Consider the following 63269-nt stretch of genomic DNA (forward strand, 5'->3'; position numbering starts at 1 on the left):
AACAATTACTGAATGTGGAAATTATGGTACTGGGGGGGAAAAGAGACGACTCCGAGTAGCATACAGCATATTCATAGAGACCAGACTACATAATTATCTGCTTTAAAATTAATCTGTGTGTTAACTCATTGACTAATATAATCATCCACACATCAAGCCATGGCAATGCTGTTCTTGCCTGAGTTCCCATAACATTTACCAAATCTTAATGCTAATGAGTCGTTTAGACTTCCAGATCAAATTAGTTCCTAATTCTTGCTGAGTCTGCTGCAATAGATAAAGCAATTTGCTAATTACAAAGTTTGCTTTTTTTCCTGAATAAATAATGTTGATTAATTAGCAAGTCAAAATAAGCGAAGATGATCTATGTTGCATGTGTCACTGTCATGGAGACTTGCTTGAGCATTTCATTTACGTTGCCTGACTTCTCCAATGACTGCATCCCAACTTTCCACAGCTGATGGTGAACTGATAACTCATTAAAGGGAAGTTTCCATGGAAAACCCGTCAGCTCTACATAGTCCAGATGCCCGGGGGCCTGGCTAACCTGGCTGACCCAAGGGTCCGCAGTTCTGGGTTTCATCCCCTTCTTCTTTATACACTCTACAGGGTAAACAATCGTTCTGAGAGGACATAAGACAGCTCTATAGTCTGTAAATGTACATGTCAATGTTGAGCAAACGTCTGACCATTAGAGTGTATGAACATGAAAAACCAAGAACATGGTGTCATACTCAGTCTTGCGTTCATAAATAATATGTTGTGTTGTCTTCTGTCGTGTCATGTTGTTTCGTGGCATGTTGTGTCATGTTGCATCGTGTTGTGTCATGTTATGTTGTGTCATGTCGTGTCGTGTCATATCATGTTGTGTGGTGTCGTGTCAAGTTGCATCGTGTTGTGTCAAGTTGCATCGTGTCGTGTCAAGTTGCATCGTGTCGTGTCGTGTCGTGTTGTGTTGAATCATGTGTTGTGTCATGTCGCGTTGCATTATGTCATGTCATGTCGTGTTATCACATCATGTCATGTCATGTTGTGTCATGTCATATTGTGTCACGTCGTGTCGTGTCATGTTGCGTTGTGTCATGTCGTGTGGTGTGATGTGGTGTCATATTGTGTTGTGTTGAATCATGCCATGTTGTGTCGTGTTGTGTTTCGTTGTGTCATGTCATATGGTGTCGTGTCGTGTCATGTCATGTTGTGTTGTGTCGCATTGTGCTGTGTTGTGTCGCGTCGTGTTGTGTTGCATCATGTTGTGTTGTGTCGTGTCACGTCGTGTTGTGTCATGTTGCGTCGTGTCATGTTGTGTGGTATGGTGTCGTGTTGTGCTGAATCATGTCGTGTCATGTTGCATCATGTCATGTCGTGTCATGTTGTGTTGTGTTGAATCATGTCGTGTTGTGTCATGTCATGTTGTGTCACATCGTGTTGTGTCATGATGCGTTGTGTCGTGTCGTATTGTGTCGTGTTGAATCATGTCGTGTTGCGTCATGTCATGTCATGTGGTGTGGTGTGGTGTTGTGTTGTGCTGAATCATGTTATGTTGTGTAGTGTCGTGTCATGTCATGTCGTGTGATGTCGCATCATGTCGTGTCGCATCGTGTTGCGTTGCGCCGCATTACGTCGTGTGGTGTTGTGTTGTGTTGTGCACACATGTTGTCAACAGATTTGTATAATTCGCTTTCAATAGGCAGTTGTTTGATGTCTGCATTGTCACACAAGTATTAGCATGTTGCTAGGCTAGTACAGACAGAACACACACATGCAACTGGATGGTAACGAATGGAAATGCGGCATATTTACAATCAAGTCAACTTCTAAGAGATTACCCAGGACAGCTGTGGCAAGAAGCCTTACCAAGATGATTAGGAAGTGATACTGCAGGTAATCACTACTACGCCCATGTCAGACATCCATCTCCCCACACAGAGCCCCCCAATTAAATCCAAACATATTACCATACATTCATGGAAATGAATGCAACATAATGGCATGTCTTTCATTTTCTTCATTATGAGCATTACCATGATATTAGAATACTCTAAAAAGGCAATTTGGTCAGCCAACCTTTGAATGTTTTGGGTCTGTTAGCTCTTTAAATGGGGAAGAGGTGGAGCTCACGGGCAGCAAATGCGTTTCACGACCGGCTCAGACATATCTGTCGTAGAATTGCCTGTAATTTACATTAACTCCATTACGGGAAGAGAGTATCACAATATATATGCATTGAATGGCATAAATGAGCCAAGATCGCCTTATTGATGATGTTCTGCAATTATTCCGTCTTATCCGTGGCCTCACGGAAAGACACAAATGCACACAGGGTCATCACTGAGTCTTCCGCTCAGCCAGATTTGTTTTCCAAAATCAGTATTTCCAAACGACGAACCCACATAGGTGCTCCGGGAAACTCCAGTTATGACAGGTGTACAGACTAATGCAAAGCGGTGGAAATAGCTAGCTAATTACGAATATAGAAATGTCAACAACCCCCAGGATCAAATCACGGTCACCCCATGGCACCCTCTCCCAAGAAACCTTCCCATTCAACTTTATTACGCTGCAATTGATATTTAGGTAATTGATAATACCTTTGTGAGTAATGTTGTCAATTTGGCATCTAAATCCTATTTTGGTGGCCATCTGGGCTCCCTAAATTACTCTCTTGGGAGTGGAGCTTATAGATAGTAATTATGCCAAAGTCATTTACTTTTAGAGGTGTTTAGTGCTTATCCACTTTGCAGTTAAAATGGTGTCAAAGCTTCGCACGTTCTTCCAAAATAGTGGCTTGGTTTGACATGCATGTGCCAAACCGGCCCCACACCATGCTCTGAATTTGGGGGACGAGTCTGAATAGTGTTTAGCATGTTGACCTGTGTACAGTAAATCACATTAAGCAATAGTAGATGGGAAAAACCCTCGGAGAGTTGAGGTGTAGTTATGCTAGCGGGACATCTCTCCAACACGGAAGAGAAATACTACATCTGTGCAAAGGAACCTGGTCTGAAACACTTGCGTTAAACACTTAAAAAGCACAGAAGTGAGGGCAGATATCAATGCTGGGAGTAATATATACTATTGCTACTGCCATTTAGATGTGCAAACACATGCACACATGCACACTTCCAGTGTTGCCTGGAAAAAAATGAGCTGAAGGATTCGCACGTGCTCTTACATATTTCACAAATGCATCGTGTGAGCTATCTTTTTAACCAAATATGGAAAACATGTATTTGAATCTGTGTGGGCTGACTTCGTTTTGCTGTTGCGTGGCTTATCCAACATAATATTCTATTTGTGTCTATTTCATGGCCGTATTTTGCTGCAGCACTCCGTCAGAAATGGACTTCTCACTCGGCTAATTCCCAGTCAGTCTAGCTAACGCATGATAGAGACATTGGCTCTCGCGGGTGCAATTCTCATTTGTGTGTCTGTCTTTGTGACTGAGTATTTATGGGAGAAAGGGGGAACTAATCAACAAACTGGGCCAGAAATTGAGTTTTGAGCAGACTGGGCCAGTCGTGGGTCTGTATGCCGTTTCAGGGCTCATCAAGAGCCAACGTGACTAAAGCCGGACTTGATGGACAGGGGCTGTGAAGGACTACCGTTGTGGTGAGGCAGGAGGGCTGTTCGGTCGCTAATGAGAGAATCATGCAGAAAAGCTTTAAATAGCAAACATTTGCACATTGTTAAGAGACGAGCACGACAGTACAAATGGTGCTCACGAGGTCAAAATGACCAAATTTAACGCCTGTTGGGACTTATATTTCTAGTGTTTTATAACTAACACCGGTCCGATGCAGCTGCTTTGTATCTCAATATTTTTCAAACTTTCTCAGTCTATTTTTTATCTTTGATTTTTAAGATATATTATACCTTCCTTTTCTTTTTTTTGCCAGTTGCACTCTGGGAATTCTCTCTTCCACTTTTCATTGGACGAGTAGGCCTACCTTGGTTCACTGTGTAACGACAACGATCTAATCTAATCTAATCAATTCAAATCAAATTGAATTGAATTGAATTGAATTGAATTGGCGGCACAGTGGTTAGCGCGGTCGCCTCACAGCAAAGAGGTCCTGGGTTCGAGCCTCGGGGTACTCCAACATTGGGGGTCGTCCCAGGTCGTCCTCTGTGTGGAGTTTGCATGTTCTCCCCGTGTCTGTGTGGGTTTCCTCCGGGTGCTCCAGTTTCCTCCCACAAGCCAGACATGTAGGTCAGGTGAATCGGCCATATACTAAATTGCCCCCTGGTATGAATATGTGTGTGTGTGTGTGTGTGTGTGTGTGTGTGTGTGTGTGTGTGTGTGTGTGTGTGTGTGTGTGTGTGTGTGTGTGTGTGTGTGTGTGTGTGTGTGTGTGTGTGTGTGTGTGTGTGTATGTCGGCCCTGTGTGATGGCCTGGTGGCCTGTCCGGGGTGTCGCCCCACCTGCCGCCCCAATGACTGCTGGGATAGGCTCCAGCATCCCCGCGACCCTGAGAGCAGGATAAGCGGTTCGGATAATGGATGAGCTGAACTGAACTGAACTATTTGCACAATCAACTAACTAGCTAAAATAAAGAAGTTAAATGGATAAATGAACGAACGAACGAACAAACAAACAAATGAATATTTTCTATCTCGCTTTGTTTACATGTTATCACATCTCTATTTGTCTGGCCGCGTGGGGAAATAAGCCTCGCTCCATTCCTTTCCAGATATGCAGCAGATTACTGTCTGGCCCCTGGTTTTTAAAGGTATCAAAACTTCTCATTATTTCATTTTGTAAACTTTCCCACCAAATGTCGTACCCTGTCATCTGAGCCCCGAGCTGCAGCCTCGGGCTGACGCTTGGCAGGCTGTCACGGGTCCGTAGGAAAGCACAGTTCAACGCCACGCGGTCACAGAAGGACACAGGGCCTGCTTTATTTCCTGTAGGGAGTAAAGAAATATCTTTATTACATTATCCCGTGTCTCTGGCCGGGCTGGGTCCACGGAGAGGCGCGCGGGGGTGAGAGGGGTCGTGTAGAACCAGACAGGGACACCGGCATGACACTGTGACATGTTCAGATCCCCTCCACTGAGCTGCGCCTCGCACAACAACGTGAAACAAGGAAATGGGCCACAAACTACGTATTCCTGAGCCCCTGGCTACCCAAACGTGTACACACACCCAGATACACTCTCTCTCACACACACACACACACACACACGTGAGAGTATGCACAAGACAACAAATGCGAAACAATAACGGCATAATAAATGGATGGTCTTCTGGTCATCACACATTCAAATCATGACATCGTCACGATAGACGCGGGGGAGATCGATCCACTTGGATCGCATCACTCCTCACAAGCTGATTTGGACACAACGACGAGATCTAAGGTAGCAATTTGATTTCTTCTTTTCCCCACGCCTGGCATTGCCCAGCCAGGCAGCGGCACTATACGGCTACGTGTTCATCTTGTTTAGTGCACCGAGCTGACAAGGCTCTACTGAAAGGGAATTATATGTCCTCCACTGGGTCTTCCCTCTAAATGAGAGCCATTGCCCCCTATTAGATAAAGGTTAATAGTCATTTGGTGAAGGGGGGGGGGGGGGAACACATATTTCATGTCTGATCTGGAGCAAAAATACATTCAACCAAAGGTTGGATTTGTTGTCCACAGTGTAATGCCCTCCTTGTCTTTGAAAAAACCCTGAAACATTTTAATTTTGACCATGTGAAAAAGGTTTTTATGTTCATTTGTCTGTAGCCTGCAGGCAGGGAACAATGACATTTGAAATAATTGTTGTTACAAGGGTAATCTCTGGAGGGAGAGCGGGGCAAAACTGTAGAGAAGATTTGAGTAAATTACCGTGTCAGCTTCTATTTATTTGCGACAGGATTGCCAGAGGCGGCACTTCAAGATAGCCATTAGGAGTCGGGGCAATAAAGACAGGGCGTGTAGCCATTGTTGAAAAGTTAGCATGTAATGCGGCAAGTTATCACCAAAGTGCTCCCTGCGGAGAGAGGAGGGCCCATGCCGAGGAGTGCACATGTGGGGAGAACCAATTACACCTCCTCAAATCCCTCCTTCGCTCAGCGAGAGGTCATAAATGGGCTGCTATAGGGGTGTGTGTGTGTGTATATATATATATATATATATATATATATATATATATATGTGGGGATGCTGTCTGTCTGTGTCAACACTGAGGCCAAAGTCTACCACAGGACAGGGCGCAGATGATGCTGTCGTCAGCTTGCACAGCTCAGTAGAAATCGAGTGCAGACAGCATCCAGGGTTTCCGCCATAGCTGGAAACCACAGGGACGAGTTTCTACTCCATCTTTTACACTCTCTCCATATTCCAAAATGGATAGATAGTGAGGGGTGCGGATGTCTTCATGATTCCTTATGTAATAAACACCGGTCCGTTTTAGGCGTGCAGACACAGAACACGGGGGGGGTGGGGGGGCCTCTTGGGACAACCTGATTAAAATGCTAATTTTCACCAACGATGTGGTGGTACACAATTAGCTTTAAATTAAATCACACGAAACTGCATCAAATATTATGCGAGCATAATCTGGATAATCCTTTTATACTGTTTAAGAGAATCCTGACCTCTTTAGCTGAACTTGTGGGGATTTCGACGGCGGTAATGGTAAAACAATGAATATGTAAGGAAGTCATAATCCAGAGAAATCCCTTTTTTTCCCCCTATCTTAACACCCCACCCACCCACCCACCCACACACACACACACACACACACACAGACTCATTCAAATAAAGTACGATAACCAGCAGAGGCAGTGACTTTAAAATCCTGGACTTAGAGAGGGGTGAAAGGCTCCAACAATGAACAGGAAGTGGAGATGAAAAGAGAGGCTGCATTAATGAGACGACCGCGATCGGCTACAGCGGCAATGACAAGGCGGAGAGAAAAGGGGATTGAAACTGTTTGTAGGGTCTGCCAAACAAATGGTGCAGGTCCCTGCGGGAAAGAGATTATTATCGGCTCGGTGTCTGTCAAACATGTGAACACAATGCAAAAAAAAAAAAGGGGGGGGGGGGAGAAAGAAAAGGAGAGGAGGTGGTCGGGGGTAGGGGAGAAGAGGGGGATGGGGGTGTGTGTTGGGGAGGGGGGGGTGGTCCGGATTGATGGTGGTGATGCTGCTACTGCTTCTGCTGCCGCCGCCGCCGCCCCTGAGGGCGACGGAGACCCCCGGGCTCTCCGCAGCAACGCGGGCCCTGCCAAAGAATGTCTGTAATCTGCCTGCCCACTGTGAGGCGATCCCGAGGCGCTCCCCGGCAATGCAGCGGGCTTCCCTATTGTCAGTAATACTCAAAGAGGAGAGAGGGAGGAAGCCGGGGAGGGGTCGGGGGGGGTCAGGGTGTGTGTGTGTGTGTGGGGGGGGGGGGGGGGGGGGTTGGCGGGGAGGTGGGGGGGGGGTCCCTTTCTCAGCTCGGGCCTTGCAAGATCTCCCCCCTCCTACCCATTGTCCTAAAATTACAATTGAACTTTTCTGATCTTTTGTACCGCCCTGTTGACAGTGGTTATTGACTAAGCGGTTGGACATGGAAAGGATATGACCCCCCCCCAATCCCAGCAACCCCCCCTCCCCACAACACACACACACACACACACACACACACACACACACACACACACACACACACACACACACACACACACTGCCAAACTCAACTTTCCCTTTCTTGTTTTGTTTTGTTTTGGGGGGTTTTTTGGAGGGGGTCTCCTCGGTGAAAAAGAGAGGAAGCAGGCCCGGGGTTTACATGTAGCATTAGCCTTAAAAGGGGGTTTGAGGAGGCTTATGTGAAAAGAGGAGGACACAGAGAGGGGCGGAGGCCAATGCCTCGGACAAAGATGGCAGACAACACAATGAGCCGATGGGGAAAGTTGGAAGAAGAAGGAAGAGAAGACAAAGAAGAAGAAGAAAAGGAAGAAGCAGAAGAGGGAGGAAGAGAAGAAAGCACAGACTTTCTCCTCAAAGTGAAGATTTTTTCTCCCCCTCTTCTCCCCACAAACAGATGCTAAGGCAGATGGTGGCGAATTAGCAGAAAATGGGCGAAGAAGAGATGAGACAGTATATTAGGGGTCCGGGGAGGAATGGACGTAACGAAATAAAGATTAAGGTGGCAGCGGAGAGGGGAGCAAAATCTGACCCAGGGGTTGTGGCGAGGCTCGAGGTGTCATCTTAGATGCATTACGCCGATGAGCGATATGCTCTGGGCCTCGTGTAGCGAGGGTCGCCGAGGCACACGATGCATCAGCAACGCACGACGCGTCGTTTGGGGAAGGACTGAATGGGTACAGCAGAAAATAATGCGATGAAAGGTATCGGGGAAAGGAGGTTGCACTCCAACAATGGGAGTCTCAGTGGAGCGCTTAGCCCAAAATCCAATGAACATATCGCAAAAGAAGAAGAGAAATAGTGGAAAGTTAGCGCATTGGAAATTTTCAAGCCAAGGAGGACGAAATATTTCACTTGTTTATTTGGCTCAGCGCAGACGGGATAAGAAAAGCGATTGGTTCCTAAATAATTGGGTCCAACTCCCAGCAGTGTGTTAGCTCTGCCCTCGTGCACACCACCGAACTGAACCTGTGTACTGCAGATGCTCCGATGAAGGCTCTGTGGTGCAAATTTGAGATGTTCCACCTTTCCACCTCCTTTTGGAGTACGCATATGCGATAAAAGGGTCGAAAAGGGTCATGAAGGCTGGGCCTACACACACACACAGCACCTTACACTGATTATTATTATTACTGTTTTTTTTGTTCTGTTTTGTTGTTATTTAATTACTATTGCTGCTGCAGTGTTGAGGAGCCAAAACTCAAGAATTTTACTCTCTTATACTTTTATAATGAGACGTCAATAATACATAAAGAATCTTAAATCTTGAAAAAGTTGCTTGGGTGCACAACGGAGATTCAGGCACACCGAAACACAACTGACTTGGTGGTAAAAAAAAACAACAAAACACCTCATTGGGATGTAATGATACTTCTGTGTCTATGTATAACGGGTGTGGGTAGGACATGAAAAGTGGCTACGCTAAGGGTTGTTTTCCAGCATTTATTTGCTCCTGCGGAAGACAAATGCAACACACATGAGTTGCCTTCTGCTCCCCTCTGCACATCCACTCCTTCAGCAATGCAAAACGGCAATGTGAGGGGGGGGGGGGCTACGGAAACGCAGGAGGTACAGAAAGGCGATGTGCAGCAAGGTAATATCCACAGGAATCACCATTAAAAATAGCAGTAAATAAAAATTCCTCAATACGATAAAATTCACAAATACTATTTGGAAATAAGAATTATTAAAGTGCATTTTTAGCTCTGTTACATGTGCATACTGAAGCTCATCCACAAGTTAAGCATCTGTATGTATGAGTTAAGGAGAGGACAGTGTCCTGGTTGTGGAAAACGAGAGAAATCCATAAACTGGGGACTAGATTCACCAAGCTGTTTTCAATCTGTAGTTTTTCTGTGGTATTCATTGGCGTTTGAGTGAGCAGTATCAACAAACGGGTCGATAGTCTTCGAGTTCAAAGTGCCATATGTTCTCTTTCACTTTCTTAAGTCGTTTCAAATAGGGCTAAATTACAACGGAAAATGTATAATGCATCCGTATGAAGCCGTAACAGAAGGATACGCTGCGTTCCCTGTCACTCATTGGCACCACTGGCCTTGCGTTTAAATTCTATAAATCATTAAATGGCAAACATACCACAGCTATTTATGTTGAGTAGCCATTAGTTTGATTGATTGACAGAAATAAAAACAGTGAAGGAGCAGACTAGGTTAAGACTACACAACATTACAACCAGTAATTCAAGCTGCCTATTAGATTGATCTGGTGCAGGACCGGCGGGAAGCATGCACTTTGTCTTCACACATGAGAACAGCATCTCAAGTGTTACACTACCAGAGGGGCTGAAGTGCAATCGCTGTTTTTACATTTCCGTATCATTTTTGCCCATGAGGAATATGGGTAACAAATGAAATATTCAGCCCCATTGTCTGATTTATTTCTTTTATTATCTGCAAATATCACCCCAGCAATTTAAAGGATAGCTCGCTCCATTCGGGGGTCTTTTCGCTGGGGGCCTGACAGCCTATCAACGTTATGCCGCATAAACAGGTCAGGATTGTCTGAGCCTTCCAATATGTTATACTTTAAGGTTTTGAGCACGCAGAATTTCTAAATAGAAATTGAAAAAAAAAGGGAGGGGGGGGAGGGGGAAAAACACATCCTTAAGGGGATGCTACAAAGCCCCTCGCACAGGAAATGATAAATTTGCACTGAGTCCGTTTTTGAAACGGGGGAACAAAATGTTATTAATTTGAAACCAACTGGAGACCTCCATATCACTATTTCTCAGACTGTAAGTAATATTGCCCTCCCAGAAAGGATGATTGACTGACAGGCATTCTTGCTTGGCTTTTTGTCTGGGCTGAGTGTTTCAGAGCTTCCCTGAGCTCCAGTTTGTCTTGGAGCAGTCATTCGATATAATGGGTGCCGATTCGAGTCCTCTGCTCTTGCTTCACAGTCACTCCTATTTGCATTTCATAAATGACCACAACCATACCAGTTTCCACACTGAAATATTTACAATAATTAATATACAGAAGTGCAAAAAAAATTGCAAATTTCTGCAGAAGAGCGAGGCGAACCTACACCTATACTTGTTCGTTGCAAATTGAACCAAGTTTTTGCAAAATATATGATCAACTCTTTGCCATCTCTATGCTCTCCACTCATAAGACATCACTTTAGGACTTCTGCAAAAGTGTAAGACTGTTCTTGATATTCAAGTTAGCTGTTAGACTTTCTGCTAATTTCTGGACCACATCCATCTCGGTTCAGTCGGTTGCAAAAGACAGAAGGTGGAAACTGCAAACTTGCAAATCCACAGTGGTTTTGTCTTTATGCATGCTCAATTATCCAGGTAAGAAAATCAATGAAAGTTGAACCAGTTCATCCAGATACAACATTTATTGACAGAAACCTTGGCACGGTGGTTTTGTTTTTTCATCAAAGAGCCATCATGAACTATGGAGAAGATATGATGACACTAACTGAATGCAACTTAACACGACCGCCATCTACCCCCCCGGTGCCAAACAGTGCCCATTGTTGGCTGACAATAATATACGCAGTAATGTGTAATTATAGCAATGTTCTTTTGGCAAGCAATTATTTTTCCTTTATTCCTCATAGCAGACTTGTCTGTGATGAATGGATTGCTCTGTGACCTTGAGAAAACTGGCACCCTACTGTAGGTCGCTCTGCCTTCCTGTTCCTTCCTGAGCCTGTGTCCCTTTTTTTTTCCTGTTTCACATTCCGCATTTCCAAACACACAGGCTAAAGATAGTTATTCCACCTTGAACCGATCTACAGCACCTCCCCGGAGAGGCCGGGTCCCCCTCGTGAAACCTCATACAGCACAGCATCCCTCACTTACTAAAAGGGGAGTCGTATGGCAGGGGGTGAATATTCAGCAAGCCTCACTTTAAATCAAGATAAAAGACTGAAATGGAAAATAATAGGGGGAACAAACCCCTGGACGGCCCAGGCCCCTAATGGAAACACATGGCTGAAGGCTGAGGTGTTGTCAGCAGCCAATGCTGTGACATTCCTTTTTGATAATCTGGCCCGCCATAAAATTAGCATAGCAAATACCTACTGACAAAGATGCATGTTCCTCCTCCATTGTGCCGTCATAAAAAAAAAAAAACTCGACCGGTGACTCTGAACGCCACAAACTTCAATTTAAATTTACTGCGCCACGAAAGGGATAGGGATATGCATTCAGAAAAAAAATTAATAACCTATTAAATTACAACTTCAATTTCATTTTATGAATATTTTCCTTGGGGAGCACAGCCATCACCAGAGAAAGATAGAAATTTAAAAAAGATAAATAGTGCCATTAATCTACAACATTTCTCTTCCATTATCCCTGAAAATGAGGAGTTATTTTTGCTCAGATCCTCACATAATTAGCTCCTTACACTTGATTCACTAGCCAGAAAATGACCATGTTCAGAAAATTAAAAATTTGTCATTAAGTGGGGTTTAACATAATATCGTTTATCTTTATATATTCCTCAGCTGACAAGCGGCAGCCTTGGATGTTGATCAGGCTTTTGTGTCAGAGCCAGCATGCCATGAGTTAGCATTAGCAAAGGAGCAGGAGTCATAATGTGTGCTAGCTTACCAGGTGACTGCTGCGGGTTTTAGGGGCCCTCGCACAGAGGATTTATCCCACTAAACAGCGCTGTCATCTGAAATAAGGACTTGCCATTTGTGCTGAGGCGAGAGTGGGACCAAAACGCCATGTTGTTCTGTTGACTTCTCGAACTCTATCATGAAGATGGATGCAAACGTGCCCTTTACTTTATGTGTTCACTTTGGTTTGTGAAGGAGGCAAACTCCACTGTGCTGCAGGTGTGGACACGTCGCCCGTTCAGCCACTAGTTTGCCGTAGTTTGATATTGAAAACAGCAGAAAAAGCCAAAGTAAGATATCTGCTATAACTCAAGATAGGGCAAAATATCTCGTGTAGATACTAATAAGTCTATCTATGTACACATTCCTAATTATCCTTGAGTAAAGCTGGGAATTAGCCAATGCTAATCAATTGTGTCACTATAATATTAGTAGCAAGTAATTTACAATATTAAGACTGAGAAAGCTTTACCGGATCTCTCGATTCAATAAAAACTCTAATTAAAGCTCTGAAAGTTTAATTTGAACTTAAAAACACCAGTGGGGCTGAGATGTATAATTCCAACACAGCAAAATCCATTCAGCAGCAACACGTTTTTAATTTGGCAATCGCTGACTGAAATATATGAGGTAGTCATTTAGAAAGATTTGAATAGGATGTTCGGCCCTGTGCTGCTGCTCGCTGCTGTGTATGGTTTTGTCATTAAGTTGCAGTAAGACAAAAAAAAAAAAACGTTGGGTATGGTCATCATCAGAGTGCACAGCGGGCTATCCATTAACATCTAATTGATCGTCAGAAGGAATGGGAGAAAGAAATGGAGTTGATAATGGTGAGGGAAACCATTTCGTCTGCCTCCCATTACAGGGCTAACAACATTCTTGTTTAGTTGTTATTCTCCTGTGACCAGGAAAACAGGAAGTGGAAGGCCACATGCTGCATTTCTAATAGTGTCTGCAAAATGCACTCTGCTATACGACTGCATGGCGGAACTTTTTTCCATTCATAAGAAGCTGATGAAAATGTTCAAACTTGCTGTGTGCTTGGGGTGCCTATCAACACAGATTGTGCAAAAAAAAAAGTGTTCTCCCACGTACATGTGTCTCACAACAGAGGGCGTACATGAAAACACTTGACATTATGACAGTAAGCTGAACCAAAACTATAATCCACATCCCATCCTCTACTCCCACCCCATGCGATCATGTGCAGGAACGGAATTGTTTTGCACTGTGCATGATGTCACGGCATCGAACCAAATTAAGGATACGTGTAGTACTATAAAGCCTTCACGTCAAGTGGATAATGCGGGCTCTCGTCACCCATGCCTGCTTCCCTAAAGCAAAAGCACATTACTGCTAGATTTAAAACTAATAAATTCATTTCATAATAATATGTGTGGCTGGGATGGTAATAAATCATTATGGGAGTTCTTGTTCTCCCGATATCGTATTGAGGCACTGACCCCAATCAGGCGCTTGTGACAAATATTTGGAACTACAGTCTGCAGTTGATTAATTTCACCAGATCCTGAGATTTTTTTTTTTTGAGGAGATGATGCATACACTTCAAATGTCTTCACTCATAGCAGGAAAAGTGGGCAAAAAGCCAGTTTACCGAAAACACTCAAAGCACATTACTGCACAACAGCAAAGAGCACCGTGGTCTTTTTGTGTTCATGATGACAAACTATTGGCCTTTACGCATCACGTTATCTTCTGTTGGGCTGACATAATTTGGTTTGGGTGAACATGGGGGGGGGCTATGAGTATCCTTTAAAAAGCAGGATATTAAAGATGACATCATAAGCAAGGGTGCGGGGAGAGCGTGACACACATTCATTGAGATCAACTTGGAGAAGCGTGAACACGTGAGTCAATTGCCTGTAATAGCAAAGGCACAAAAGTGCATCCTGAGGACCCGCCAAACTCCGCCACACACACATTTTTCACCGCCCCCTCCCTCTAAACAAAACCAAGCAACCTTACATGCAACTCACATCGATTCAGTTCCCAGGGGCTCAAACCAATCTCTCCTGTCTCCAGCCAGTCTCTCTGCCTCAACCTGCAACAGCTATCAAACCCATTAATCCATCCGCCGAAGATGACTATGACTGATTTGGCCGCCAAACAATCAATTTGTATCTCTCTCACTCCCTTTTTCTTGTGCGGATGTACAAAATATCATGAAAGCGTGTCAGTGGTAATAGTTTCACCAGAGTGAAATAATAGAGTAATAAGGCAATCAGCGATTGACCTTGGAGGACAGCTAATTCATCTGCCCATCTATCTTAATTATTTCTTCTGAAATGGCTGCAAAAGACAAACTGAACAATTCATTCATTCTCCGATGACAATTCCATTTTTTATCTCCTGGCAATGCCTCTGGTTTTTGTACATGATGCAGCAACTCCTCACCTCAGGTTTTGGAGCACTGACAATAAACACTATGGAGAAGCTGGTGGACATTTTGAGATGGGGCCCACTGGGGGAATACACTGAAAATTAGCTGCTGCTTAAGCTTGTCTGCTTATAAGCACCGATCAGCAGACACAGAAAGATCAAAATAATAGGAGACGCCTTGGCACTGTGTATAAATTGCGCAGTTTAACGTTGTGATCTGATGGTAATCATCTCTCCATGGGGAGTGCGAGGTTTGTCGGTGTATTATTCATTTGCTTGTGGCTCTCTCTAGTACCATCTGAGCACAAGAAACATGTAATTTTACATGTTCTCTGCAATGTTATACCCTCTAAAACGTTGAACTCTAACTTTAGCTAATTTATAATATAGCTACATTGCTCTAACTTCAAAATGTCTATGTGCTTAAGAAGATGCATGGATGCATTTAACTCTCTGAGATTTTGCTCTCCCATTGAGCTATTGCACTTTTTGTGTGAAAATCTCCCCGTTGAAATATATGGTGCGATGTTCGGATCTCCCAGAGCGGAGAAGGCTGATGACTTCACAACTCGGTTCATAAAACCAATTTCAACCGCTGAATAAACCACGGGGCCAACACGCTCAGCTAGCCCACACACTTTCTCAATGTGCTTTCTAGTTATGATAAGTATCGTATCATTCTGACATCTGTCATGACTAACTAGCAGTTTAGTTGGCAGTTGTCTCATCTTAGATGTAAAGATGATGTAAGTAAGTGAAGTTTAAATCTTACAGTTAGAAAAGAGTTGTTGCTTTAGTCCTGTCCGAAAACCTAAAATCGGCCATAGTTGAATGGTACCGACAGTGTGAGGTAGTTCATCTCAGTTGGTCTACATCAGCAGGAGTATTGCCCTTCAAAATCTGTGATCTAACTTATTTAACTGAGGCTCTACACGTTTCCTTTTTAAAAAAAATTTTTTTTATTGAGAATGCTAAAAGGGCATTTTCCTGGGAAATGAGATTTGATTCACTCAGGGGAAGTGCTAGCCGGTAAGCAGTTAGCTTTATACCAAGCTTTTTAGTTGTTTTTAACTGTTGTTACTACTTTTGCAGATACAGTATTCATAATTAATATTGCAAACGGCGATTCTGTAGGAGACTGTAAGTCCTCTACAGTATCAGTAGGCTTGTTGTTGTTGTTGTTGTTGTTGTTAGCATGCTATAGCTAAGAAGTCAAGTCAAGTCAATTTTATTTGTATAGCCCAATATCACAAATTACAAATTTGCCTCAAGTCCTCAGACATTAGTATATTTTAGCTTAACGGAGAGGATTTTGCACATAACATTTTCAAAGTTGCACTTACTTTAAGATTGACTGAAAACAATTAGACCTCTAATTTGATAATTAATTAAATGACACATTTTTCCAGAGAAATTTTAGTTGATTTTAGTCTTTGGGGCATTTGTCACACATCATAACAGAAGTACAACCTAAAACAAAATGAAACTAGGTATTAAAACTGGTCCTTTACACAAGAAAATTTTACAAAAAAAAAAAGTAATAATAATAATAATAATAATAAAGAGAAAATGTTGCTTTTACAACCTTTGATTGTCATGAAGTTATTTCATTACATACAAGAAAGGATTAGTTGTTTGAACTGATAAGATCTGGTGATGGTTTTGGAGCAAAACATTTCGTCCAAATAAAAACCCGATGGGGAACATCTATTTTTAATCATGTATTTTTCTATACTGTGAGGCTGCACATAGACATTAGATCACATTCACAGAAACAACCGTATTAATCTACCCATGTTATCTTTTTTTTACTAAAATTGCATTCAGATGCAGTTTAAAAATAAAACTGTTTTCCGATCCCATTGTGGAATTGTAGTGACTTATGACAGTTATTGCAAATAATATTTTATTATTGGTATTGCACAAAGCATCCATATAGATGTTTCAAAGCCACCGGTTAGCAATGCATTTGATATTCTAGAAACAGTGCATAAACGTGAGTGTGATGTGACTTACTAAATGCTGGGCTTAAAGCAGACGGGGGAGCTTGGAGATACATAGCTCCCATCCTGCTGCCTCCCATCTCCTCCAGCCTGCCAAACATGCTAGCATGCAAAGCAGGCCATCTGATAGCAGCGAGCAGAAGGTAGGAAGGAGGCATGTGTCTGGGCGAGGCAGCGGAGGAGCATTTGTCTGGAGACAGTGACAAAAGGGGGTTGAAGGGGGCCTTGCTCAGTGCTATTCAGAGACAATTTGTAAGCCCGGCTGTTGAAGCCAGGCCAAAGACTTGTGAACAGCTGGAGCCCTGCCGTGATTGATAAATGCGGGCCTCCAAGAACTTCATTTTGATATGAATGAAGACAAAAGCGTGACAACATTCTGCGAGTGTTTAATATTACCGTCATTAAGTGGCAACAGTGGACGAACCCCCGTCCTCATCTGGGGATACACACCACCAAAAAGGAGGTCAGCACCCTCTGATAATTAACATTTTTATGACAAAATGCCCTTTTGTACCAGCTTCGTAATTAATTCAAGTTTCAAGCCCTTGTTAAAAGAACATTTAATCTGGATTTGAATGTTTAAAATACATTTGGGAATGTAATGATACAACAGCCATTTTGCTTTATTGGTTTAAATATTGTGACATGTTCCCTTTAACACCGTTATGTCATTGAGTAAGACATTAAACAAGTCACTGTTACCTCATTTGCCTTGTTTTATACTAATTGAGAAAAATGCTAGATAATCCCATTCAATCCCAGAGTTAGATAATATTAAACTATCCGACCAGGGAAAACATTTTTTTTTAATCTACTGTGAAAGCGATATTTATTTTACTCGTTCTCTGTGCAACATGGGCTGCATCCTCAGTTAGAATTATGTATCTTGAATGGTCGCGAACCGATAATTTTACTGGAAAGACCCTCTCTTATCACAGTAATATGTGTTGCCCATAACCAGATTATGTCATCCTAACCTCGCAATAACCAAATTTCAACAGATATTGACAGGAGGCTATGAAAGAGTTTCACTGCTGCTCTTTCATGGGCTTCTGCAGATTTTGTGACCCATGTGAGCATGGGTCATTGAGAATGAGGTTGACCAGTTTGGCTAGGATTGATATCTGCTCACTTACTGGGTTCACTGACTTTTAAACCTACCAAAAACATCTTTATCGACAGATAATTTTGTTTCATTGAATCGCTTGTGCCGCATTTCAAATTTGCTCAGTTTTGACTCACAAGGTTTTAAATAAAGGGAACAGAACAAGAATATAATGTGATAATCTCTTTGTTTTTTTTTGTTTTGTTTTTTTATTCAGCATGATTTGGGAAATCAAAACAAGCCGTTTTATCAAGATAACACATAATTTAGCTTCTACTTCGTGGAGTTCAGTAAACTGGGTACATTCATCCCTGACCTATTTAATGGCTGGATGGTGCCGAAGACTTACACAGAAAATTGAAAAGTTTTCCATCATTAAGTGATATATATGGCTGTGACCGGAGTCCATAAAAATTGGGAATTGTTCTCTTCTAATTTAAAATTCCATTTCGGATATTCCTCACAGTGACAAAGGAGAACATCCATCCAGTAATACAGTGGAGAATTTGCTGCCAGGATTCACGATGAATGAGTGAATATTGATGAAGTTGAAAACTCCTCTGGGTCCTTTTTCTATATCACTTCAGCGGCGAATGGGGGGAAGAGGGCAGGGGGGGCTTTCAGGTTCTCCATGGAGAGAGGCACCTTTCTCAGTATTCACAATCCCAGTGTTCTGTATGAAGTCTCAAAAGGAGATCAATCTCACTTTGAAGGGCTGGGGGCTTCATTTGTTTGTGAAGGATGTGAGGTGCTGCCTAAATGACTATGCCAATTCTTCAAAACACACTTGCAGCTGACACGCCGATGCCTCTGCATCTTTTGGGCTCAAGTTCACAGACCCGTGATTGAATTTGGCCCACTTTTCAAAGTCTCGCTCATAATGAAGATGTAGGCACTTGGGCATGGAAGTTCAGTTGCAAAAAGGCACAGACAGACATAAGGAACAACAAGCAAAGAGCTAAGGTGTATATCATAAAATTTTATAAATATAAAGAGGGGATGCTAGAGCTAGCTAGCAGGCTAGCTAGCTAGACTAGACAGACAGCTAGATACATACATACATACATACATACATACATACATACATACATACATACATACATACATACATACATACATACATACATACATACATACATACATACATACATAGATCGCTCCTCATACCACAGTGTAAGTACATTTTCTTGAGCCACATATTTGGGGGATATATACAATGATGAGTGAGTCCATCCTTGGACCCTGACACAAATAAGTTGTCTCTCTCATGCCACACTATTCCTCTCCTAGTTTTAGTTGTGCAATGGGCCATGCGGTTCCCTCACAGTGTGTTTAGAAGAGGGCCCTCCATGTCTACTCAGTTGTGCCTGGTTTACCAACACTATTGATTGCAGGTGATGTTCTGGACAGAGTCCATCTGACCTCTGGAGGGGCTTAAATACATCATTGTCTGAGCGAGACCTCCTGAGACTCTAGTTACACTGTGTGTGCAGCCCTGCACCTCACTCACAGACACGCTGATAAAGTGGCAAGCAAAAAAGTCTGCAGGACACATGGATAAGCACTTCTGAGTCACTTTCAGCACACTGCAGAGCCTAAAAAACGCCATATGGCTGCATTTCAGGGCAATCGATTATGTTGGTAGATTGTCTATCCCTCACGGGACAGTTTCATAAACTTCATGGTTTGATTTCTATATTTAATGCTTTGAAACTGACTACGTGCAGTGTTTACGGTTTTGATTCTTGACCAACCAGGTTTCCTGATTATTCAAACAATACAATTTAGACATCTTCCTTGCGCTTGTCATCGCTTGTCTGAATTCTAATTGGCCTTATTAATGGCCAATCGTGTAAACATTCTCTCTAATCTGAGTGGCAAACCTTTGTGGCATACACACCTCAGAGCCATTGATGGAAATCCAATGAGACATAGGCTTACCTGCCATGAAAGCACCTCAGCAGCAGTCATCAACACATTGTGGGGAGTAAGGGGGAAGTACTCCTTGAATTAATTAACATCAGACCTCTTGTAGCAGTTCATTTCTGTAAACAAACATTTTAATGTGCAGTGATCAATTTAATATGCCAAGCTTATGTTCTGCTGTTCCCGTTCGAGCTTTCTCTATTCAGTGCTCCACCAGTAAGGGGAGGCAGATGCAGGTTATGCCCCATTCTGACCTAGTCTTTAACAAAAGTTATTAGAAACCTGTATTCAATCTCCATTTTCATTTTAAATTGTGCAAAAAAAACACAAAAAAACATAATAGCACGATGCCAGACAAAATGCCAAGAGCACTGCCACAGATATGATGAGTCACTATTGACATGATCACACAAAATACAACATATTTATCATCATCTTTTAAATATTATGAGGCAAATATGACAGGGCATTAATATTCTATAGTAGTGTAGCGGTCTATTCCGTTACCTACCAACACAGGGATCGCCAGTTCGAATCCCCGTGTTACCTCCGGCTTGGTCGGGAGTCCCTACAGACACAATTGGCAGTGTCTTCGGCTGGGAAGTCGGATGTGGGTATGTGTCCTGGTCGCTGCAGTAGCGCCTCCTCTGGTCGGTCGGGCCGCCTTTTCAGGGGGGAGGGGGGACTGGGGTGGAATAGCGTGATCCTCCCACGCGCTACATCCCCCTGGTGAAACTCCTCACTGCCAGGTGAAAAGAAGCGGCTGGCGACTCCACATGTATCGGAGGAGGCACGTGGTAGTCTGCAGCCCTCCCCGGATCGGCAGAGGGGGTGGAGCAGCGACCGAGACGGCCCGGAAGAGTGGGGCAATTGGCCAAGTACAACTGGGGAAAAACCTATATACTCAAATTCTGAATTTAAGAAAATGAAATAATTGCAGAATTGTAGTATTTGAAATGAAATTTTGGGGGGTATTACTCAGTAGTTATAATGTTATATTGATTTGTGACCATATCCTCAAAGACTGGTTCATAAAAGGGAGCCCATATGCCGTTTTCCTGAATTTCGTTTGATATCTGCAACGCTCGTGCATCCGGCTCCGCATGAGAGCTGGCCATGGGTGATGATTTTCGAATCGATTTGCCATTCTCACAAACAAAGGGCACAAAAGGCTGAGCAATCAGTCCAAGGCTGGCTGCATTTGGCCCAGAGAGAGGAGAGACGCTCGGCAAGTGGAGGGCAAGCATGGCTGGTCTGAATCATGAAGAATAATGTTTAGCCTGGCAGATGATTAGGGATGTTAATTTTTGGGGGTGGGCGCAACGAGGGTGGGGGGGGGCTGGCGCTTTGTGATGTCACTTTGGCTATCTGAACAATCTGGCAGGGCCGGTCCTGGCGAAATGCTGCTCAATTTGCTGGGGCTCCTGCTCCATTTGCCTGTTAATGAGCACTGTTGTTGGAGGTACCCATGTGTACCATGTCACCAGGCTAGCAGGCAGCACCTTCACCTGACGCTCTGACCACAGAGGAAAATGGCAGCCACCGTGACAGATGTTTTCGCAGGCCTGGGGAGAAAACCATGGGAGACCTCCACAGTAAGAGGGCCTGGCGACATCACAGGCAACAACTGCTACAACACGTGTCTGCATCAGTGTACATCCGGCAAGCGTGGAAAACAAGGACTCGGCTCTTTTCTTCGGAAAGAGCGTCAAAGTGGCGGGGACGCGACTTCCTGCTGTGCCTAAATAAAGGCCATTCAACGTCGAACTACAGTGGCGGGTCTTTCAAAGGGTTAGCAAAACGCCGTGCCGTGGGTCGCAACAGGGGCGATTAGCGCGGGAAATCTTGACAATTATACTCACAGGAGATCCGCGGATGAGTTCCGGAAAGTATCTGAATGGGTAAGCGTCGCACGGCTGTTGGCCATTGACAGCTCAGCGCGGGTCAGTGATTTACTGGGCGGAGCGCTCTCCTGAGTGATGCCGCCATCGCAGGATGGATGGCCGGGGTGAGCGCGTTGCGTCACAGCGTGACAACAGCACTTAATTACCAATGAAAGGGTGAGCTCCCCCGCGGTCCGCTCTTTTCGGCGGAGGCGTCTGGGGCCTAAGCACGCAGGACCTCGCCCGGCCACCAGCGTGTCGAAAGGTTGTCCACATATTGGAGGCGAACGCGTCCTCCGCGGATGCCATCGTACGGCGGCGCTGATGGGAGTCGGGGGAGAAGGAGGGAGTCCGGGATCACATCAGCGGCGGAGGTTGCGGTGACTATTTAGTGTCACCGCTGAGTGAAATGTGCCGATATGGCTCGGCTGGCTATACATTGTAATACCATTACACGGCGCGTCATTAAACAGATTCATAAAAAACAAGACAGGCAAACCAGAGAGAGAGTTTTAATGACAAAAGCATTGATCTGAGATAAGTATAAATACGGTGTAATTCAGCAAGGTTTCATGCCTGGTTAAGCATGTACATCTTTTGGCGGCCCACTAACTGATACTGCCTGAGTGTAATATTTCAGAGCGTATCAGCGCCCGAGTGAAATGAGCTCTGATGTGTGCGAGCAGACCCGGGTCCGGCGCTCCAAACTGTCGCGTGATTACATCGAGATGGATAGAACACCAAAAAAAAAAGAAAAAGAAAAAACTCCCTACAATCCACAAGCTGTCCTGGCAATTTAAAATAAGCCTTGGAGGACAAATGGGGGGGGGGGGCTCGTACTCTAATGTTTGCACCGGTTGGCACATAGGTAAATAGATGCAATGCTCTGAGTGTTGTTTTATTTTTATTTTATTTTTTTGGAGGCAGTCGGTTTTCCTCTGCCACTGATTACCAAATTTAGGGCTGATATACTGATGCAAATACGCTGATAAGAAGTCACACACCCCCACACCCCCCACTCCACACACCCCCACCGACTCCCCCCTCCCCATTCTCTCCCATCTGGCAGACAATAGTTTCAAATTCTTAATCCATGAGCAGCCATTGAACATTAGTGAATTGCACATTACAGATGTTTTACTGTCTCTCTCCTGCTCTCTTTTTTTTCTTTTTCTATTTTGATCTGCGCGTCCCACTGTCACTCGGTGTCGCGTATGCATCCCTCGCTCCTCTGCGTTCATTAGACGCCCTGTGCCATCATGGCACCATATGACACTGTCATCATTTGGTAATTAAACCTTTGCTCGTTTAAATATGAAAAGCTGGCAAGGGTGTGATCATAAACAATGTTGTGCGAAGCAGATTTTGCAGACTCGATGAGATTTCAAGTAGTAGCGTGGTAGCAGTGTGCGCGCGCTCGCGCGTGTATGTGTGTGTTTGTATATGTGCGTACGTGTGTGCATGTATGCGTCTATGTGTGTGTGTGCGTTTGTGTGCATAGGTGTGCGTTGTGTGTGCACGTGTGTGGGGGTTTGCACGTGTGTGTATGTGTGTGGGTGTTTGCATGCGTGTGTGTGTTATTTTTTTGGAGCAGAACAACGGTCTCAAAAATAAGCACATAACATATGAATGTAAAACACCTAAACAGCCACTGTTGTGTGTGGTGTAACTACAAACAGAAGAGCATCTGACACGTGACATGGTCGTATATATATAGATAGATAGATAGATAGATAGATAGATAGATAGATAGATAGATAGATAGATAGATAGATAGATAGATAGATAGATAGATAGATAGATAGATAGATATACATAAAGCTTTCCCTCTTTGCCATGCTATTTCCAACGACAGCAGTATACCTGGAAACAGAAACACACCAACACCAAACCTATAGATGACGACCTTTGACATCAATATGGACACAATAATTCCGGGGAGATGGAGGGATTTTTTAAGGTCTGGTCCTAAACGATAAGTGCAGGCCATAATACCAATGTTGCTCTCTTCTATTCCCTAAACACAGTTATGCGTCCGATCGTGTTGGGAGACCGGACGATAAAAAAAACCCACCATTTCCTGAGGGCAATTGTCAACAGCTCTCCGATTCTGATCTACATCCACACAGGCCCGTATCCCTTAAGATTTAGCCAAATGGGTTGGAGAGGAGGAATGCCCGAGCCATTACAGACCAAACCACTGGCTTTTTATTACCCCTAAACAATCTTCCTCCGAGCCGTCCTTTAGCGTGCCTCCATGCTCACAGCCGTTGAAGAGTATGTGGGAGGAGGCCATTCAGTCACATTATGGCTTCCCATAGATCAAGGTCACAATTTTCATGATCATTACACCACTGAAGGTGACAGGAAGCATTTACAGAAGTGATCAGGAGCTTATGTGAAAACTGCTCATCCGTACATTTCTGTGGAGAACAATATAGGTGTATACACAGCCCTTACACGCATGCAAAACGTCACACGCTCTCTCCCTCTCCCTTTCTCTCAGCGTCCATCTTTATCTCACCCCCCCCCCTTTTCTCCCCAATTGTACCTGGCCAATCACCCCGCCCTCCGAGCTGTCCCAGTCGCTGCTCCACCCCCTCTGCCGATCCGGGGAGGGCTGCAGACCACCACGTGTCTTCTCCGACACATGTGGAGTCGCCAGCGGCTTCTTTTCACCTGACAATGAGGAGTTTCTCCAGGGGGGGGGGGACGTATAGCGCGAGGATCACGCTATTCCCCCCAGTTCCCCCTCACCCCTGAACAGGCGCCCCGACCGACCAGAAGAGGAGCGAGTGCAGCGACTAGGACACATGCCCACATCCGGCTTTCTACCCGCGACGCGGCCAATAGCTCGTTTGCAGTCACGTGATTCTGATGACGCGCGAGATTCGGATGGAGGGCAGGAAGTGAAAAGCAGAATGGACGAGATGGAGCTAGTTTAGCCCGAAGTGTGCTAGTTTAGACGATATTATGAGAGAAAGGTATAAACAGAAAGTAAGATATGTTAGACATGATCCTTATGTTTATGAGGAGTGATTTTTTTTTTTGACGAAGTGGTCACTGCACACGCGCGCGTTATCCGACTCCGCTCCTCCCGACCGCAGGCGACGGTTCGCGAGCCATTTTTTCCGGCATTTTCGGTCAATTTCTTGCATTTTTTTTCCTCTCATGAACAACAACTTTTGGTACTCAATAAAAACTCCTTGCTCTCAGTTAATGACGCCAAACATAGGCATTTCGAAAGTTTGTGATAGTGCTTCCTATGTAGAAAATCACTTACTGCCCTCCATCTGTAGATCGTGACGTCATATGCAAACATTGTGTCTGTAGGGACGCGCGCGACCAAGCCGGAGGTAAAACACGGGGATTCGAACAGGCGATCCTCGCGTTGGCAGGAAACGGAATAGACCACTATGCTACCCGGACGCCCATATCTCGTTTTCTTTTTTTTCTGCCTCGTCTACGTCACACTACCATGTGACCAGCACACCGCAATACCTACGTAAATTATATGCACGATAGTTAAACATGACTAGTAGTAAAAAAAAAAACTTCTTGATTAAGAGGATGCAGAAGTTAAAATGCATCTGTGACATCGACTTCTGCCACCAAGAAGGGGGTGTTGGGGCTGGGGGGGTGGGGGGGTCTTCATTATGCATTCACATGCCATGGGCTAACACATGTCACAGGCCCACTGGACAGAAGCTCCGTCTCCCAGATTGCCGACGTGTGATTGGAAGCTGTTGCCTGTCTGGTCGGGACGGAGGCAGCTGGTAGGCCACCTCCGAACAGCCCGGGGCTGATCTGGTGCGAGACTCACACTGATCCACTCAAGTACAAAGACACGGGATCGGGGCTTCTGTCTCTGCGCTGAAGCCAGGCCTCGTGCGATGACTGGCAGGGGTGGCACGCTGCACCTTCATCTGCTGAAAGAGGGAGGGAAAGAAAGAAAAGATATGACTGCTCTCGTTGTTGTCACTGACGGCGATGTTGCGGTTGGTGAGGAAGATGAAGATGACTTCATCCATATCTTATGCACGACACAGAATGGACAGAAACCGCGACACTGGTGTGATGTCAGTGATGACGACAATGACGAAGAAGAGGAAGGAGATGATGATGATGATGACAACGTATTACAAATACTCAGTCGTATGCTAAACGTGATGTATACATAGAGGAAAAGAGGCCATTCAGCATTAGCGGTGTTAATTTTGAAAGCCCTCATGAGTTGAGTGTGAAGCCCCTCCAGTCTTCGTTAAGTTCCGAGCAGAGGGGCACACATTTAACTAGTCATGTGGAAAGTTTGATGGGGAAGCGGGGGATTTAGCTCTGCTCCCAGTACAATGCAACACAGAGAAGAGTTTCTCTTTTTTTTAATAAATGACATGATACAGTCCTATTTTTAATCCATCACTGCAGGGCATATTTAACAATTAATCGCAAATCTGCATATTGTATGAGGTGTGAGAGTGTATTTCTAGCCTGTAACGGCGGTATGTCATGCCACGGCGTGCTCATTCGTTGGAGATGTAAAGGTAATGTGTCTGCAACACTCAAAAGCATCGAAATAAGAGGCCATGCGCACCAACGATGGTCCCATATAAAGTGCATTTCACTGAGCTGAGAGGGCGGTTTTTTTAGCAAAGTTTTGCTTGAATAAGAAAATAATTGTTAAGCACAGCACATGGCTCTGGCTGCCCACTGTTTCAATTGTTCATTCAGAAAACATTAATGACGATGCCCATTAAACCATAACAGTATCAAAAATGATCATATTAATATTAATAACAGTAATGTTGATGACGATGATGATGTTGTTGCTGATGATGATGATGACGACGACAACAGGGCTACAACGTTAACAATATTATTGTTAGAACATCATTTGGATTGTACTTTTATGTATTTCATGTATTCTTTGATGTTTTTCATGCAAATGAGATGTTAATTTGTCTTAATGATTCGCTGTACCTGAGGCATGGAAAGCTCAGAAACGTAACTGTCTGACTGCTTTTGTGCTCAGGGTATGAAAAGTAATTTAACAAAGTGTTTTCTAATCAAAGTAACATAACCTGATTCCACTTGCGTTTGGCTTTGTAGCCCCCACAGACCCAGACTCACCCCTCTTATGAAGCACACACGCACGTGTGCGTTGCGTGTATGTCTGTGTTGTGTGTATGTTGTGTCTATATGTGTATTGTTTGTATATGTGTGTTGTGTGTATGTGTATTTTCTATGTGTATTGTGCATGTGTGTTGTGTGTATATGTGTGTTGTGTGTATATGTGTATTGTGTGTATATGTGTGCTGTGCGTATATGCGTGTTGTGTGTATATGTGTGGTGTACATGTGTGTTGTGTGTATATGTGTATTGTGTGTATATATGTGTTTTGTGTATATATGCATTATGTGAAAATGTGTATTGTGTGTATATGTGTTGTGTGTATGTGTATATATGTGTTGTGTGTATATGTGTGCTGTCTGTGTATATATGTGTTGTGTATATGTATGGTGTGTGTATATGTGTGTGGTGTGTGTATATGTGTTTATGTGTGGTATGTGTATATATGCATTGTGTGTATATGTGTGATGTGTATATGTATTGTGTGTATGTGTTGTGTGTATATGTGTGGTGTGTATATTTTGTGTATGTATATATGTGTGGTGTGTGTATATGTGTATATGTGTGGTATGTGTATATATGCATTGTGTGTATATGTGTGTTATGTGTATATGTATTGTGTGTATGTGTTGTGTGTATATGTGTGGTGTGTATATTTTGTGTATGTATATATGTGTGGTGTGTGTATATGTGTGGTGTATGTATATGTGTATTGTGTGTATGTGTTGTGTGTATATGTGTGTTGTGTGCATATGTGTTGTGTGTGTATTTTGTGTATATGTGTTGCTGTATGTATATATGTGTGGTGCGTATATATGTGTATTGTGTTGTGTGTATATTGTGTGAGTGTGTTTGGGTGTGTGAGTGTAAGCATCAATGGACAGAGTTGGGGTGGTGGGGTGTGTGTGCTTGTGGGGGGGGGGTGATAGAAGAAATCAGACACATCAGCAAAACAGCCAACCTGAGAATATAGTAGTGGATATTATAGTCTATGTGAAAAAGGAAATAATGTTAAACGTTATGTATAGTTTTAAGGGCATTTCGGTTTTACAGCTACAGTATAATCAGGTGCAGTCATGTCCGTGCCGTGTGGATTTTATCATTTGAAATATGTCCCCAAAAGTTGTAAAATTTCCGCATTGACTTTTATTCCTATTCTTACTTTTTCACGATTTCCCATCAAAGAGGGCAACGTTAAAATGGTCGTTCCCATGCATGGGCAGTAGCGAATTGACATATTAAAGTTAGGTGATGTCTATATATATATATATATATATATATATATATATATATGAGCTCAAAGGGGAGTTCAGACAGTTCACACAGTAATGCTAAGCATCGGGGTGGCCGTCTACAACATGACTGACGGTACACTCTACCTGACGCATGCGTCGTGTGAAAGCTGGAAATGCACTGTGTAAAGCCGGACAGCTACAGCAAGCCCACTGTATATCAGATGCCTTCAGTCTGAATCAGGGCTGGACGACTGGACAAAACCACGTTGCCTGGCTGCCCGCATTACAGTAACATTATATTAAAGCAGGGTGTCTGGGCTAATATAACATTACCTGGATACAAACTAGTATCAAACGCTGCAATTTCCAGAGCAAACGTAGGCCCACTAAACCAGCAGGTGCACCTATAGGCAACACTTACACGGAGAACTTACCATTTGTAGTGTTGCCCTGCAAGGGACAGACCAGGGCGCGCTCTCTCTCCCTCTCTCTCTCTCGCTCTCTCGCGCGCTCTGTGTGTGCGTGCGTGCGCGTGTGTGTAAAAACCCACTGTTGTGTGTGTGTGTGTGTGTGTGTGTATGGCGAAGATGTGATGCAGGCTACACTTTAAATAAGCGTGTTGTCTGTTTAGAAGAGTTCATAAAAATGCTGCTGTGAAACTTAAAATTATGATTGCAATGGAATAAAAAAGAATAATATCTTCAAATAGCAATAGTGGTAAACAATGTGTGTGTGTGTGTGTGTGTGTGTGTGTAGGATGATCACCGGCACAAAAAAAAAGAAAAAACACGTATACATCACATTCTAATTCACCTTTTAATTTTACATTTGGACGAGAAGATCGATGGAAAACAGTCGTAATGATCTAATTAATTATGGCGAAATTAAAAGCAAGTGCAAAATCAATCTCTCGCGGTGTCGAGGATGGAATCAGATTGATGTTCCATCTGTTCACGCCGGCCAGATTTGCAGCCTGAACCCCCCCCCCCCCCCCCCGCCTCGCTGCTGCCGCCGCCGCCGCACGCGCAGGACACTGGCGGGAAATATACCGGAGGAGGCTCCGCGAGGCGGAAGTGGGGGAGACGTGTTAAACTTGTTTAGGACAACTTCAAATCTCCTCGAGATACCAAACCTCCTGTCGCGAGTTCCGGTGGGATGTGAGTCAAACAAGTCATGTGGTTCTTGATCATTTTTCTTTCTTTCTTTCTTTCTTTCTTTCTTTCTTTCTTTCTTTCTTTCTTTCTTTCTTTCTTTCTTTCTTTCTTTCTTTCTTTCTTTCTTTCTTTCCTTTTTTAATCCAGAACTTCTGTGTGGACGTGACGAATATGAAAGTCGATCCACGTTTTCTTTTGCCCCCCCCCCCATCAAGGGCAGTTCGAAAGACATCTGATAGTTAATATAGTGATTATTTTAATAATAAAATGTGAATATTGAATTTGGTCAGATCAACCAAATCCTTGCTTAAATAAATAAATTAGGGAGAAAAAACATTAACAACTGATTATTCAAATATTTTGGGGGAAATGTATTTCATCCATCTATTTATGTGTTAGTAAATATGCGTCAATGCTTCTTTTTTCCATTTTATTTTACAATCTCTGACATTGGAAAATAGATTTGGTATTTGGATTCCATTTTAAGACTTCGACGTCAGACTCAAACACAAATGGGTGTTCGACTCTGTCTGAAATCGCAAAGACCTAAATTTCGTTGAATCCAACGCATTGATAGCATGCCAGCTCCTCCCTGGAAGAAGAGTCGGATCGATCTGTGACGTGACAGTAACGAAAGGCGAACGACAGAGCAGGGAAAGACAATATATAAACATCCGTTACCACCCACACGTCTCGGTCCTCCCAGCAATTTATACTGAAAGTATATAGAAAGGCCTTCCCCATGTGTGGCTGAGGAGCTGGTGGACCTGTCTGTCCTGCACCCGGCTGTGTCTCCTCCCTTCTCCTGCCCGTCTATCTATCTATCTATCTATCTATCTATCTATCTATCTATCTATCTATCTATCTATCTATCTATCTATCTATCTATCTATCTATCTATCTATCTATCTATCTATCTGTCTGTCTGTCTGTCTGTCTGTCTGTCTGTCTGTCTGTCTGTCTGTCTGTCTGTCTGTCTGTCTGTCTGTCTGTCTGTCTGTCTGTCTGTCTGTCTGTCTGTCCGTCCGTCTGTCTGTCTGACTTTCCTGCATGCGACTGTGTCTCTCCTCCCCTCTACCGTCTGTCTGTCTGTCCGTCCGTCTGTCTGTCTGTCCATGCCTCTTATAGAATAACGCAACGCACACACCATTAGCAAGGGGGGCAAAAGATGAATTGCTCTCTGTCAGTACACATTACACCTCTCTTAATGGGCGCGTGCAGGCTTCCAAAAACCCTTTCAAAACTCGTGACATCAGTGTTATCTATTTGTCTTGGTATACGGACATAAATCACCGACTACAAAGAGGGGAAACCTCCTTCCGAAATAGCCTCTTTTTTGGGGGGGGGGTCGTTTACATATTCCAGTGCAATGATCAAACTTATTGGAAGTATCATTTGCAATGGATGGACCAACAATTTATTCAGCCATCGTATGGCTACCCCCCCAGCCCCCGAAAAGCTTTTTAAGGAGGCTCTGACCCTTCATGGTTGCTGAATGGAGCGGTGCCTCTCTCTAAAGAGGGGTTATAAGGCCCAGCACAGCGTATACACGGAGTCCAACAAGCTGCACACGTGCTATTATTACTATTCAACTACAAGACAAAGAGCGTAAACAAGGGGAATCGTGTATTCATTTCGGTATGTGTTCAAAAACAATTTCAACATTTTTTTTTAGGACTTGGGGGAAAAAAAGCATTAGAATGCTTAATTTTTGCAGCGGGACACCAAATTGTGCAGCAGCGCACAAGGGCATGGGGGGAATGGGGAGGGGAGGAGGGGGGGTCTTACGGAAAAAAAAGGATGTAGCTTTAAGGGAAATGTGCAGTCAAGTGTGAAATTACAGCCCATAGTGCTACATATTGTACCAGAAGCTCACTCCAAAAACAGTAACAAAAAGAGAAATCATCCCCTAACCTCACCAGAAGGCAGAGCACCGGATGTGGCCGTCTGCCCCCAGGACACGTCCGCCCAACATGCCCAAGTATACAGGAGCACAGGGCCTCTGATAGGCTCCAGATCCTTCTTAAAAAAAACAAACAAAATTACCTTTATCTGCAATAATGATAACAATGATGATAATAACACATTTATTATTTCCTTAGGTGAGCTTAATCAAGAGACCTATGGGAGCTGATCACCTCTCCATCAAAATCACAACTAGCTCATTTACTACTGGCTTACCTGAATAATTACTTCCTAAAATTGGTCTTTTCAACAAGTTTTCTAGGCCTATATCAAAACATTATTTTTCTGGATTTCTAAACGTTATAAGAAACTTTTCTTTAAAGAAATCGTAAAAAAAACTTGTTCAAATTGCTCCAGTCGATGCGTTTAATTAAGTTTAGTTTTGTTTGTATTTCCACCAATTGGCTGCTCTCAGTGTTTACACAAACTGTTTTGCAAATCCAGGTATACAAGCAAAATACACGCTTACTGGTTCACTGATAATTCAATTTTAGAAATATCGAGATTATAATTTATTATTATGATGATGATGATTATTATTATTATTGTTATTATTATTATTATTTCATCAGTAGGCCCACTATGGGCTTCATATATTTTAATCTAGCAGCCTGTGTAAACATGAGTTTGTGAAACTCTGCAGCGCCATCTACAGTACGGATGACGCAACTGCCCTTGTTGACGCACCTGCTGCCCACGCAGACTCATCGCAACTCCAACCTCCAACCTTCCATCCTGCTACACCAGCCAGTCTACAGAGGCACACTATCGATAGACGCTATCTGAGACCAGCCCTAACCTATCACATCTTCCCTCTTGTAACCACTGGCAACTCTGAGAAAAGATAGCAACCTCTCGTCCACGGTCAAATAAACGACCAAAAAAAACAGAGCCTTCGTAAGAATGCAACGGTTTGAGCAAGCGATGAGGAAAACTGGCATATAAATATGTGTCCTGTTCCGATGGGAAGACTTTTAGTCCGTAAAAGAGGAAAAAAAAAGGGGGACCAGATGACAGAAAACATTTCTTTCTATCGCTCCCTCTCCCTCTCTCTCTCTCTCTATTTCTAATACTTAAAAAAAATCCGGAAAAAGCCACCATGTAATTAGCCCTGTTGTAACGTCTGTAAAACTCTGGTCCCAGCTATATAAAACTCCGAATCAATTTCTTATTTATTTCCCTCCCCCTTCTCTCCCCCCCCCCTCCCATGTGTCAGACCTATAAGGACCTCCTCATTTGGACCCCCGGCTTTTGGCGTCGGCGAATCACAAAGTGTTGGAATCTATTGCCTTTGTCTGACAAGTCATCCATATAAGCTAGAGGGTCTTGCGGAGGAGGAGGAGGAGGAGGAAGAGGAGGAGGAGGAGGAGGGGGGGATGCAGCTTTTAGAAACGTACACAGAGGGAGAGGGGCTTCATTCTCAACCCAAAGATCCAGGCTATCGCATCATACCCTCGTGTCGGTATTACGGAGCCGGGGGAGACGGCAGACAGGTTCCGCCGTCATCTGAACGCGCGACCGGCGGAGGAGGAGGAGAAGAAGAAGAAGAAGAAGAAGAAGAAGAAGAAGAAGAAGAAGAAGAAGAAGAAGAAGAAGAAGGGAGGAAAATCCAAACAACCCCTCAAGGCCACCAACAAGCAAGGACTGAGGAATTTACAGCAGCCAGCCGAGAGAGAAACTGACACCGGAGCTGACGTGTTGTCATACACACACACGCACACGCACACACACACACACGAGACTATCTGTCGACATCTTTGATGAAAAAGAGCCAATAAGAAGGAAGCGAGCGGGAAAGTGGCCGTGTTGTATACAGGCTAGCTTGTAGTGAAGCCGGTGTCCACGGCCATGTCGCGCACCTGCCAACCCTCCTCCGGCGGAAGGAACTGTTAAAAAGAGAGAAAGAACAGACAAGAGGAGGGAGAGAAGAGGAGGGAGAGAGGAGGAGGAGGAGGGGGGGGGCAACTTTGGGGGGGGGGTGAAGTTGCCGTTCAATCCGCCCTTCAAGTAGCGGAGGGAGGAGGAGGAGGGGGGCGCCCAGCGCTGCTGAGTCTCTTCACCGAAGATAATTTTTGTTTTGTTTTGTTTTTTTTTTCTTCACGTGTTTTATCGTTGCTAGGAAGGCGAAACGGCGGCTTCAGTTGAGTACTTGTCTTTCCTTTGCTATCCAATGGATATTCACTGCAAGGCAGACCCCTTCTCGGCCATGCACCGTAAGTATACAGCCTCGCACTCTCGTCCCGTCCCGGCATGCCTGCGTGGGCTTATTAAACACGATAATGCGAGTTTGAGTCTCTCTCCCACAGCCATTACACAGGCCTGTATAGTAGTAGGAGGAAGAGGAGGAGGAGGAGGAGGCGGTGCATAGTGTTACCTTAATGCTTATTTGCGCCGACAAACCGCCTTTATTTGCCTGCATGTCTCCGCGTACCGACAACAGTACCGACGTCCTCTAAGTCAGCCTATAGTCAGTACTGATGTTCTCAATGTGTCGCATGTGAACTGCTGTAAGTTGAGTGAACAAACAAACAAACAAAGGGGCGTGCTGGCAGGAGTCTTGAGACGGATGTGTTATGGACGAATACTGTAATTTACAGGTGACGGCGTGTTATATCCTACACGTCAGCCTGCGGGGTAGACAGGTTATAGCTTATGTACAATACTTAAAAAATACTTGTGCTAATAACGTTTTATTTCAAAACATCACAGAAACAGTCCGATTTGGTTATTATAATTTGTTTTGTTTCTAATTGAGCCAACGTGTTTGAATAATTGATACCTTCTTCATTTACAACGTAATATGTAATATGAACGTAATATGTAATATGAGTGATCGAACCTTGTTCAATAATTTAAAATTGCCGAGGAGGGAAAATGAACGAGTATGCATCTTAACGCCCATCCAGAGCCTTACATCGGTCAAGAAAATATAATAACAATAATAATAATAATAATAATAATTATTATTATTATTATTATAGATGTGATGTGTGTACTAGTTTGTGATGTTAAGTTACGGGATACTTTAAAGTGTTAACAAAATAAGGATGAACCGTATTTAAATCAGCGTTGTTGCACGTTTAAAACTATCAGATAGACACCCTATCTACTCAGTATATAAAAAGGAATATAAACTAAGTATATCGACTCAGTATATATACTGTTATCCGAGTAGATATACTGAGTATATAAATGAGTTGGCCACATTAAGGTCCTGTGCAAAATGTATTTTGTGTAATAGTCTTAATTGGCTTATCCCAGCCGTAATAATACTATTTATTTTACTAAGACTGATATTTTATCTTTCTGTAGTACTGAATAAAATGTTAGCGTAACATAAGCTACCTTGTCATCAATAATAATAATAATAATAATTATTATTATTATTATGGAATAATAATAATAATAATAAAACAAGCCGATTTACTCTTACGAAATAAATTCCCTTTACCCATAAGTCTGCTTATTTCCAGGGACTATTTACCCAGTTCACAAAATGTTTCAAAATGAATATGAGTCAACGTGCGTGGGCCTTCGTCGTCGTCTTCGTCGGGGTGGGGGGGGGGTTGCGGCGTGTCTATCTGTCTTGTCTGTCTGTCTACAAACGGTATGTAATGTTATGCTCTTCTCTCCGTGCTGTTGTATCCCACGTAGGGCACGGAGGTGTGAACCAGCTAGGCGGGGTGTTTGTCAATGGCAGACCCCTACCCGACGTGGTGAGGCAGAGGATCGTGGAGCTGGCCCACCAAGGGGTGAGACCCTGCGACATCTCGAGACAGCTGCGGGTCAGTCACGGCTGTGTCAGCAAAATTCTGGGCAGGTAAGAGAGAGAGAGAGCGGGGGGGGGTGAGCGAGAGAGAGAGAGAGAGAGAGAGAGAGAGAGAGAGAGAGAGAGAGAGAGAGAGAGAGAGAGAGAGAGAGAAAGAAAATGCATGTCGGTCTTGAACCTCTGACACTTCAGACAGACACCGTGCATGCACGCAGTGTCCTCCGATTCCTGCAGACAGCAGAAAACATGCAGGGCAACTCGGAGTAGAAATTACTGGGAATAAAAAAAAAGGAGGAGGGGGGTTAGATGTGAAAGCATACCCCGTGGTATGCAAAATATACGTTGTGTTCAAGCTATTTGTGCACATACCGTATGTATGTATATATATATATATATATATATATATATATATATATATATATATATTCCTTTCGAAAATATGATTTGGGTTATCCTGTTCCTCTTTAAGGCCGTTTCGGTGTCCTATTAAGTTTTGCATGTTTCGGTTTATTTGTGCTTGAGAATACAGTTTGACACCGTCTTAATGAACAGCTTCCCGTCGAGGTATCGTTCCCCGTCTTGATACGCGCGCGCATAATATTCTAATGTGGGATTATTTTTTTCGCGGATTGATTTTTTTACCAACACACGCGGTTAAATAAATAGCTTCATCACTCGCACGCACAGAATTCATAATTCCATCCAAGCAAGACGGAGGGTGTATATTTTCGGTTAACACACACCGTAATGTCGCCGTTATTCATTTGTTTGTTGGTTTATTTCTTCATTTATTATTTAATGCAGGTACTACGAAACCGGCAGTATAAAACCAGGAGTGATTGGGGGGTCTAAACCCAAAGTGGCCACTCCGAAGGTTGTGGATAAAATAGCAGATTACAAGAGACAAAACCCGACCATGTTTGCCTGGGAGATACGAGACAGACTGTTAGCAGAGGGCATCTGCGACAACGACACTGTTCCCAGCGTCTCGTCAATTAACAGGTAAGACGTCCCTCACTCAAGCGAAACACTGGAACCAACTAACAACAACAACAATAATAATAACAGAGCCCATTTCCTATCGCATATGAGCCTATAGTGTGATTAACTTCGCTGAGATCGTGTTGACCCAATGCACGCCATGGGAGCTGGTGTTTAGGGATCGAACACGGCCTCTGCAGAGTCAGCTATCGGTCCTTCCCATATAAACGGGTTGCGTCGTGCGTGCGTGCATGCACGCGTCGCTACTTCAGAGACCAGTGAAAATCGCGTGCGTCACGCGAACATCCGCCCCCCCCCCCCGCCGGACTCTTCTCACAGCAGAATATAGTTTGACCAACTTTTCTTTTCTCTTTTTTCATCCCCTCCATCCAGGGGTGGTCTCAGAGGTGCAATTCAATCTCTCAGAGCAGCCTCCCTCAACAATCAGCAGTACATCTATAGGACTGAGCGAATCTGTCGAGATGAAAACCGATCAATATTCCGGGACCGGATCCCGTGGCACTATAATAAAAGCAGGGCCCTTTTCTTTAGCACATCTAATGTGTGGGGTTGGAAATAAAAAAAAATAAAAGGGAGAGGGCCATTCACTACCCATACGAAACAGACTCCGCACGAGCCCTATAAAAGGTGGGGCTTGTTATTTTTTTTGGTGGAAACTAGTTAGACCAACACAGCTGGCTGCTGGAAAACGCTACACAATGTTATTATTTGTGTGTGTGTGTGTGTGTGTGTGTGTCCAATGAAAATCCATTCTTCAGGACTGCTGATAGCGGTTTTATTTTAGCCTCTATTCTGGGGGTGACAGGTGCGTGTGTTCAGTTAAAGTGGGGGGAAATGTTTCTCAATTTGTCCATGGGGTTGGAAGCGGGAGGGGGGGTTGGGGTCTTAATATAAATTCAGAAATTACAACTTTTTCTGCGGCGTTATGTCATTTTTGGTTAACGCTGCATCATATCAGCGTTTAAGAAAGTGTTTTGTCGAAGTCGATTGTTTGATTGTGCTCAGAATTGTCATAAAGCAGCGATCTATCTCCATGGGAGCCTATAGTATGTAGTATGCTGTATGTAGTATGTAGGGTGTAGTATGTCATATGCAGTATGTACTATGTAGCATGTAGTATGTAGTATGCGGTGCTTGTCCAAATGATGGGCTAATTTATCGTGTAGGTAATCGGCGTTCAAAATTGTGTTCAAAATTTCAAAATTGCACTGGCTCTCAATCCTCTCACCGCATCTGGCCACATCTTGCTACTTTAACTATTGAGGGGCATGTCTAAGAGGAGGAGAAGCGCCCCCCCCCCTCGCCAGAGATCCCCGGTGATGAACTTTGGTTAAGAGGCACTGTTCCATAGAGCCAGCATCAGCATTACATTTTAATGAGCTGATGGGAGAGCATGGACAGCTTCACACAAGACATCTTTTAAATAGAGAAGGCTGAAGAAAATTCATTTCATGGTTCGTGGTTGCTTAAAAAGCCCCATTTAAGGAGGCTCAGACACATGTATGTGATAAATTCAAAATGTACAATAATATCATTAAAAGGTGGCTATAAAGTTTTTTTTTCTTTCCTCCCCCCCCCCCCATTTCTAATTAAAGCTTTCTAGTTTGGACTGGGAAACCTCACGTATCTTTGTTTATGTGGGAAATTAAATTGTGAATATGAAGGACTGTAATTCTATTATCCAAAACCTGAGAGTCTACTTTGAATTCCTGCCATTGTGCGAGGCTGAATATTTATTTTCTTCACAAATCAGCCTATTTAGCAGATGAACTGTAAGATTTCGTGTTCAATCTCAACATCCTCACTCCATTGCCACACACACACACATTCACGTGAGCAAAAACACACAATGAGGCATGCAGAGAAATAATGTGTACACACACAAGCACACGAAACACAAACATGAGCCTTTCGACTTACATTTTAGGCTGAATATCGGGTTAGATTATAGTATTAGTACACCTTGGGTTGTGTCTGGTAGGATGAACATGACAGTCGCTTAGCTCATCTCAGTTTGCAACGGCGATGACAATGGCCAAGTACCCACTTCCCCCCGTTGTTTAGACTGGGCCCATCATTCACAGGGGGGAACACAGAGGGGGTGTTTCCCAGCAAAACGCGGTTAAGATAAAGGTGAGGAGACTAGAGCCAGGGTCTCCTCTAGATGGATGGCTTTGACTTGGGCTAGCAGGTCTCCCCGGCAGACGGTCTGACCTCAGGACTGTTGACAAAGAGGATGTGCTATTTAAACACTTTTCCCCCTGCATGCATTATTAAATGCTACAGAAGTAGTGTTGTAGCGTGTGTCTGGGCCACCGCAAGGAACCACCCGACGAGTAACGGCGCCCTGCTAGTAGACATAAAAAAGGTTCCCAATGGCGCTCAATACTATTGATTCAGAAGTAAAGCAATTTTAATATTTCTTCAGGGGATTTTCTGCAAACAGCCAAGTCATTAATTCATTCTCCCAAATTGCTTATTCAATATCAAGAACAGGGATACCAGATAAAGTCTTTGAATTTATATAGCACACACAAGTCAAGGGGTCGAATAACTGTTATGGAGAGATGTGAAAAAATTAAAACATCAATATGTGGTCTCTGGAAAGGCCGGTTGCTGGGTAGCTTTGCCCCCAAGGAGATTTTTTTTTTTTTTTCTTTTTTTGGACGATGTTTGATGTGTCCTTTGCAGCCTGTCTGACACTCTGAATGGTCTCAAGTCGTCTGATGCATCTCCGGATAATACAGGAGCCTCTCCAGACACACAAAAAAAAAACACAATATAGACAAGTTTTGCCAGATGTAAAATCTCCCACCTGGGTGGCGTCGTTTATCAGTTACACGTGAACGCGGTGAGATTTAATTTTTATTTCCATTCTCAGGAATCGAAGCCGGCTTAAAAATTTGTATAAAAGAAGCAATCACGGCGGATTTGTGTACAAATTGAACTTCGCCCATGCGTTTGCCAAAGGCCCCCCAACCGACTTCGCTTGCTCGTGTGGTGAAACAGGTCCCGTGTCATACATGATGAATTGTTTTAAAGTTTACAAATTATTGTGACAGCTCCCTTTCTCCCCAAGTGCCATTCAGATTAAAGGAATCTAATGCTGGCGTAAGCTTGTGCAAGGCAATAAGGAACTATTGCTTTCCTGTCACATATAATTTATAGCTTTCTATTTGCATCTGTTTGCCCGTGTGACTAATCCCCAACTTTTTCTCCCCAAGCCCCGATCAATACAACCTCATCCGCATTGGCACTCGGGGCTGCTGGTCCTACAGAGATGTTTGATCTGGGAGGCAAAGGGGCCAGCGGTTTCAGATACCCCAATGAAAACCCCTCCATAATGGGAGAAAGAGAGGGGGGGGAGAGAGAGAGAGAGAGGGTGGGAGGGGGAGAGAAAGAGTGGGGGAGAGGGAGACAAAGAGGGACGGGGGGAAAGAGAGAGAGAGAGAGAGTGCTGATTAGTGTGGGCCAGGTAGAGTCAGTGAAGCTGATCATTGAGGTGAATTGATGTGATTTCATGCTTTGTTTGCAGGATCACTCCGACCAAAAGTGCAATGAAGACTTTTCTCTGTACTTCACCATAAAAGTAGAGCCCACCAACCGCTGGACAGATCCCTTTGTTATGAATGAGCTGCGCACAATATCCCTGCCCGTACATTTGATTCTCGGTGCACGTCATAGTACACCGGTAATCAGCTCATCACGGGATCAAATGGGAATTGTTTTGGAAACCAGGTCGTTTAGGTCAGCGGTGACGTCTGCTCTCCCTTATTATACAGGATCATCCGAACAAAAGTCCAGCAGGCTTTCCATCCATCCCCTGATGGCACGTCCCTGTCCACGCCAGGCCACACCATAGGTAGGTACAAAACAGCCTCTCGGTCCCTCAGAACAAGCTGTAACATATGCAACACATTCACGTTGAAACAAGCCATCATCTGATTTTACTGTCCCCCCCCAGTACCAAGTACAGCTTCTCCGCCCGTAACAAGTGCATCCAATGACCCTGTTGGGTCGTACTCCATCAACGGCATTCTGGGTATTCCACGATCAAACGGCGAAAAGAGGAAACGAGACGAAGGTAGGAGAAAAGAATGTGTTACAACCCCTTACATAACCCTTAAAAACCCCTTATCTCAAACCGCTCAGGTAAATGCTACTATTCAGGGCCTTTTTCAGTAGCTTTTTGTTTTTTTTGTTTTTGTTTTTTTGGCGATTGTATTGTCAAGAACACCTCACACCTGCACAGATACACCATAACACCCCACCACCCACCCCCTTACCCTCCCACCCCCACCCAACTACAGAGTTAAATCCATTTTGTTTTTCTTTTTTGTGGTCTGAGGTGTGGACGTTATAAAACGTCCAAATCTGAGCAGTGTTACACTGCTGTGTCAGTCCAGCATGGAGTCTTTTGATTTGAAGACATGACCTCCGCTGTTGTCTCCTGCAATTAATCTTTATGGAAGTGATTAAGAGGCTTTAGATAATTAAGTGTCAAGATGATGTAGCCAACCACACAGGCCAGTCAGGAGAAAGGGTTTTCAGCAGAGGTACATTCACTTCCTCTGTTGAAGTAGTGGGCCGGTGGACGCAGTGCGCCTGAGGCAATAGAGATTATTGGTTCTGTAAGCAATAGGCCTCCTTAATGTCACCACATAAGCAGCTGATGAGAATAGCTAAACGGATGCACTCGCAGTCCCCGCCACGTTAGGAGGCATGTACAGTGTGGAGGTACACGGCTCTCCCAAACGGGGCAGTTATCTCAAACAGGGTGGGGAATGAGTCCCTTATTTCTGCCGTGTTTGGGAATGAGAGCTAATCAGGGCACGGCGGCAGTTTACACAGCCCTGTTCTTTGTTCTGGCATTTGAGAGAGGTGCAGGATTTGCGGGATATTGAGTGGAATTGATGTTTTATGTGTGCGCAGGGAGGGAGGATGACTAATGGCCTGTCAGAGGTAGATTTCCTGGCGAAGATATAAAAACCAGCATGACGTGGACATGGCAAATGACATAATCAAGTCTCTCCCTGTAAGAGATGCAATCGCGAGGCATAATGCAAACGTCTGGTATTTCCAAGAGTTCATTTTCAGTCATTCTAGGACCTCTCGTATTATCCAGGGTGTAATGTCTAGTCACTGAATGATAGAATGCACACATTTCTATGCAGATTGCCACTGAAGGGCAAAGAGGTATTAAAGGGCATGGAGAGGAATAAGGTATGTGTGTGTGAAAAAGAGCGAGAGCGAGAGCGAGAGAGAGAGAGAGAGAGAGAGAGAGAGAGAGAGAGAGAGAGAGAGAGAGACCCCGTTTTGTGGAGGTCCTCTAGGTGACAGCACCATGTTTCTATGGCTATTCAGTCTCAAATGATCCCCCTGATGTGCTGCCATTTCTGTGATTTAGGTGCTCAGCCAGCATTACGATAAAAGAGGAGAAAGCTGTGCTCGCATGCATGTGTGTGTATGTGTGTGCACATGCACATCTAAGTACGTGTGTGTGTGTGTGTGTGCATGTGTTTGCACATGCATGGCTATACGTATGTGTGCACATGCACATCTGTGTGTATGTGTGTGCACATGCACGTGTGTATGTGTGCATACGCACATCTAAGTACGTGTGTGTGTGCACATGCACATCTGTGTGTATGTGTGTGTGCACATGCATGTCTGTGTGTGTATGTGTGTGTGTGTTTATTTGTGTCAGGGTAAGGGGGTGGCGACAGCGGTGAGGTTGGCTGTGGTTCTTATATACTCTCTCACCCTCCCCAGCCAGTTGGTGTCCACCTGGAACCGCGGGGTCAGGGATACTCTATCTTTCCAAACCGAACAAACCTCAGGCATTGTCTGCTCAAACAGAATCAAAACAATGCTGCAGAAACGATGTCTCACCTCCAGCCATGGCTCGTAGGGATGGTATATTATATACAACGTAACGCTCCTCGGTAGCTTTGTCTTGTTGCTTTTTGTCTACCCTTTTAAAAGTGCACCTTACCAAACAATTACCTGTATTTGAGTTGGCCGGGAAACTGTTTCTCTACAGATTCAGCTTCTTCTTTTTCTTTTTTTTATCCGTGAGAATTTCTAATTCTACTAATTTGGGCAATCATCATGATGTTCCTGTCATTTGTCTTTCGCTTGAAGACCGCCTTGTTTGTTATTCGGGCTTATTGTGCACCTCTCAGTAGGCCGTGGTCTGTCGTCGGTTAATGTCTAGATTATATTTTCCCGCTTGCACCGTGGCTCGGAGAATGCCTGAGCCCTATTTAACTTGGTAAGCCCCATGATGATTATGGCACAAGCAGTCATTATCAAGAGCTGAAAACATGAACAAAAATGAGCAAAGGAAAGGAGGGGGGAATGAAGCGGGGGTGGATGGGAGGGGTGGGGGGGCTGAAATGGATTGGCTGAGTAGCCCAGAGTATTTGTTTTAGGCTGCGCTGTGGCTCTCTGCCAAGCGGGGAGACAGCTCCTAAGTTCCAAGTCCAAGTAGTGCCCTTAAGAAAAGGTCCCTATTACAGGAGGGATGTAGAGATAATGTAGTGTGACACACGTTATGTACACTGGGTCTCCAGAAGAGGAGCTTCAGGGACACAGGTGTCATAAGACCCATTAATCTGCTATCGTCATGTGTTATTGCAAATTAAAAGTAGCATGTTACACTCGGCCGCTATTGTGGCTGATGGAGTGGGGGGTGGGGGGGTGGGAGACCCCTGGAGATTGTATCTTCGGTGACCATGGCTGTCCGCGTGCCTTGCGAAGTGACATATATGAGAATTTGCAATTCTGCAGAGAAAAGCTATTACCTCACAGATTAACATCCGAGCCCATCACCTCCCACCCCCCACCCCCCTCTCTCCCAGCCCCACCACCCCCGCTGGTCCTGGCGGTGTAGGGCTGAGCCGAGACAAAGGAAAATATGCTACAATTCTATCCTACATATGAAGAAACTTAAGTAAAATAGTTTACTGTGATTATTGTGCAAAACATGTGGGGTAATATGTGCAATGACGAGTGCAAGTTCCGTTGCTTTCATAAATGTCTTTGTTCAAGTAATTGTCATCAGTGAATATTCTCAAAAGCCGGATCGTGTTGGCTGCAGGCTTTCTTGAGAACATGCAATGGTCAATGGGGAGAATGCTAACCCATGGAGTGTGTCGAATCTTTCAGAGTCTCATCACCTATCTTTCAATAGTCGCCCGCAAACCGCACAATCGGGCGATTCTTAGTTTCAGCCATCTTTAAAGCTCATTTGCTTTGTCCTAGTCTTTCTTCTCGATTTATGAGAGAAACGCCAAAAGAGAAATTTCCTGATAAGACGATGATCGTCTATTTTCAAAGGCCGAGGACAATGGCCGCTGACAAATCGGGGCGGGCGTGATTCTGCACTCCGGTAGCTGTTGAAATGATCGTTTCTCACCTCCGTGCACAGCGGGAAGAGTGAACAGTAAGCGGAGATGAGCGATGGAGCGGGCCAGAACCGGGCCCTGCTCTGTGTCTCGGCATCTGTTTGGGTGAGAGCGAGAAGCAATACAGGAAGCCAGTTCACAGCGTAATGTCAGACAGACAGCACAATGAACCGCACCCCCAAATTAGATTAATAAAGCCTTTAAATGCCCCAGAACATCACGGTGAATTAATGGCCTGAAGTGAGCGGTGTAACCGCCTCTCCAGACTGTTCCTCTCCGAGTCTCACAGTTAATCACAGCTACCTATCTGAACTTCTCCTTGTCTGCCTCGTGTGACTCGCAGCACATGCAGCACAATGCATCCCATTGACAGCGTTTGATTCCGTTTACGCAATCAAAGCAGTTAATTAGCGAAATGCATCTGAGCTCTTCCAATTTGTCGCAAATGAGCCTTAATTTGATTTTGGTTAAGTGCAAAAAAAAATTGAATCAGGCGGTAAATTATGGAGGTGCATTGCAACAAAACACACAGCAGTGTTGAGGGAACATGAGTGCATGTATGTTGACATGTTATTTAAACACGGAGCAGATGAGGGGAATAAGCTCATTCATTTGAGAGGGGATTTCGTGACCTCAAGGTGCCAGCTCACCTTCCTGTGCCTCTAACAAGACGATGGCGGTTGGGATTTCATCGTGTTGTAACCTCTCAGCTCAAATGTGTACGCATAAAAAAAATGCGACGTTTCCCGAAAGAAAGTCCTCATTTTGGCAACTGCTATACGCAAAATCTCATCACACTCTTCCTTATCTTCATTCACATGTCTCGTATTCATTATTCTTTCCTTATTTTTTTGTGGCGAGCAGTCAGCCAGTCTCACTCCCGGCCCCGGGACTGCATCGGCTAAGCTTCCTACGAGGGGTCGTGACCTCTGGGTGCCAAACCCGCAGAGAGGAGTCCGCTTTATAGAGCTTGTTATCGGATCTGATAGAGGCTGCTCCCTCGTTACTAGGGTGTTAATACGGACCGTTGTCAAGATGAATACACTCAACTCCACCAATGATCAATAAATGGCCAAAGCATCGGCGAGCCACGGAGCACACACAAACAAAGCCGCCGTGTGTGGTCACTGGCTGCTGCCACTGTACTGCTGCGTAACCGGCCGACGGGGAAACATCAACATCGCGGCGTTTAGATCGGGGTAGGGGAAGCCGGTCGGTTTGTGCACGTCTGATTTCTTGTGGCGTCTGCGTGGTACAATTTGCTCCGGCACATTAAGGATGCATAAAACGAAATGGACTTATAAACCCTCAGAAAGGGTAATTACGCAGCGACATAAAGCTTCTAAATGTCACAATGTCCCTTCATCACAAAAATACAATAATTGCAGAATTGTCAGAGGTGCGATCCATGTAATTTACAGATGTAACGGGTATACTGGCGAGGAGAGCAGATGGGACTGTCTCCTTGATGTGAACGGGATGAGAAGTGTGTATGCAGGTTGAGACAGGTTGTCTAAGGTGTGGGAAGTGTGTCCCACAGCGTAGAATGACAAATGTGGGGATATTGATCACGCTTGCTACTCAGGCTGGATGATGGAAAGTAATTAACAACTCTATTTGCTCGGGTACCACAAAGAACTACTGAGCTTGATAAAACAACAACCAACACCTGCCTGCTCAAGTTTCAAAAACGGTATAAAGACATGTGCTCGTTCAGGTGGCGTGGCGGTCTATTCCATTGCCTACCATCACGGGGATCGCCGGTTCGAATCCCCATGTTACCTCCGGCTTGGTCGGGTGCCCCTACAGACACAATTGGCCTTGTCTGTAGGTGGGAAGCCGGATGAGAGTATGTGTCCTGGTCACTGCACTAGCGCCTCCTCTGGTCGGTCGGGGTGCCTGTTCAGAGGGGGAGGGGGAACTGGGGAGGAATAGCGTGATCCTCCCACGCGCTATGCCCCCCTGGCGAAACTGTCAGGTGAAAAGAAGCAGCTGGCGACTCCACATGTATCGGAGGAGGCGTGTGGTAGTCTGCAGCCCTCCCAGGATTGGCAGAGGGGGTGGAGCAGTGAGTGGGACGGTTCGGAAGAGTGGGGTAATTGGCCAGATACAGCTGGGGAGAAAAAGGGGTGGGGGTGGGGGGGGAGACGTGCTCATATCATGGCGTTCAGATGACACGGACATAGTTTACACTACACAGCAGCATCGGTCTTGACAAAATAGAGAGTTGATCTGTTTTTCAGACCCTATCCTTCATGCTAAGCAACACAACTGATGATTCCCTGAAAGTAAAATTCAACTTCACTAATTTGTAAACATAAAAAAGTACCAACCACTGACCTCAACTTAGGTTTGCAAACTTTCGTCCAACTAATTGTGGGCTATCTTAATAAGCACACGCCTTGCAACGTGCGCATTCAACAAATTCACCTCACAGCCACACACAGTCTGTAAGCGCACATGGGAAATACAGTCCCAAATGTCTTTTTATAGCATTTCGAAATGTTTAGTTCTTCACGGGTGTAAGGTTCATCCTTTGGCCTCAGCCTGTGGGAGAAGAAGAAAAAAAAAAAGGTCAAGCAGTCGTATAGAATGGCAATAACCCTCCCAAATGGTACTATCACAGAGACATGATTGATCAATTGAATTCCGTGGCAGAGAAAAATGTGGGATTAAGTAGAGTATTATACGCACAATGAGTTGAGGCATGATGTTCATTCCAAGTTCATTTCAGCTCCCTCCCGCCACCCGATCAGGCAATCAATAGAGGCCTTGCATATCATAGATCACCACTCTCCTGCTGAGGAGAGAACATAATCTGCTGCAAATTTAGAATGACAGATTTGCAAGGGAGCTGCTGAGGCTGGCCGGGGTCCGGGGAGGAGGGCCGACAGACGGGGAAAGGTGGGTGGGGTGGGGTGGGGGGTGTTGGGATGGAGGACCGGCCGGCCGGCCGGGGATAAGACTTCGGCGGAGAGGAAAACAGGGAGGAAAAGAGGGAGGTTGGCAGGGCGGTTCAAATCCAGAGAGGAGAGGAGAAGAGAAGGTGGTGGTGGTAGTGGGTGGTGTTGGTTGAGGGAGGGGGGGATGGGAGGGTTATGGTGTGTCTACGCAGGGCTTAAAGTGTCAACACACAAGTGACAAAGCGAAAAGCGAAGGCACCCTTCTCCCCACCGGTCGGGGTAATCGGGTCAGGAGTCGGGAGAGAACGCCTGTGTTTGGGAGAGCTCGTCCCCAGGAGAGATGATTGAACTCGACTTTACAATTTTATTCAGCCTCTTGTCCTCCACCGCCGTTGCCAAATGGAACCATACTCACAGAGAATGAAAGGAAGTATTAAACTGTGAAAGGGAAATTGTGTCTTTAAAAAAAAGAAAGAAAGAAAGAAAGAAAAACTCAGCGTGTGATTTCGGTGAACACGAGAGGGCTCGGGGAGAGGATGGAGGAGGGATGTGTATGTGTATGTGGCGATGCTGGATGGCGGGCGGGGGATTGGGGGGGGTTGGAGTTGTGTGGGGGGGGGGTAAAAAAAAAGAGAAAACAAGAAAATCATCCGCCTTGAGTAAAAAAAGCGTCATAATGCACTAGCTGCTGCTTTCATTAATATACATGGTTGCCACAACATGTATATATTTGCAAGTGATGGTAATCCATCAATTACCACGGGGCTTTCACATCATGATGGTGTTAATACTGCTGGGGGGGATGTGGGAGGATGGTGGTGGTTGTGGCTGGTGGCTGGTGGGTGGGGATGGGGGAGGTGAGGGGGGGAGGCGTTGTTGTTGGGGCAGATTCCCAGACAGGGAAATAAAGCTGGTGAGCTTGTACTGTAGCCAGTGGCCCACCAAAGCTGTTAAGATGTGTTATAGAAATGGAAGAAGAAAAATGTTTTAAAAAATCCCCCCCAAAAAAAAACATCTCGGGCTGAATCTTCACTCCATCCCTTATCTATCCTCCTCAGACTCCTCGCAGCAGTGGTTCAGAGAGAGAGAGAGAGAGAGAGAGAGAGAGAGAAAAAATATAACTAGATAAACAAATAAAAAGAGCCGTGAGGAGAATAGAACGTGCACACAGCTCCTTGAAGTGGAGGCCAGCTTCCAGGGATCAGCATCTCCACTGTTGCTCTCCTCTCTTGTAGATGGTTCAGATGGTTCTGGTCCAAACAGTGATTCTCAGGGTAGTGTGGAGAGTTTACGGAAACACCTGAGGGCTGATGCCTTCACTCAGCAGCAGCTGGAAGCTCTGGACCGGGTCTTCGAACGCCCATCGTACCCCGACGTCTTCCCTTCCTCGGAGCATATCAAACCCGAACAGGTTGGTACAGCAAAACCCCTTTGTTCACATTCATACTATGAATACTGCATGTGTGGCCATTTCAGTTTCGGCTAAAACAAATACCTGTCCTTCTCGTCCACAAGAATAATACCAAGAGCAAATATGCAAATGTATGAGATGGTCAGAGAAATCCTTCCAGTGGATTACAACCCAGCATGTGAAATGCTGGAGGGATCACTAGGAAAACTCCCACATGATATTGATTTTGTGATGAAAAACGCATTCCTTGGATCCCCTATAATTGAGAATAACAGTGAGGGCAACATCAAATTAATCAATACCTAGATTTTTTTTTTCTTTCTTCATTTTCGCTGTTATTCAACTACGGCTTTCTTCCTGCAATAGTGCATTGCACATGCATTAGTTAAAACTGCTAAAACCGCTGCTCCAGTGGTTTTAGCAGTTTAACGTTGAGCCGCATTTATCAAATTGATGAATTATGAAAAATAACACGCGGAAAACCCTTCATATATCTCCATAATATTTGGATTTCAACAACTTTATGGTACAGAAACCATGCCGAGCAGCTGACCCCATGACCACATTAGATAGCCAGAGGACCTCGTGTCTTCCCATGCCAAGCTCCGGGCTTATTACAATGGATAACTTTTATTTACTTTCATTGTACCATAAACAACAAGAGACGATTAATTTCTCCCGCGAAACTATAAGTCAGGCCCATAAAGCAAAAGCAATTGCCCTAATTGAGTTCATTTTAATTTCTCTCCAATCGGGGCGAATTACGCAGGTGATAAATCAGTGGGACAGGCCTCACCTCCAGAAGAGGGCCTAATTTGCAGCTAATTACAAAACTGATTTCTACTGGAAGATCAATACCAAAACGAATTGGAAATGACTTGCAATCACAAAGAGCGTCAGATAGAGTATTAAAAGGCAGAGAGGGAAAGGGGGCGGGCTAAAAAAAAAAGAAAAAAAAAAGAGGCCAGTTAAAAAAAAAAGGAGGCCAGGAACAGTCCAGAAAAATCAGCTTTAATTTAATGCAATATTAATCAGAGCACTTTTCCCTTCATGGGTTCCTCACCCCCCCCCCCCCCCCCCCCGGAAAATGTGGCCCTATTAGCTAGTGTCTGGGTTCTGTAGCGGGGCATTAAAAACCCATTCTGGAGATGCAAAACTGAATGGATTCACCCCTCCCACACTTCTGCTAGCCAGTTGGTCATCCTTTTCAAATCTATCTTTTCAGTTTCCGCACACACACACGCGCACACACACACACACACACACACCACCACCACCACCACCCTGCCCTTTATCTGCATGATAAAACGTCTGTTCGGCGTCTGAAGCCTTCAAGAATAGAGGAAAACATCCGACATTGTGCCAGCGAACAGTTGTAGCAGACAATTAGAGTTTATCGGTGATAGTGGCAGACAAGAGTGGGGTCACAGGCGTCCCCCCTGTGGGAGTGCAGCCCACCGAACCGCTCACACACACACACACACACACACACACACACACACACACACACACACACACACACACACACACACACACACAGGGCTTTGGACAAACATTGTCAACACGGAGACGTCGGAAGTTTCATCTCATTAAAAAAAAAAAAAGAAAGAGAAAAAGCTGAAAACATCTGCCATGACATGTTTACAACACAAACACAAAGAGATATTCCAAAAAAAAACTGGCAAGTTGGCAAGTATTTGCGGCTGAGTTCTGAACAGTAATGGAAGATATTCTTCCATGTTAAACAGAAACAAGTGTACCACGGAGCTGTATGAATAACCTTACCACCAGTGGTAGCCTGTTATCAGCTCAGCCGTTGGTAAACGGTGACAGGAGACGCAAGCGACATGAGTACTCCCATTCAGTGGCGAGGAGCAGCTCGACATATAGGTTGTTTAGGTTTGGAAATTAAAAGCAAAAAAGGTGAATGGTGTCTCTCATACAGTGCCACATGGTGTGCCTGTAACAAAGCAGAACTGCTTTCTCCCTTGGCTGATCAGGGCTAGGACTGCAGTCAAGCACAAAGGGCCAGCTGACGCCTTGGCTTTTCACTCATCTCAAAATCCCACTTCCTCTCAGACAATACCAAAATACATTCATGATATGCTTGAACTGCCACCCTGCAGCGTGAACACACACACACACACACACACACACACACACACACACACACACACACACAATGCTCTCATACAAATTTATATGTGCACGGGCCTATGTGGAATGCTTAACGAAGGCAGGGAAGGGAGGATTTCCATCTAGGTATTGTTTGGTTGTGTAATGATTCAACTGTCTTTTTTTTCTTTCTTTCTTTTTTTTTTTCTCCCCCCTTTTCCCAGGCTAATGAGTACTCGCTGCCTGCCCTGAATTCCGGCCTGGACGAAGTCAAACCCAGTTTATCCTCCAGCGCCAACCCAGACCTGGGCCCCAGCGTGTCACAAAGCTACCCTGTAGGTAAGATCAAGTGCCATGCAGTAACGCCATTACGCTGCCAAGCCACAGCTTCGGCTGAGGGGATTATCGTTTTAAAAACTGTATGAAAAAAAAAATCAAATGCAAGAACAAGAAAAAAAAAATCCACAACCGCGCTGCTCAACTTACAATGCATTGACGGGAACTATTCAAAAAAAAATAAAATTCAACTTAAAAAAAAAAACAGAAAGTAAGTGTGAAGATTTTTTGTGGGGGGGGGGTTACATTTCTCTTTGACTCTGAGCTGAAAAGGTGGTACAACACTGCAGTAAAAGCTGGAACGTTTAGCGGCTGTCCTCCATCTCAAATTTGCTGAGCAGGCAGGGCAATAAGAGGTGCCGGAGGGCGGGGGGGGAGGGGGTGGACATGCTGTTCAGTCACTTTTGGACAAGGACCTTTGGTGTCAGCACATCAGAACTATGACTCCGCGTATCGCAGCAAGGTCTCGCGACGCCACCGGGAGTGACTGCTTTGTTGCCACCCCGCCGGTGTGCACTTGTGATTTGTTCGCCCGAGTCTTGTCAAGACTTAGCGGATCGCGTTGTTGCTTTCTGATCCACCTTGGCGAAATACGCCTCTGCATCTCTTCCACCTAACTCCAACGCCCCCCCTCCCGCCTCAGTCTGTCTGTTTATATCTTACTCTGTCACTCTCTCGCTCTCTCTCTCTCTTTTCCCCTCCCTGCCCCTCTCTCCTTTGTCTTCCAATCTCCTTGTCACAGTTAATGACTGCCGGGCTAATTGAAATATTGTTTCATTGTTGCCGTGTTATTACCGAGAAGAAGGTTAAGTTTACTGAAAGTTTACGATTACTGTCGGGGCCCCGAGATTAATATACAGAGCTTTTATTAGAATTCATATAATTATGCAGCAGCCATCAAAGGCAACGAGTAACTGCATGGGGGAGGACAGGGTGATTGAAAATTGCGGCGGCCCCCTCCTCAAATGATAGCCATGGCGTCTTATGAGAGAAGAAAGGGCCCCTTTTCTCATTAATATGTGGGAGGTAGATTTTCCCTGTAAGGCAGGCCGCGTGAGAAGAAAGGTGTGCGTTTGTCCTTTGTGCCCTGATGGCCCTATGAAAGCAGGCCTCGTCCGGCTACCTCACTGCAGACAGACAGGTGGCTTTGTTTGCACCTGGGATGCTTTTCCAGCGTATGCGTCTCAGTTCAACTCGCCACCGAAGGCTTCCCCTCGGTGCAGTTATGTGCCGTGTAAAGGATAAAAGTTAGAAAAGTAAACAAACAAAAAAGAATCAAACTTATCTGCCAATTTACATGAAGGCGATGGCATGTGTTTCTTTAAAAACCTTGCTCGATGTTTGTGTATTTAAGAGATGTGGAGATAATCTCCGTATCCATGCCCAAGGTACATCCCACTGGAGACAGACAGAAAATAGTAGAGGTCAAACCAGAGGAGCAAACATCATTTTGACTTCCTGCATGTAATTAGTATTTGCTTAGCAGCTTCCTCTGCTTGGTTTTCCCTCTGTGGCTGCATGGATAATAGGTGATATTCAGGTGTGTGGTCTCTCTAATGGCTGAGCATTACACTTTGCTTGCAGGCGATAAGCCTGGCAGAGGAATTTTAAGCCAAGCAAGAAGTAGTAAATTATCTGCAGCATTTAGGCCGAGATCCAATTTCAAATTAATTGTGCCTTTACGGGAGGAAGAACTGGAGATTATGTTCACTCTTAGAATGTTTTCGAACACCAATTAAAATGCCAGCGGTTATTGATCTTGTTGATTTTATGTCCGGGAATTTGCATAATCTATTAAAAATGAATGATTCATGAAGTGCTCATTGCCAGAGATCAGGATCCTCGGTGAACAGAGAGGGTCGAGAGATAGAAATCTTTTGTGTCCTCTGCTTATCCTATTAGGGCTCTAAAGTACCTGCAGAGCAGCCTCAAATAAGAAAGGGATTTAAGGGCATTGTGCACATCATCGAAATTCAGAGGCAAGAAGCCACTTCCATTAAAACAGTTTTTTTCGCTCCCTCTCCTCCACATTAATGCTGTATTACCTACTAAATAGTCCCTATTACCCCATAAAAACACCAAAGGGTTCCATGAATATGTGGATGGGACAATTGCATATTGTGAGGTAATTTCTATTGTTGATATGGGAAGTAATTTCTTTGATGAATTCCCTCCGAGAGATGGATTTCATCTCAAGTGCTTCTTATTCTTGTTCACTGAAACTGCTTAAAATTCATATAGCGTGAGCCTTGGATGAATTTATGAATAGCGGAAGGAGGAGCTCGGTACTTTTTGTGTATCTTAAAAAAATAAATGGAGAGATGGCCTTGATATGGCCAATTGTCCACCATTTCCATTGTGGGTTTCTTTATTTCCTGAAATTACTCGGCCCTCCTGTGTTTTCGCAACGGTGCTTCAAACTTTGAGCTGTCTTTAAACACCAACCCCCCTCCCCACCCCCCGGGCATTCAACGGGAGTTTTACACATCTCCGCTAAGTCAGCGCATACTAAAGAGTCTTCAAACATATTCCCCACAGGGCTTGTTAATGGGAGCCTCCAGGGGCCTAAACTCCTCGTGTCAATGACACCTCTCCTCCTCAAGGGCCGTTAACAGGTGCCTCCATGGACTCAATTGGACTTTATCTCCAACATTCATTAGGAACAAAAGTTTTTTTTGTGTATTCTTTCTCTCTCTCTCTCTCTCTCCCTCTCTCTCTCTCTCTCTCTCGCTCTCTCTCTCTCTCTCCTGGTGAGACGCTCATGCAAACTTTTACACATAATGTTCAATTAAAGGGGCGAAGTGAGTGCTCTCAGAGAGCGCCGGGACCTGCTGTTGTCCAGTGAGTGGAGTGCAGCGATCAGACGGCCAACCTGCCATCAGTGATGTGTGACCCAATGACAAACCACTTGCCGCACCTACCACAGGGGAACCTGGGGCCCAGGCTTCGAAATTAATGCTTATTTCGTCTTCACAAAAGCAAACTAACCTTTGAGCACACATTTGATAATGAATGACTTTCAGCCGTTGTTTGGGGAATTAAAGCAATTTGGCTCTCCAAACATTCTTTACTTAGTTGTAATTAATTACGGTGCAGAGATTTTGGGCTGGTGATAAATTGCCCCATTCTGCATATAGCCTAGAAAATGGAGGTCAAAGATTTTTGGTTGTTGTTGAAGCAAAACATGAAGGTGTCCCTGTCATGGTAAATTTAATACTCTTGCGAGCAAAAGAGTCATTCACAAATGACTTTACCCCAGTGCCAAATGAAAAGAAGGTCACCCAATTTTGTGCTATAAGGAGCAAATGTGGTGCAAATGTAATTGCCATACATAATGGGGCGATGTTTATTGTCACATTATTATCAACTGAGAGAAAAGAAAACCTGGATCTGTTTTTCTTATTGAAGCTTTCCTGGGAACAGCAAAATGCTCGTACCACTTTGTGCAAGTGTTACATGTGAGAAAGTGCCAGCGGTGTGTACCATGAGGTCCATCTTTCTGTAGCCTGCTTACTTTATCAGTCAATCAATGAAGTTGCATACTTTATGAAGTTGTTTTTACCAAAATTCTGCTTTGGCAAAGGCCTGCCATAGTCCAATGCATCTCCAACAAGTAACGCAACTTTATTTTTTAATACTTTTAATGCAAATCGAGCGCAGATAGTACTGTGTTTCCCAGCTCAATAGACCCTGTTCCAAGCCACTTCTCAAAATTAAGACAAAAATCAACGGGCTTTCGTAACAGCAAACCAAAAAATCTTTGAATTGATTTGCGCAGGGAGGTAAAAGAGGGCATAGCGAAATAAATAGCTTGATTTGCTGGCATGCAATCCAAGGGGACTGTCAGTGGAAGTAGGCAATATAAAGAAGCCCATCTTTTAATGAGAATCTGGACACACATCTCTGTTGTAAAACAACAATGGTTAGGAAGCAGCTAATGAGGCTATCATTGCTGTACAGACAGCTCTCCCAACTGGTGCCTCTCTGAAAGAGGGGACATAAAGCAACAGTCACAGAGCAGTTGGCCATCGTATCCGACTGTATCTTCAGAATAAACAAAAACATGATTCATTTGGGGGCTGTGACTGTCGCGGCCAGGCCAAACAGTATAAAAGAGATATCTTAATGGCAAAAACTTTCCATGCATACATCTGTGATTTATTACATTTCATTGCAGCAGCTGGTGAATGAGAAACGTGTGACGTGTTGTGTCCATGAATCGAAAACAGCCTTTGGTGGAACCTTGCTCCTAAATGTCCGCTATAATCAATAAAGAGACAATTGATCTGCCTCTGGCTCTGTTAACTCACAGTTCCCAGTGTTTTATCACAAGGTGTGTTTTAATCTTATCCTGATGATGCAAGACATAAGCTTTTCTTTGGGGAACAAACTGGATAACCTGAAAAAGTCAAATCCCGCTCTTGGAAATTTGAGCTCCGAAAATTGATGATCGCAAACCTTTCTTTGATTGCCTCAAACCAAGGTCAGAATAAGGAATATGTGCTTCACAATTTATATTCATTTCAAGATGAGGTTATGTTTAATGAGCAACTTTTTAGGGGGAAATTGCGACAGGTTTTATGCTCTTGAGCTGAACCACACCTAGCAAAATGTACTAACGTAACACCCCATGAGACTTAAGAACCTCAGTGATCACTAGGTCAGTGTTATTATTCAGCTGTAAGAAGGCATGAAGAATGATGTGGTTACCAGTTACATATTGTACATATCAGATATCCATCCATCCATCCACTATCCAAACCGCTTATCCTGCTCTCAGGGTCGCGGAGATCCTAGAGCAGAGATCCTATCCCAGCAGTCAGTGGGCGGCAGGTGGGGAGACACCCTGGACAGGCCGCCAGGCCATCACCGGGGGGGGGGGGATAGATAGAAACAATTTGTAAAAACACTTAATGTTTTTCCCGATTTTGGTGAACGTTTTGTGATTTCTTTTTTTTCATCATCATTCGTTACTTACTTTGGCATTAAATTAGGGAGGAGACACTCATTTGAAGTAGGAATAATATCCACTGCTACCACTTGAACTTCCAATACTCAGCTCTTGTAAGAGGGGAGACGCCACGAAACGGCTAGCAGAGTGCTATTTGATTTCGCATATTTATGTGTTTCCTGTAAAAACAGGAAGCTAGGGAGGGACTTGTCACGGATATTGATTGGCGTTTACAGTAGCCAATTGCGCCGCAGATGAGAGGGGGCCCCGCGAGATGACATTTGACGCCGTGTCGGTGTGGGGTCCATTTCTGCTTGCGTGCAATATCGACTCGGGGTCCTTCGACTACATATGACGTCACGGATTATGTTGCTAGCTACTTAGCTGTGTGTTTTTTACAATGCACATTGACATAAAGTTGGTTAGTAAAGGTGCGAGGGCCGAAGCCCCAAGCTGCGTCTAACGTCAATCTACTGTTTCCCGCTGTTCCTAAACTGAACTAGCCCCTACCCAATCATAATGCGTAAAGTAGTGATGTTATCTGTAGTCGCAGGACCCCGATCACATCCGATAGGGGCCTTGTTTTTTTTCCGACCCGCATTCCGGGAACTCTGCCTCTGATTGGCTATTACTCGTTGCCTCCGTTGATTAGGTTGGTTAAGGTTAGGGATAGGGTTAGCCAATCAGAGATAGCGTAGGGGCGGGTCTTCCCGGAATCCAGGTGCGAAAAATAATAACGCCCGGTAGGGCGAGTAGATCAAGTACAGACACGAGGAAGCGGGCTGGCGGAGGGGACTAGGCACGGCGGTGTGCAGCAGCGACTGTGGACACGTACCGGGCCCTTCTCACGGATCTCCCCAACCGAGGGGACCCACCAGGGGGTTGCGTTGCGGGAGTTAGCGCAACTAAAAACACAGTGACGACACATAACTGCTAGCTAGCTCATAGGTCCAGTGCGCCGGTCGGTAACTGGCAGAATTTATAGTCATGGGGGGAGGGCCAAAGAAATTCGAGAAAGCGTTTCATTGGACGCAAAATTAGTATACGCCCCCGAGTGCAGGAAGAGTCAACGTTTTATTATCGTTTTCCAGAAAATGACAAACTCTAAAATACCTTCAAAACGACTTTTTTTGTTGTTGTTATTGTTGGGCAAGATACTGGCGTATAGGTGGTGATCAGTGCAAGAGGGATATGATAAAAAAAACTTAAATATCTATTTTGATGTCATGGGGACTTTAAGATAGTTTTGCATGATAATAAAGTATGCCCACTTACCTCCACATTTTGAATCATCTACTTCAGCTGTTGTGTCAGCAAAATTCAGCAAAATGTGACCAATGCATGACATGACTTTTATTTGAAAGTTATTAAACACACACACACACACACACACACACACACACACACACACACACACACACACACACACACACACACACACACACACACACACACACACTCCCCTCCACCCCTGCCGGACCCCACAGCGTCTTTTGAATTAGGTGCTCTGGTTCGTAGCTAACTAATTCCTCTTGTAAATGAAAGGCCCAGCACAACCTCGTTCTTCTTTCTAAAGCTCTCAATACTTTGGCCATTCGATTTAAGTCCTCTCACCAAAAGACGCACCTTGCAAATTGTTGCAGAAAGCAGTACGTCGTCTATTTCCAGATGAATACAGATAGTCATCTAGTTACTCGTAACTATAGTCATCTATAGTTATCCAAGTGTGGTATGTAGGTGTGTGTTTTGCATTTGTATGGATGTGAGTGCATTGCTGACATGGCCAAGCATGACCTATGTGTCGCTGTCTCTTATATTTGGTCTGTGTGCATCTGTCTTGCATCCTGGCAGAGGCCTTCATCCATTCATTATCAACTAACATTAAGCAAGAGCCATAGGAGGCCTCCACCACGCCCCCGCCTCTCTCCTCCTCCCCTTCCTCCTTGTCTTCCTCCCTAGCAGTCTTGGGCCTTATGGACCTCCAGCCCTGCCATCCTGCTGTTTCACTTTTCACAACAGCCCTTTCATACCCTGTCTGCTTGACAAACTACTATACTAGCAGGTACTTCATTACACAAAGAGGTTATCTTATCCCCCACCCTGCATCCAACTCCACCCATCCTCACCAATCCCATCCTAATTAAACAAGTTGCCAGTGCATACAAAGAAATTTGACTTTTGTTAGCAATACTAATCAATAGCTTTGTTGTTTTTTAGGAAAATCTTTTTGTTGTACCAATGCTGTCACATTACCAATAAAATAGGGATTCTGAAATCATTGTAGCTATGTGCAAAAGGCATAAGACAGGAGCATAAGTTTTACTAGATTTACTTGATTTCAAGGGGTGAAATTGAGAGCACCCCTCTTATTAGCCGCTGTGTAAGTTGTTCATATTTGGATTTCTCTAACAAGCACACCCTTGTATTTGTTTAAGCAGAGGGATGAGATGGCAACGTCAGCCATTAGTTGTTCATAGTCTCCGTCGTGAAGGCAAAAGAAGGGTGTACCGGCTGTAGCAGGGACCTGAAAGTGTGACCTTCCAACCACGGGACAGTACATGAACTCATCACGCCTCCCCATGGCCTCCAATAATTCCCAAATCCAATCAAGGTGCCAAAAGGGGTACCTTATAATATTTGGTTGACTTTTCTTCACCATTTTCTTTCGCCCAGGGAAAAAATTGGGTTTACTTCGCTGTATCGATAGATAATTTTTATTTACAATGCACAGTAACAGTGGATAACTGCTCCTTTCTTTGGTAACACAACAGTGTGTATTGTGGTATTATGCTGAATTACAGCTAGCGGCTTCCTCATTAAAGCTCCTTTGGTAGAGGGTTTGCCCTTTGAGCACAAGTGGCCCTCATTGCTGACAATGTTGCGGGGGCCTCTTCCACCCTAGTCCCGGCCAGATTGGGGCTACGTGCGGCGGCCCAAACATCCCGTAGGCTTGGGGAGAACACCCAACCGTCATTCCCAATTACAAAGCTGAATATGGAGCATCTGCACCCGGCCGAGTGGCGCTCTGTAGAGGGGCCAGTGGCGGTGCACTTGGTCTCTGTAGCCGCTTGCTAGCCTTAGTAGTGGAAAATAGGGGAGGCTTACGGAGTTCATCTGAGGTGCTGTATTTATAGACGGGTCTGAATAGTGAATGGTCTTAAAGGTGTAGAATTTATTTGCTTCCTGTCTGCCTGTTTTATCTTTTAGTTTTGGAGAGACAGACTAATATGGTTCGTGTTGACTGACAGTGTTAGAAGGTTCTGTCAGACTGAAGACACAAAGCCTTTAGTATTTGAATAGCGCAGCAGTAACGATTATATTTGTCTGTAAAGTTACAAATCACTCCACAGGAAAGGTGACGGGGTTGTGATTTTCAACCATGCTGATTGCCTTGACATACAATATTACAGTTTATGGCATGTGTCTGTGAAAAATGTGCATTTTTAGGTGTGACTTTGAACGCTGAAAATAATCCCAGTTTATCTAATGTTTTTCTCTCTGCAGGTCGGGATATGGCCAACACAACCTTACCTGGGTATCCCCCTCACGTTCCCCCTACAGGCCAGGGCAGCTACCCAACCTCCACGCTCGCTGGAATGGTTCCTGGTAAGTAAGAAGGAAATTAACCGGGGTCTCATCATACTTGGGCTTTATTTAACAGATGGCATTGCTCTCAAAAAGGAACAAATGTGGTGTCTAAGAAGCACGCGGAGGAGACCGTAGCGCCAAATTACACATGAAGGCAGTGAATATTGACCCATGGGCTAAGAGGCACACACATCCCTGTATTAGTTCCTAGTGTATGATTGGATTAGACAGGCTGAATAAGTGAGCAGAGACAGGGAAGAGGACACTTTCCCTCGCCACCGTCCCTTCCTTCTTACCCCCCCCCCTCCCTTATTGGCTCATTATCTTCCCGCGTTGCAGCTCTCACCGGCCGTCAATAAACAGCACTTCTTAGTCGTCCCTGCACTTCCCAGCCTCTGCGCTCCAGAGCATATCCCTTTCCCCCGCTACTTAACCTGCAGTTCAGGTTCACAGCAAACAGTTAAGGGTCAAAAGACAGAAGTATGGGAACGCGGTAAATATTCAAATTGCTATCTCTCTGAGGAGGTCAGGCCAGGGTTTCCCTTCTTGACAATGCAGAGAGATGCATGCTTTGGAGTTGCGCTCCTGTTTCTTAAGACCCACCACCACCACTATAATACCCTTACACACACACACACACACACACACACACACACACACACACACACACACACACACACACACAGACCAGCACAGCTGCACCGGGGCCGGCACTTTGCCTTTCAGGTGATTAACCCATGTGGAAAGAGAAACCTATCAAGTGCACAGCTGTGTTAGCATATTATTAACCAATCACATGATGCATCAAAAGACCAGAGAATCCACTTTTCCTCCAGTGAGCACTGCTGACATAATGTTGACACTTATATTTTTTTCCATTTAATTCAGTTATGCAACACCAGACAATTAAAACACTCCATACTTGTTTGTCACTTTTATGTTAGTAAACGGCGCCTGCTAACGGTCGAAAAAGCAGTTGTGCCCATACTCCACTTGCACTGCAAATTCCTGTTATTTTCTTTTTCTTTACTTGTGAATCTTACTAACCAGAATCTAGGTGAGAAAATCCGGGGTGGGGTGGGGTGGGGGGCAAGACATGGAGTGAAGCATGCTTTTATTGCTTTCATTTGTTTTCTTGTATCACAAAGCAAAAGATGAGAGCCTTAATCCCACGGCTGGTGGTTATGCATTATAACCCATTCATCCGGCCTACAACCGTTGAGATTTAGTGACAGGTCCAAAACACAGTTAAAGCAAAAGCCATTCCTCACCAGCTTCATATAAAATCTGGCCTTTATTGTCTCATAAAAAAAGAAACATGTTGAACCAACAGCAGGGCCCACTGACACGTCCTATGTTGGATCCTGTGCAATGAAATTCTGATGTGCAAAACATTAGACCTGACAGTGGACCGGTTTCAGATTGAAGTCGTTAATTTTTCTTAAACAAAGGCCGTAAGATTTATCGCACGATACCAAAAAAGAAGAATGTATGCATATGAGACTCTAAAATACCATTAGGTGTTTAGGAAAATGGTGTGGAATATACTGGAGAGTTCAAAATGTGCAGATATCTGTAAATGGGACAGGGAAAGCCGCCTTCGGTGTTGCACCCTGCATTGTTCGGCGTTGCATCACTTAAGTGAAATGAAAAAGAAATAAATTACTTGCTTGACTGGCCGCACAGAGATGACTATCATTCTCCCCTCAAATTGCATCCTGTTTGAATGATGAGAAATGACTGCATGTGAAAAAGGTAACGGTTTGACGCATTGAAATGCTAATTGATTTGTTGTTTTGTTTTTCAGGGAGTGAGTTTTCGGGGAACCCCTACAGTCATCCGCAGTACACAACCTATAATGAAGCCTGGCGATTCAGCAACCCAGCATTACTAAGTGAGTACGGGAGAAGTAATAGGGCACCCATTAACTGTGGATTAATGTGAAAGCTGAAATACAAACATACTACTACAACTACTACTTTTAACTACATCTACTACAGCTATTATTAACATTATTATTATTGTGGACAATCTTGTGACTGGTTTTATTCACGAATATCATGATTCGTTCATTGACGTGGTTTCATTTAGGAGATGGCACTTCATGATCTGTTTGTTGTTGTTTCAAATGGCTCGTTCTTCTGTTAACTTTCAGGTTCCCCTTATTATTATAGTGCCGCATCGAGAGGCTCGGCCCCTCCCACTGCTGCCACTGCCTATGACCGTCACTAGTTACCATGGAAACCAAATCAACCTGCAGGACCACGGCCTCAGCCTCCATATTGCCCCGATGTGATTGGCACGGTCCACTGGACACCGGCCAACTACGCATAAAATATCCCCCTAATCACCCCATGAAGAAGTACCGGTATCTGGATTTCCCGCTTTTCACCCTCAGTGATGGACGCTCGAAAAGTTTAACCGCAACTTTTTTTTCCAGTCTGCAAGGGTTGATAATTGTGAGAGACAATGAAACATGCAACATCTATAGACATTAATATGGCATCTGCAGTGGGAAAACAAAACAACAACAACAAAAAACAAAAAACAAAAAAATGAAAATAAAGAAAAAGGAGCAGGAATTTTTAACTCCCATTTGGCGGCAGCGTCACGGCCTTGTCCCCTTCATGGATCAACGCGGTACGTCCCTTCTCCTTGATGGATCACAGCGAGCAAGCTGCCCTGAGCTCACCATTGCAGCAGCCTTCCCCCGTATCATGCATTCACCACCACGACACCCGCGCCGAGGGGGATCAGCCGCAGCAGGGGGGCCTGTGGTAGAGTTGTTTTATTGCCCCGTTCGAGCACACAGTCACCGGTAACCCGCCCAGCAGCTCAGCATGAATAAATCTGTCGCTTTTCACTGACGCCACGAGAAGATTAGGACACGTTTTCTGTGATACACAATCAAAATGTTAAAAAAAAGAAGAAGAAGAAGAAGAAGAAAAAAGAAACGAAAGTGAAATAAATGAAATGAAATCAATAGACACCAATCTGAAAATACAGAGTACCACGAAGGTATGTTTGTTGTGGTCCTCGATTTGCAAGATTTCAAGAAACTAGTAAATATATTCTTAAGAATAATTTTTTATTTCATTTTTTTATGATTCGTAATACTAGTGTTTTACTATGTCTTATTTGTCAGGACACGACAGGTCACCAGGCAAAAAAAAAAGTTTTTTTTGTTGTTAATTTTGCACTATTTTGGAGGTTTGCAACACTGGAGCGTGATTATGCAGATTATGATGATGCATATGTGTTTGTTCAAACAGCATTTTGTGAAACGAGAACAACAAGTCGAAATCCATTCTTGGTTGTGAGAGAGAGCACTTGCAGCTCCACGCGCTGTTGTTCCTTCCCGTCATGCATTTGTAACTGAGGGCGCCATTGTGTCACTGCCTTGACATGCACTATTCTCATATAATGACCCACACGGACCTTCGCTTCTGTTTTAAGTTGACTTAAGTCTTTGGCATTCAGCTACAGCGCAGGATACAAACGTTATCGCACATTTAATCGACATCAACATCTGTTTAGTTTGATCGTCACAAAAGAAAAAAGAAAAGAAGAAACAAGGCGCCGGTTTCAACGTTACTCAGATATGATCGTCTCGACGCCTTCTTAACGACGAGGCGAAGTTAGCCGAGCAGGAAGCAGGGCGGTGATTTCTGTTAATGCCTTAAAACACACCTTCCTCCTGGTATCAAGCTTGTCGCAAGACGTCGTACGATTTCCCGCGATTTGTATCGCGATCGGAAACACGCCGGGCGGGGCTGGCGTGACGTTTCATCTCGCGTACCTGAACTGTCAAGTGAATGTATCGCATCGCATCTGCCAAAGACTTTAGTTTGTGTTGTCGTTTTCTTTACAGCCGGCCTTTAAGCTTCACGAGAGCAGTATTAATTATTTTTATGATTATTAATTAGGAAAACACACATGGTTCATGATCAGAGTATGTGTATAAATTCTATGCAGTGCAGAGACGGTCATCATATGCATATCCAGCTGTAAACCTAAAGGTAGGTGGACTTTATTTAATGTTATGTTATTTACAAATTGTTGATTTGTAGAAAGTTTTTTTTTGTTTTTGTTTTTTTGTGAGTGTGTGTGACGTGAAGACACTTCTCTGTAAATACAGTAAAAAAAAATAATTCATCCTTGTCCATGGGTATTATCACTTTCATTATACTGGTCTCACTTGTACAATAATAAAAAAAGTGTCTGAAATCTTTTACGCAAACGACGGTGGATGGTGTTTCTGAGTGGTCACCTGAGTTCAAACCTTTATGAGACTTTAGGAGACAACACAGCTCAGGGGTTAACCTGCAAATTAAAGATGCTGAGAGAGTAGATCTGTCCAGGCTTTGTGGTGGCCCGGGTCCCTCTGATGTGAAGCTGGGGAAAGTCTGGCATCGGGGACCCTGCGGCTACAAGCTGTTGGATTTTGCACGTTTGACTCGCTCAGCTCAGTTTTTTTACAGTTTAATTTATGCTGCATTGGGCCCAGCTCAGCTAGCACCGTGATGACTCTATAGGCTACAAGTAAAGTTTGCACATGGTGCCTCCAGATGACACATCACTTATCCGCTGCAGATCGATAGTATTTGACCGAAGGATGGGAAAAAAAACAATTTGCAATGAGGAATTCAGTTATGAGAAATGCTTAATGAGATAAATGTGTTTACTTTTAGGGTAGAGAGAGAGAGAGCGAGAGAGAGACCACGTGGTCACATGGGAAGGCCACAGCAAGAACGCCTCTGAATGTTT

The 63269-nt window shown here is 44.3% G+C and overlaps 1 protein-coding gene across 1 annotated transcript; it reads left to right on the forward strand.

The window, feature by feature from the left end:
- The first annotated feature begins 33188 nt into the window (after positions 1-33188).
- On the forward strand, positions 33189-60734 carry pax2b (paired box 2b). Its single transcript, XM_056296958.1, has 10 exons — positions 33189-33231; positions 34673-34838; positions 35592-35789; positions 39572-39651; positions 39754-39873; positions 47337-47512; positions 49852-49966; positions 58419-58520; positions 60310-60396; positions 60658-60734. The coding sequence occupies exons 1-10, from the start codon at positions 33189-33191 to the stop codon at positions 60732-60734; spliced, it is 1164 nt and encodes a 387-aa protein (XP_056152933.1).
- The last annotated feature ends 2535 nt before the right edge of the window (positions 60735-63269 follow it).

The sequence above is a fragment of the Lampris incognitus genome, chromosome 17 (genome assembly GCF_029633865.1).
Source record: "Lampris incognitus isolate fLamInc1 chromosome 17, fLamInc1.hap2, whole genome shotgun sequence".
NCBI classification, from domain to species: domain Eukaryota; kingdom Metazoa; phylum Chordata; class Actinopteri; order Lampriformes; family Lampridae; genus Lampris; species Lampris incognitus.

Excerpts from the sequence above, each read along its gene's own strand:
- pax2b (XM_056296958.1), top strand. The coding sequence starts at position 33,189 with ATGGATATTCACTGCAAGGCAGACCCCTTCTCGGCCATGCACC. Across the intron at positions 33,232-34,672 it reads CCCCTTCTCGGCCATGCACC|GGCACGGAGGTGTGAACCAG; the intron begins GTAAGTATACAG and ends TATCCCACGTAG. Across the intron at positions 35,790-39,571 it reads AGCGTCTCGTCAATTAACAG|GATCATCCGAACAAAAGTCC; the intron begins GTAAGACGTCCC and ends CTTATTATACAG.